The sequence below is a fragment of the Miniopterus natalensis genome, chromosome 8 (assembly GCF_054644295.1).
Source record: "Miniopterus natalensis isolate mMinNat1 chromosome 8, mMinNat1.hap1, whole genome shotgun sequence".
Classification (NCBI taxonomy): domain Eukaryota; kingdom Metazoa; phylum Chordata; class Mammalia; order Chiroptera; family Miniopteridae; genus Miniopterus; species Miniopterus natalensis.
Genome location: NC_142088.1, coordinates 51754916 through 51827004, shown reverse-complemented (window position 1 = coordinate 51827004; position 72089 = coordinate 51754916). Strand labels below are relative to the sequence as shown.

Below are 72089 nucleotides of genomic sequence, written 5' to 3'. Positions count from 1 at the left end.
ACACAGCTGCCAGGATGACTGCTTGTTCGCTTTCCTTTCCAGGCTGGGCTTCCTCAGAGGCAGACAAGCACAAATCAGAAAATGAAATTCCTCATAAGGTCAAAGTCTGGTGGCCCCCAGTGGAATTGGGGGGTGGGAGTACACATGAGAGAACAGGAGTAATTTAAAGTTTTGGTTTTAAAAATGCCTAATTTACTCAAATATTATTATTGTTGTTGTTATTTTACATTCCAAAATATATTTTTTTAAATATATCTTTATTGATTTCAGAGAGAGGAAAGGAGAGGGAGAGAGAGACAGAAACATCAACGATGAGAGAGTCATTGATCAAACCCACAACCCGGGGCATGTGCCCTGACCGGGAATCAAACCCCGATGGCCTGGATCCCAGGTAGAAGCTCAGCCGCTGAGCCACGCCTGGCAGGGCACATTCCAAATCTTAATCCCAATAGTATTTTGAGTGCTTAATAGACTTTATTTTTTAGAAACGTTTTGTTCTCACAGTAAAATTGAGCAGAAAGTACAGAAAGTCCCCCGTAGATTGTACTCTTTGCACCCACACATGCACAGCCTTCCCCACTATCAAGATCTTTATCCATAGTAGTACGTGGAGTCCTCTTATTTTAATAAATTATAAGATACCTCCACCCTCCCCATAGAATTAGTTGAGTACTGGTTCACCACGTCCCAGTTCACTAAAAACTGGCTAAAGCATACAGACATTTTCATGTATACTCAACATGCAAGATGAACCTAAATAGCCCATTCCCAGCCATTTCAGAAAAATCAAAATTGTAGCTGACATTTACTGAAAGTGTTTTATTTGCCTGTGCTTTTCTAAGCACTTGACCTGTAAGAAGTCACTCAGTCCTCATAACAAATACAGTTGTAAACAATGGGTAAGTATGCATATTTTAATAAACTATAAAATGTGTACATTCTCTCTATGGAATTTGGGGTAACCGGTACACGCAAGTCACCTGCACCAGAGGGAGATCAACAAGTGCGTTCAGGAAAGGCAGGAAAAGGTTTCACACTTTTTATTGTATATTCACAGAAAAATACAGTGGTCATATCAATGGGGGAATCGAGGTTTAATCTACATATTGTCATACTTACTTGTGTTACCTTCCAAATGAGCCAGTCAAATTAGGCAAGGGAAATTATTAAACAGGACAAAATCAATTGGAAATATTGCTCATCATAACAAAGTCCTATTATGAAGAATCTTGACTCTATTTTCATAAAATAGATAAAAAATGAAAGGTAAACAAGTTAATATCAGGGATTTTTTTCTAAAAGCAATTTCTATGACATTACAATGTTTTAACAGATTCCACTTAATCATATGTGATTTCTAGAACTAACTAGGACAGAATTATTTTTAGAATCCATGAATATGACCTTGGAATGTGGCAAATACTGAAATGACTTCTGAGTCAGTCTTTAAAAAGATAAAATAATCTTCATTATTTAGTAAGATTAGTAATGATCTGTTGTATGAATCACAAACTTTTCAAGCATAATGAATTAAAGAAAAAAACTATTGCAAAATTCCAAGGTTCCCACATATTGTAAATGTATTTTTGTATCCACTTATTGAGCAAATACATACTGACAAAACTGCTAGGACTTTCAATGAATGTATACTTTATTAATTACAGCTGTGTGTGTGTGTGCTAGGGTACATATAAGTGAGAGGCGGAGAAGGAAAGGCAGACTAATTTATCTTGTCAATGATTACTACACACATGTGTCCATGGCGGCATCATAGCAGTTTAACAACCCCATAGACCACACTTTTTTACATGTTGATTTGTTGGGTTCTGGTCCCTGAAACTGGTTAAAGCATATAGAAACTTTCATATACTCAACACATAAAAGGAATCCAAATACCCACTTCCGAAAAATAAAAATTGTTGCTGACCCTTGTTGAGTGTGCTTTATTGTCTGTGTTCCTCTAAGCACTTACCTCGTTAACTGATTTAATCTTTCCAGCAATACTGTGATGTAGGTGCTCTTACCATCCTCCATATTACAGATTAGAAAACAAAAGCCCAGAGATTAAAGTGCTTGCCCCAGATCACAGAGCTAAAAATGACCGACCCAGATTCAAACCCAGATAGTCCATCTCCAAAGCCTTTTTCTAGTACTCCTCAATGTGGCCCTATTGTCATTTGCGGTGGCATAACACTTGGTTGGATGGGACTGTCTCAAACGTTGCAGGGCACTGAGCATTTCTTCGTTTCTCCGCTTAAATGCCAGGCATTGTGACAATCAAAAGTGGTTGCCACCCCCCAACTCCTACAAACATCCACTTGGGAAATGAACTGTCTTGGTTAAAAATACTACAAGCTTTATTTTCCAGGCAACACTACAGCTCACTGAGGGTGTACACACACACACACACACACACACACACACACACACACTCTCTCTCTCTCAAGTATACATACACATTCGTTACATACTTAAACACAGCCAGGATTTGAAGTGGAAATAAAAGTGAACCGAGTTAAATATTTTTCTTCCTCATTTTACTTTCTCAACAAACATTGCTTTCACTCCATCCCTTATGTCTACAGGGCACAAGCAGAATGAAGAAAAGACAAGGGGGAAAAACAGAAAACACATAAAGATGAGGAAAAATAAGTGGGGAGAACAGAAATCATATAAAAGACAGGAAAAAATGCTCTATCTAGAACCTAGAGATAGGAGTCAGCTGCTCATAAGTCAGTGAATAAAATAAAAAGTCAGAAAACCAAAGCCATTACCTGACTTGACTTCCCTCAAAATGTGTGTATCTATTTGAGAGAACCATTGAATTTCAGAACCGAGATGGTGCAACAAATGACTGTAGTCCAAACCCCACCAAATGGAAGGCTGCCCCCTGCAACTTTCATGACAGATGGCCCTGCAGCCTCTGCCACATGTCACTTCCAAGAGCAGGCAGATCATTATCTACTTTTAGAAGGAATGCATGTCACTTTTGTGTAGTACTAGTTGTTAGAAAGTTGTTCTCATTTAGAACCGAAATCTGCTCTGCCTCAGCCCCATTTCTACCCTCTGGAACCATATGGAATGAGTTAAATCCTTTTTTCACATGATATCCAAAAATTTGAAGCAGTTATTATGTTCCCCTGAGTCTCCTCTTACCCAAAATAAACACGCACAAAACATATGACATGCCCTCCTAAAAGCAGTATACCTTAGTATGACCAATAGCCTCAAGAGCCATTTCATTTCTCTCACTTTTTCTTACTGAGCTCGAAATCGGCACATCTGGTGTGTATTTGTTTGGGTGTGCTCTGTGAACTCTATACATACATATGTGTATAAATATGCACACACAAACATAAGCCACACATGGAGCTTGCATGTCTGCAGATAAATATATAGACACATATGTGTGCACATGTAAAATATGCACATTGCTCATCTTTTCTTCTCTCTCAAGTGCTCCTTCTTTGCATGGCTCCAATCCAGCCCCAATTCATGGGGAGAGTTTAACTACTTTCAGGATTATTGCATCCCTCTGGAAAGAAGCAGGGAGACTTTAAAGCTTTATTTACATTGCTTAGTTCAACCATGAGTGGATACTTGCATATTCCTGTCTGCTGTGTGCCCAGCCTTAAAAAGTTACTTAATCCTCAGTTCCCAAGGGTAAGGGAAACACTTAGACACTTCACATCATTCAGTAACTCTGAAAATATGTGCTAATGGAAACAAATTCAGATCCTGTGATAACTGCAAGCCTCACATTCATCTGAACCCATTTTTCTTTTCTTCTCTTAGTTTTGTTTCCAATTAGGTATTGCTTCCACCATTTCTCAGTTAGTTTATCACTTGTCTGTTTCCTATTTTATTTTCACAGAGCAGAAATAAAAAGTATTCTTTGATATTGAGGAAAATGTCCAAAGGGCCCTGAGTTCAAATCTCTTTCATTTCTCACATTGTAATTTGAGTTTTACAGTTCAGTACTTTAGCAAGCCTCAAATGGAAGGGTTATTTCCAGGTTATGATAACATAATTGGATCCAAAGTCATTGTCATCATTTCATCCCACAGAGAGATATTTTGATCTCTCTCCTGGGGGCAGAAATTGAGTTGGTGGTGGTGGGGAGAGATGTGACGCAGCATCAAGTTCTTTTTGAAAGGCTTTCATTTCATCCCACTTCTTCACAGCACATGAAAAGTGCCCTCACACGCCCTCTATAGCTCCTGCCGCCTGCCCCTCCCACTGCACTTCTTGCTCTCCTGTCCTCTTCGGTTTTCTTGGCCGAAATGGGGATCACGGAGAGAGCAGGCAGGCTTCAGGGTTGGCCGCATGAGCAGCAGAGGAGTCAGGACACGTTCCCAGGGCACTGCTGCTGGAGCACCTGGAATACTACAGAGGTGGCTCAGGTCGGGCAGGTGGAGCTCCTGGGGGCAGGACAGGGGCTTGGGCACCAAGAGCTCATTTCACTTCACATGATTGCTTTGCTCTGGTCAAGCCCTGAAGGCACTGACCCAGGCCTTTGTTTTTTTAAACCCAAGCCTTGCGTATGAATCATTGAAACTTTTAAGTGAGTGATGTCAGAGAGCAGCTGAAGATTAATCCAGTTTTGGCCAAAAGAGACAGATGAAGGGTTTTTATATGATTAGTAACAGATTTTCAAAGGATAAACTCCCTGACATGCCTGTGGTCATTTAAGAATATTCCCTTACACACACACACACACACACACACACAAAATAAAACCTTACTACCTAGTTTTTACTCAAATCTGTAGATGTTCTATTAATGCTTCAAGATCCACCCATTCTGCTTCCTTCAAGAAGTTTTCCAGGACATCGGGCTCCCCACCACCGGGTGGGAAATCATCCCTCCACATCTGCTTCCCCATCGCCGTTTGACACTCTGCCTCGTGAGTGCTGTGGGACTGTCCAGATCCCCACACTGTTGTATCGTGACTCAAGGTGTTTCCCCCCCCAAGATGAGAGGCATCGGTTTAAAGGCCAGCAGGGCTTTCAGAGCTCCCTGACAATCCTTACTCTTATTCTGAGTTAGAAGCATTTGTTTCTCTTCATAGCGACTGATTCCAACCTTTACCAAGTACACTGACCCCCTTCGCACCCCCCAACTCCTCACCGTCTGCCTCCTGCCTCCTACGCATCTAAACAGTCAGTAGCCATCCACCGGGCACAAGCCCCGGGAACTTCCCCTTCTTTCATCTCCACTCATCCTTATCTGCCCTGGAACAGGTACAATTTCAAAACGAAACGAGCTCTTAGTCATTTCTAAAATGAACTAAATAATCCACCTGTGTTCTTCAACTGGCTTCCTGTCTCTTCTGGGTTGTCACTTTAATCTGATAAGGTGTATTCCCTCCTTCCTAATCTTTAGTCTTATCAACTCTAGGCCTTAGTCTTCAAAAGCGTTCAGGTTTTCTCTGTCCTCCAATAAAACGCAGTCTCACCAAGGTACGGACTTATCCCTTTTATTTCTGTATTTAAGAAAATTATACAGTAAAGTACTTATTTATATGAGAGAATTTTATTTATAAGAAAAGCATTTATTTATAATAAAATTTTACTATAAAACTGTGTGTTTGTGAGAAGCATTATAGTTTAGTGCAATGCATTTAATGAGGTGATGTTGCCCTCCAGGGGGCAAAAAATTCTAAAATATTACAATGGTTTCTGGCCCTCCAAAGCTCAACGCCACTTGACAAAATTATGTTTCTTAGTATTTAATTACTTTCTTCTGAGAGAGAGTTTTAATTTAATTTTTCTCCAGGGAGTGGGATCCCATGATGAAAAAGAGATTATGAAACAGTGGTGTAGTGGATTCAGATTTCCTGGTTCACATTCTGGACCCAAAACTATTTGATTGGTTGTGTGACCTTTGGCAAGTTACTTAACTTCATTGTGCCTTAGTTTTCCTACCTATAAAGTGGGGACACTAGCACCTACTTCACAAAGGTGACTTTAAGAAAAGACTGCTTGAGGTAATATATGTAATGCTGTGAATGCTGGCCCACTCTTTCAACCAATACAATCATTATGCGATAAAACAACTATGAAATCTGGCCCCTGTCTACCTCTCCAAATATATCTCCTTTCGCTCTCATTCACATTCATGCTACTCCAACTACACTCACAACCCTACCCATCCCCAAAATGTCGGGCGTCTTTCCAATGTCAGGTCTTGGCTTTCTTTTTTTCCACCTGGAATCCCTTCTCCCAGGTTTTCCCCTGGCTCACTTCCCCACTTGATTTAGGTTTCTGCTCAGATGGTTCCTCTTTAAAGAGGCTTCCCTGATTGTATGCCCATTTTCCTCTCCCTATCCCCTTTATTTCTCTTTCTAGCATGCATCACTACTTAAAAGTGTAATGCGAAAATTATACTTTTTATCTGTTTATTAAGCTATGTATAAAGTGTGAACTACAGAGGGTGGTTTAATTATTGTTGCATTCTCAGTGCCTAGAACATAATACTGATTGAGTGCTAGGCTCTAAGGATTAAATGAATAAAAGAAATGCAGTCTTTGCCTTCGTGGAACCTAAAATCTAGTGATAAGTCTTACATTAAATAAAGAAACACACAATGAATGTACTTGGTAAAGATAAGCAAAATTCTATTTATTTATTTATTTTATTTTTATTGTTGACTAGATTACAGATGTCTCCATTTTTCTTCCCTTTGCCCACCTCCACCCAGAAGCTCCTGCCTCCCTTCCCTCTGGCCAAAATTCTTTAAAAATATATATATTCTTTCTATTCAGTTTCTCACTCCTTTTGGCCTCACTACTCTTTTTATATGATTCATTTAACACCATATACAAAAATTAATACAAAATGGATCCATGACCTAATGTAAGTACTAAAATCATAAAATCCTAGAAAACATAGGAATAAATCTTAATCACCCTGGTTTTACCAAAGGATACTTAAATATGACACTGAAAACACAGGTAACAAAAGAAAAAAATAGTTAAGTTGTATTTTATTAAATTTGAAAACTTTTATGTACTAAAGAATGTTATCAAGAAAGTGAAAAGACAACGTATAGCGTGGGAGAAAATATGTACAAAAAATTTATCTGATAAGAATCTATTGTCCAAAATATAATAAGGATTTTTACAACTCAACAACAAAAAGAAAACCTAACTTTCAAAATAGGCAAAGAACTGGAATGGACATTTCTTCAAAGAAGATATGCAAATGACCAACAAACACGTGAAAAGATGCTCGACATCATTAGTCATTACAGAAATCTCATTCAAAACCATAGTGAGGTATCACTTCACACCCACAAGGATGGCTGTAATATTATTTTTTTTTAATGAAAAAAAAAAAGAAAGAAATCAGATCAATAGTTAGTTGTCTGGGGTCCAGGATAGAGGAGGGTGGACTAAAAAAGCCCATGAGGAAACCTTGGTGATTGAAGGAATTGTTCTGTATCTTGATTGTGTCACTGGCTTCCCAGGTGTATACATATGTCAAAATGCATCCAATTGTATCCTTTGAAGGGATGCAGTTTATTTTTTTCATCAATTATACTTCAATAAAGTTGTTGAAAAATAAATTAAAAAGATGAAAAATAACAAGTGTTGGCAAGTATGTGGAGCTATTGGAACCCCCATGCATTGCTAGTAGGAATGAAAATGCTCAGTCTCTGTGGAAAGCAACTTAGCAGTTTCTCAAAAGTTAAACAGAAATACCACATGACCCAACAGTTTTACTCCTAGGTATATACCTAAAAGAATTAAAAACAAGTACTCAAACAAATATATGTACATGCACATTCATAGTAGCTTTAATCCCAATAGCTACCCAAATGTCCATCAACAGATGAATGGATAAACAAACTGTGTTATGAATATACAACAGAATATTATTCAGCCATAAAAAGGAATGAAGCATTACATTAATACATGCTACAAAGTAGATGAACCTTGAAAACATTATGCTCTGTGAAAGAAGTTAGACTCAAAATTTCTCATACTGCATGATTTAGAGAGAATAGGTAAATTCATAGAGACAGAGAGCAGATGGGGGTGCCAGGGCCTGGGAAGAGGGGAGAATGAGGACTGACTATTTAGTGAGTATGGGGCTTTCTTTTGGGGTGAGAAAAAAATTGGAACTAGTTAGAGGTGGTGGTTGTACAATATTGTGAATGTATTAAAGGGCACCGAATTGTTCACTTTAAAATGGTTAATTTAATGTTATATGAATTTCACATCAGTAAAAAAAAATCACTTAAATGCCGTCAATAAACTCTTAACTGGCAAATCTAAAGAACTATTTTTAGAATATATTTTGCTTAACTTATTAGAAACATCTGATCCTGTTGAATAGCTTCCATTCTCTCCTCCCTAGAATTTTATGGCATTATTCTTTATCAGTCTTTCTGCTTTCTCTAACTCTCCTTTCTCCATCTCTTTCTTATTTTACACTTTTTCTATCTTCTTTGTACCAATTTCTCAGCCATTCTTGTCTCTATGCAGTACCTGAGTAAGCTTATGTATGCAGTATCAAATAGATGCTTATAATTCCAAGAAGGCCCTGAACCCTGGGTTCTCTCTTAAAATCCAAGCCAACTTAAAAAAGAAAAAAAAAAAAGATATCTCTGATCAAAGATCTCATTGGCAACTCAACCTCAAGATGAGCACAGTCAAAATCCTCCTCCTCCTCTATAAACATTTCTCTTCCAGGTTCCTCATTCTCAGCAAAAGCCAATGTTTCTCAAAGTGTGATCCCAGACTAGTACCATTAGCCTCATTAGGAAACTTATTGTAAGTGCAAATTCTGGGACTCCAGGCTTAATCAGAAACTTCGGGGGTGGGGAGTCCAGTATCTTCTGGGTGATTCCAGGCATGCTACAGTTGGAAATCCAGTTGGATAATATTTTTCACCCTGTCTCCCAAGCAGAAATCTTTAGTTTCATTCTGTATTTCCTCAGTGCATTCTATATTCCCTTTCTTGCTCCCTGAGAACTTTTAATTGTCACCAAACACATCTAAGTATTGAGTTTACCCCCCAGCACGCCATCCACCCTCACCTCCTCATATCTCTAAAGCCCTTAAACATCACTACTGGAGCATGTCTCTGGCACAATCTCCCCGCTGGACCTGAGGCCTTGAGTCCCCTTCCCCAGAATAGACTCACAAATACCACATCTTACAAAAGATTTGCATCAAAAAGACTGTAATTGAAGCCTGTAGGCCTTTGTTATAGCTGTTTATGCAACTCAGTTTTGATTTAGATGCAATGTTACAGTTGAACTCTAAGTTTGCAATTGGCTTCTATTAAATGTGTTAAAGGAATCAGTGGGTACTGTCTTGGCCAATGTGGATCAGTGGTTAGAGCACTGGCCAGTGCACCAAAGGGCCTCGGGTTCAAGTCCCGGTAAAGGGCAAGTACCTGGGTTGCAGGTTCAATCCCTGGCCTGGGTCAGGGTGCATTTGGGGGGCAACCAATTGATGTGTCTCTTTCACATCCAAGTTTCTCCCTCTTTCTCCCTCCCTTCCTTCCTCCTTCCGTCCCTCCCTTCCACTCTCTAAAAATCATGGAAAATGTCCCCTTGGGTTAGGATTAACAAAAAAGAAAAAAGAACCAGTGGATACTTTGTGTCCAGCCACGAAGAGACAGAAGTGCATTCAGCTGGATCAGGACAAGGAAGGACACAATGGCCTGCTCTCTAGACAGTTGGAGAGAACATGACATAAATCAGAGATCCTGCATTGTCCTTGTTGAGACTCACTGACAGAATTGCATTTCCTTTTTCGGATCAGAGAGCCAGGGACCTTAAATATAATAAGGGCTCTATCCACCTTTCTCCTACTTCGAATGGTAAGAAGCTGTAACAACACTGAGCTTGTCTTCTTGTCCAAGAATTATCTTTATTTTTCCCTTATCCTTAAAAAAAAAAAAAAAAAAGCTTTATTGAGGTATAATAGACGTAGAGTGAACTGCATGTTTTAAAGGTGTACAATTTGATAATTTTTGATGTGTATACACCTATGAAACCATCCCTAGGACCAAGATAACGGACAGATTTATCATTGTTAGAAGTTTATTTTGTCCCCCAAAATGATAAAAAGAAATCTATTTAAAAATGGGAAAAGTGTTTGAATAGACCCTCAAAAAACATATGTAAAGGTTAATATCCAAAAAATATAAGGAACTCATACAACTTAACGAAAGGGAGACAAACATCCAATTAAAAAATGGGCTGCCTGGCCGGGCATGGCTCAACAGTTGAACATTGACCTAGGATCCAGGAGATTGTGGTTCGATTCCCAGTCAGGGCACATACATGGGTTACGGGCCGGATCCCCAGTTGGGGGTGTGCAGGAGGCAGCCGATCAATGATGACTCTCTCATCACTGATGTTTCTATCTCTTTCTCTCCTTCTCTCTTCCTCTCTGAAATCAATAAAGATATTTTTTTTTAAAGGGGGGGGCTGAGGATCTAAATAGACACTTCTCCAAAGTGGCCATATAAATGGCCAATAGACATATGAAAAAGTGCTCAAAGTCACTAATCATCAGAGAGATGCAAATTAAAACCACAATGAGGTGTCACCTCACACCTGTCAGTATGGCTGCCATCAACAAATCAACAAATGACAAGATGTGGAGAAAAGGGAATCCTAATACATTGCTGGTTGGTGCAGCCACTATGGAAAACAGTATGGAGTTTCCTCAAAAAATTAAATATGGAACTGCCATTTGACCCAGTGATCTTACTTCTAGGAATAAATCCTAAGAAACCTGAAACAACATTCAGAAAGAATATATGCTCTTATGTTCATAGCAGCGCAATTTACAATAGCTAAGGTCTGGAAACAGCTCAAGTGCCCATCAGTAGATGAGTGGATAAAAAACAGTGGTATATTTACACCATGGAATACTATGCAACAATAAAAAAGAAGGATCTCTTACCCTTTGGGACAGCATCATGGATGGAACTGGAGAGTCTTATGCTAAGTGAAATACGCCAGTCAGAGAAAGACAAGTGTCACATAATCTCACTCATATGTGGAATCTAATGAACAAAATAAACTGATGAACAAAATAGATCCAGAGACATAGAAGCATGGAACAGACTGAGGCATCTCAGAGGGAAGGTGGGGGTGGGGGGTAGGTGAGGAGGGATTAACCAAAGAACTTATATGCATGTATGCATAACTCACAGGCACAGATAATAGTGTGGTATAGGCCTGAGATGGGGGGGGGGGAGGTTAATGAGGGGGAAAAAGAGGGACATCTATAATACTTTCAACAATAAAGATAAAATTTTTAAAAATATATGTAGAGGGCCAATAAGCACATGAAAATTTGCTCAAAAGCACAGTCATTAAGGAAATATGATTTTAAAACCACAAATATATACTACTATATACCCACAAGAATTAAAACTTTTAAAAGCCAAGTGTTGGTGAAGATACGGATTAACTGGAATGCTTATACATTGTTGGAGGGAATAGGAAATGGTACAAGTGCCTAGGAAAACATTTTGGCAGTTTCTTATAAATTAAACATACCCTAGGCTTTCAAAGAGTGGAAGTGTACTATATTTTTACTTTATATATATTTTAATCTTCTGTGTCTTTAATAAGGTCCATTCTTTTATTAGAAAGTCATCTTGCTTTAAGTTTCACCTCTGGATATAGAAAAATAACTCATACTTAGACTGATATAACATCTACAATTAAAGTTTATATTTTATTCCATATCTTTTATAATGATTGAAAAGGAGGCAATGAATAGGTAGCATTCATCCTAATTGGTGTTCCAGCCTTTAGCTTGCCTACTACCAATCCAGACTCCACATGGCCACCAGCTGTCTATTCAAAAATATGAGAGTGCCACACTCCAGCTTCATAAAGCTCCAATGACTTTTATACCTTGAAATATAAAAGTCCTAAACCTTAACCTGACCTATGGGCCTGTTACAACCCAGGCCCGGCTAACAATTTGTACCTCATTGCTTGGTAATCCACTGTAAAATCAGGTGATGTCAAACAAATTGCTATAATTCATTCATGTCATTCTCATGTCTTCCTCCCACAGTGCTATGAGCCTGCTCTTCTCTTTGCTAAAATGCTCTTCTATAATTCCCCCTCCCTATCCATAAGGTGAATTCACACTCAGTCATCACCAGCCTAATAAATTCATTACTTGTGTCATTTCTCCTATTTTATTATTAATGTTTGCCTCTGCCACTGAACCAATGAGCAAACCTCAAAGTGTGGTTCTCGTTCCACAGCCAGAATAATCTGACACTCCAGTTAAAAATCTAGATTCCTGGGCCCATCCAACCTCAGAATCTCTAAGGGTAGAGGATAGTAATCTAAATTTTAATAATCCCTCCCCAAGGGATTTTTAATGCATAAAAAAATTGAAAACAACTGCACTAAACGATGAGCTTTAGCTTCTTTGTTCTCCCAGAGCCTAGTACATGATAGGTACTCAATAAATATTTATTCAATATATACATGATTATATAATCCACATATATTTCAAATCCAACATATTTAAATCTAAACTTCTCTTTTTTCTCAAACTATTTTTCTGTCTGAGTTAGTGAAGCCCTTATCAGAGTCTCCTTGAGCTATTTTCTCTTTTTATCCCCAAATTTATCATTATTCAATATTTGTTAACTTAGTGTTTGAGTTACAAGTTTTGGACTCATTGACAACTTGTCCTTTAGGGACCTTCTCATTTTCTTCCTTCTGACAACTAGCACAGTTCTTTATCCAAAGAAGATACTCAATTAATGTTTTATGTTTAACTTTATTAAATTTCTTCCTAATCAAAATAAAATATTAAAAATTAATACTGGCCAGGGACCTATAATGCACAAATGTTGGAATGGTTCTACTTTCAAATATCAATTAAAATTGTCCATAAAATTGTCCAAGCACAGTATATTATCTTTCAAGGGTAGAAGACTTGCTTTCTTCAAAGTCAGGCTTAACTGATTACAATTTACCACCACTAATATAAGGAACCCTTTTCAGGAACAAATGCCTAAGGGAAGATCACAGCAGTCTTCATTCTCTGGGCCTTAGGGACTGAGGCTATTTCTTAACCAGCTTCCAGAACATATAAAAAATTTTTTAAAAAAGGAAACATACACAAATGTTTAGATGACAGCCAGAGTTATATTCACGCATCTTCACACACACACACACACACACACACACGCACACACACACACAGGCACGCACAAAAGCTAACACCAAAACCTGGGTTTCTAATCATGCTGGTTCTCAGAAATGTGTGCTCCCCATAAGGTGCTGTACTCTCTCTTCACTTCTGTGCTTTTGATAATTTATCTACCTTTCACCATCCAACTAATATTTATTTTCTTATATCACAGTATGAACAGAGATGATTATGTTTTTACTCAGCCCTAAAGTCTAAGGATAGCTTCTTCAAAAATAGCCCATGCATTTTAAAACTGAACTCCATCCCCATGGTGCATGCAGGAAATGGCAGAGCTACCTGCTGCCGTCCACGTGGGTATCCCAGATCAGTGAGCATACAAAGGAGAATCAGGGATTCAAGAAACGAGTCCCCATAGCTGCATTTATCTGGGCTCCCTCCCTTCAGGCAAAGTATAAACGTAAAGGCCAAATGCTACAGGAGGCAATGCATAAGTATAAATAATTCAGAATCTTTCCTTCTTTCTTTCCCAAGTTTTTGGGAGCCTGAGATCTCAAAGCATGGATACTATTCCCCTTCGAGCACTAGAGTGACAAGCGGTATCGCTGTCTGCAGATCACTCTGAGCTCCTCGGAGAACAGTGCTCCTGGCAGTGCTCAAATTTTATGGACAATGTTTATGGCAGGTGATATTAAAATGCAGATTCTGATGCAGTCGTTCTGGGAATGTATAGTTTTTATTAAGTTTTACTCTGTCTGAGAAGGGATTTCACAAAAATTATAGGCAACGTTCAAAAACTAACCAAACAAACAAACAGTGAGAAATTTTATTGTAGACCAGTGTTTCTCAACTTTGGCTTTACATTAGAAATACCTGGAAAATTTCTCCATTGTCATCTCCACCCTGTCACCCTATCAATTAATCAGAAATTAGAGGGACTTCTTCAGAGTGATCCTAAGGCAGAGTCTGTGGGAACCGCTCTCTTACCCGCCTACCAGTGCCACGCGAAGTCTGGTCCAAGTTTGGTGCAATCAGCAAACAGCTACGGTCTGCGATGAGAAAAGTATCAAATCTGAGAGTATGTTTTTAGAAACTTTTCTAGCACTATGACGTTGCCATTATATCTATTAAATCAAACAATAAAAATAGATGGACTGTTATAAACAGGTGACTTACAAAGAAGCATTTTGATAACCCCTCAAGTAAAGCTTAATTACACAGCCACCTCTAGTGCTGAAATTATGCTGGGCCCCTTCTTTAAGCTGCCGCCCCTTCATACTGAAACATGAAGGTCAGTGGTTAATTGCTCAGGTAGCTCATTGGGAGACCCGGGTACAACAGGGTTAAGGAGCTGGAATGGGGGTAGGTGGGGTTACAAAGCAGGAACACATGCCCTCCAAGTGAGATAGCTCCCTTTCCCTTTAATTACCCTGAAAACATACACACTCTCACATAACACGGAAGGTGAGAGCTGAATGAAGTTTTCTGGGTAATGGCTTGAAATGTTTTCCTTATGAGAAGTGGTGTTGAGTTACAGCGTGCAGGCTGAAAACTGGGAGGAGAGAAGCCACAGCCCCAGCCCGGCCCCCACCTTTTCTTGGGCTTGTAGGAAGGTGGACATGGGCTCCCGGAGACAAGACGAGTGATATGCTGAACTGTCTGGCAGCTGGGATCCACGGCTCCCAGAGTGACCCAAGGACAGTGTTCAGCAGGGCTTAGCCAGGGGCCAGCCCAGCACGCACAGATGCTCCGCTGTGAAATGCCACGCAGGCAGAGACTGACAAGCGGTAGGAGCTGAGCTTTCCCCTCGGACTGCTGTTTCCTGCTGAGTTCAGGGGCGGGGGGGCGCTTTCTGGCAATTCTTCTGCTGCTGCTGCGGCTGCTGCTGCTACTTCAGCTCCCTCTGCACTCAAGGTAAGCAGGCTCAAAGGGAGGGCAGGCTGCAAGGGGAGCCTTTGTACCATGAACAAGATCCGAAAGTTTTTCCGAGGAAGTGGGCGAGTCCTGGCATTTATATTTGCAGCTTCTGTCATCTGGCTGCTCTTTGACATGGCAGCTCTCCGCCTCTCATTCAGTGAGATCAACGCTAGGGTCCTGAAGGAGGACATCGTCAGAAGGGAGAGGATAGCGTTCAGAGTTCAGCCAGACCAGATGAAGATCCTTTACAGCAGCATAAAAGAGGTGAAGCCCCCACTAAGGGGCCACGGCAAGGGCATATGGGGCAGAGAGAACTTGAGAAAGGCTGAGGAACTTGTGCTCAAGGTTGAAGATGATTTGGACCAAGCCCAGAGGGAAAGAAATATGCAGAAAGGGCCAGGACATGCCAAAATTGCACCTTTGTGGCACCCTGCACATCTGCAGACCCTCCTGGCGGCTTTTACCAAGCCGAGGACAGAGGAACATGACATCAAACCTAAAGCCTACTCTCACTCTGTGACCCCAAAGCACACGACAGCTCAGGGGGCCTGGAAAACCACATTCATGGCAGCAAGAGGAACTTCATTGCCCACAATATCTGTACACACAGGACCTGTTGGTATAAACCAGGAGGCCCAGAAGACACATAGTCACAGCAGTGACACATCGAAACAAGCAGCTGAAAGGAAACTGAATGTGACCATCAGGCTTAATAGTGACAGATCAAAGCAGCAATCACAGGCAGCAGCAAATGAGAGGACACTCCCTGCCAGCCCACCAGTGCCAAAACCTAGGGAAGACTTAAATAAATTTGAGTCCCAGAGCAAAGAACTAAATGCATATAAACACAAAGCCAAAGAGAACCCACCCTTTCCCAAGTTCATTGCCAACTCAGATAGCTTAAAGAAACAATCTATTAATGAGACACAGCTGGGAGGCTTGCCAAAAGATGATGGAGCCAAAGTGGCTGGTGGGAAGAAACTCAATTTCTCTGAAAGCCATGTTGTGATGCTAACCAAGGAAGAGGGCCTAAAGACAAACACCAAACGGGTCCCTAATCCTAAACCCAAAACTATATTTCCTTTAGTATTGGGTGAGAGCCAAGGGAAACGCATTTCCAGGAATAGAAGTGAGGCATCTTTCTCTCCACTTGCCCCGCAGAGAGCAACAATGTCTCAAACCAGTTTAGCCTTAGCTGGGGGGCTAAAGCCAGCAAGAATCAGCTTCACTGCCAAGGCCCAGCATGAAGAACTCAGCCAAAGGCGCACAAAAGCCCTTTCACCTGAAGACCGTGAAATGCACCAGGTATTAAGCATCGATATGACACTTTCTCCAAGGGACCCCAAAGCTCCAGGACAGTTTGGACGTCCTGTGGTTGTTCCCCAGGGAAAAGAGAAGGAGGCAGAAAGAAGATGGAAAGAAGGAAACTTCAATGTCTACCTCAGCGATTTGATCCCAGTGGACAGAGCCATTGAAGACACAAGACCCGTTGGGTAAGATCCATTTCTCTTCTCTTCCCTCCACACCAAGTAGTTTGGCTCTGATGTAGAGAAGATTTATTTCTAGATAATTTTGTATGATTTTTTGGTCACCTAGAGAACTAAAGCAATATAAATCATTAACACAGTCCAAATAGTCTATCACCCACAAAAAGAAATGTTCCAATATCAGCATGCCCACTGTGTTCTCTTTCTAGTCTCATTTCTCTGAGACTTTGGCCCTCGCCCCTATTAGCTTATGTTTCATTTCCTTTCCTCTATTGAGAACATAAAAATGATTAGATGAACTCAATTCCTAATAAGGTATGTCTGAATGATAGAGCTTAAATTGTCATTCCATTAGGAAAAGTGACAGTGAAGTGAATTCCCAATTTCGAAACTTTGCATTGCTAGCAGGCTTGTCAGGAATATATTTGGGAATGGAGCACAGAGAAGGAACCTTCTAAGCCTCCCTAAAATCATATCTTAACCGGCAAAATTCTACCTACTCATGAGTAATGATCACCATAATAGCAAGTGAAAAGTGACTTTTCTTCCTAAAGTTTAAGATCTTTTGTAGGTGGGGATGGTAGACATTTCAGTTCAGTTATACAGGAACATCAATGTTGGAAAAAGTCAATCAGCCAATAGCTAGCAAAAACCTGTATAAGAGTATAATAACCGCTTATATTTCTAGAGTGGCAACATTTACAAAGAGCCTGCATACACATCAAATGAACTCCATAAGAGCCCTAGAAAAGAGGCTGCAGATATTATGGGTTCAAATCAGAAGTTATATCACTTTCCCAAACTAGCATAGCTCTAAGGCTTCCCAAAGCGCTTTCATGAACCAGTGCTTCAAGGAATGAAATTCCTGTGATTACATCAGCCCAAAGTGGGTCAAGTCACAAGGATATGCTCTGATTCAAATACAGTTGGGCTCCCACCTCTTTTTAACCTCCTCATAGATTAGGGTACTTTGTAGCCCTATATTCACTAATGATTCATATCAAAGCTCCATGTATGCCTTGATATTCAGGTCCCTGAGCCAAACAATGTTTGCCTGGAATTTGGAGTTAGGGAATGTCAAGATTTACGCTTAGCACATGTGGTATGTAAACAAGGGCTTTGTTTGGCCTCTGTAGAAAACTCTTTTTTGTGATCTAGGTAGTCAGTGTTAGTAGGAGGAAGGCAGATATAAATGAGCCTGTGTTCATATTAGAAAGAGGAGCCTCTTCACTGCGATATCAGCTACAAGGAGGTCATTTTCCACTCTCTTAGCCTTGGCAAATGACTGTCAGACTTGAACTAATTGCCTGCTTACCCCAACCACTGTGCCACTCATGTTCCTCACTCTGGTGAAACTCACTAACCTTGAGGAGAGCACAAATATACCCAAAATCAAGATGAAGAAACTGAGGGCCTGGAAAGGTAAATTATCAGTGGTAATGGAGCTGATAATTACAGGGAAATGATTAAAGTCCATGCTCAAAATTATGCAGCATGTTTATCTCCCATCTCTTGCTGATTACACGCCCTCCCCCCCCCAAAAGGGTCTTAGAAATTATGTAGGAGCTCTGATCTGAAATTCTGTATTTACAAATCATGTGTATTTAACATGATTTATATAGGTATATGCCAGCTTTGTACACAGAATGGAAGGGAATGAAGCGGTAGTTAAAGTAGCTCCATTTCAGCATCCCTTTAGTAGCCCACAGATTGCTATGGATCCTGGGGAAGAGTCAGACATGCACAGAAGCCCAGGCTGCAGTTCCAAACCAGAGAAAGGGCAATTGTGTGAGGGCCAAAAGCAAGTAATAATGATGCTATTATGCATGTGATTTACTGAAGGCTTGCTGACTCCCAGCACTTGTTAGTTTCTGAAATTTGGTCCATGGAGGTTAAGGATTGCAGCCCAGGAAAGTTACTTTCACAGTCATGCTCTGTCTTACGGGGGAGGCTGTCCAGACTCTAGGAGAAACCGACACGTGTGCTTGAGAGGATGAGTCAGACAGCATATGGCCGGGCCCCTCCCTCTCATCACACAGCCCACCTTGGCCAAACACACCCATTCTCCGCAAGCTGCCTACCTGATGCCACTCCACCAACAGGATGGAGGGGACAGTTTAGCCACCAGGGATCCTATTTATGGAACCCCCTGAAGTATTGACAGCCTTTATGTACCATTCTTCCTTGAAAGAGAACAAATCTTTTTTTTTCTTCTTTTACTCAAACACGCTGACTACAAATATGTGCAAAATATGTATTCATATGGATAAAGGTTGGAAGAAAATACAAATGAAAAATATTTTATTCATCGAGTTGGCAGGAATTGGAGTGAAGCTTTCTTACTTTGATTTTATTTATTTTCAGTCTTGTTCATAAAGCATATGAGACGGCTTATAAAAATAAACATTAAGATTTTTTTAAAGATAATAAAATTTAAAAGTAGGCATAAGAGAAAAAGTGTTACAGAACATAATACAAAGTGTGTATGTGTGTGTGTGTGTCTGTGTCTGTGTGTGTGTGAGAAAGAGAGAGAGAGGGGAAGGCTGGTCCTAAAATTAGCTACTGTAGCAGCCCACTGAAATCTTTACATCTTAAGAGCTCTGGAGAATCTCTCCCTTACTGTCCTTGACATTTCCCCCCAAATCCACCATTACGGATTGAATAACACCGTTACTGGCATATCATAACTACCAAGTGAATATAGATTGAAAAAAAAAAAGGTTAAAAACGATAGACTTGTTAGATTTATTTAAATTTGATCCCCTTCAATAAAGATAATAATAACTAGTTACTAGTTCATAGTATCTTCTTAAGGATGATTTGATGGATATGCCAGGAGGAGGTTGACATTGAGGAGAGGAGAAAAGCAGGAACTCACCTGCTCTAGTTCTAAAATCAGACTCTCTTTTCCAAACCTGCTTTTCCCTCCTTTTCTCTTGAGTCCCTAAAAAACATCTCTAAGATGTTAGGATGTAATCATGGCCTTTTCCAAAACCACAGGAACTCCTTTCTGTTATCAGCATTTTCCTCACTGTCTTTTTCAGTGCCACCCATGTGTCTGCCCTTTGCAGTGTAGCTATAGCTGTCTGGCCGTGACATTCTCTCCAATATGGGCCCTCAGCGTGAGGAAACTTAAGTCTCATCACCCTTTCCTACATATTATGCTCATTCCCATCCACTGATGTTTTTATTAGCTAGTCCCTCCCCACAGCCTCCCACCATTTTCCCTCAGACATCTTAATGTGACACTGCTCAAAATCCAGCCGTAGCTCACCTGCACCTGGACCACGATGTGACTGTGACCTCTACGTTCCAATGACCCTTCATGTTCTCGTGGTTACTGAAACACTCCCTGTTTTATGCTCTCCACTAACTAGAACCTTGAGAATCTATTCCTCCTACTCAGTGAAATTATAAGCTTCTGAGAAAAACTCTGTCTTTTACTTTCTTTTGTACTCCCTAGTACTGAGCACAGTATTGTGCACTCAGAATATACAAGTTTACACAATATGGCTTTAAAATATATGTTTCTCTAAAATGATTTTTTAAAGTTGATATTCTTTTTAAAAAGTAAATGAGAGGTGACTATTCAAATGAAACTTGCAATGAGTCCTTTTATAAATTAATAATGACTATAATTTTTCATTTTGAATATAGGGAATATATCAGTATCTGCGTAAAGGTAAAAACATCCTGTTCTAACATTATGATATACCCATTAATTCACGTTTATTCTTTAGTGCATATTTTCATTATTGTTTTGGTTTTTAATTTTAATATTTTGACTGTCAAGGGAGGAAAATCTTGTCTTAAAAGGATCTTTTATGTCAGTAAGTAAAATACAATTTCACTTTTTCCTATAAGGTATGTTTAAAATAAAATGCTTTTTGACAGTCATTTTGGAGTTCCAGATTGAATAATTTCTTTATAAAAAGCTAATCCTTATAGTTTTTTTAAATTTTTTAATTTTATTTTTGTTTAAAATATTACAGATGTCCCTTTCTCTCCCCAATGACCCGTTCTTGCTGTTAATTAATAAAGTTGGTTTCAGTCCGTGATAACCCGTACGCCATACAAGTGTTGTTGCAGGGCATTTCTACTCAAAGACGTCCGTCTCTGGGCCTGCAGCTATAGTTAAGGTGAAACTCCAAAACTGAACTCTTTTTAGGATTTCCTAAATCTGTATTTAGAGAAAAATGACTCAAAAAGGTTTTTGCTGCCAGCATTTAGTTTCTCAAGCACACTAAGAATTACAGCACGCTCCTCCACTCCTGCCCTGTAGTCATGACTTGCCTGAATTGCTTCATTCAATTCTTGCTCTTCCTGCAGAACGCTGGCAAGCCCCTTGCTAAAATGTTTCAAATTGGTCTCCATTCCCTCAGCCCACGGCTGGGACTTTCAACCAATAATTTGATTCCTTCCTACACAGCTAAAGAGAGTTTTCTTTTGGCGCATGTGAACAGCAAAAGATAGCATGCATTTGCCACAAACCAGTCTAAATTACTGAGGGGAAGGAAAGATCTTTCTAGAACCTTTCTTTCCATCCCTCCCCTCCCTTTCCAACCCTGGTGAGGTTAAAACCCATAACTAATGAATTACTGGAGGAGGAGTGAAAGCAGCTAGGAGAGAGAAAACAGACTGACCACATATCATTCTAAACCGCGGGCTCCTAAAATGTATCAGACTTGGAGAAAAGAGAAACTTTAAAGTTAAATGGAGTTCAAAATTTTTAATTTTTATATGGGATGCATACTGCTTTTGTGACTAGTAGTGACTGGAAAACATTGTCTAAAATTGACTGGAAACACTATGAGACCTCCCTGAAAAACCAAACAGGGGCAAGGGGGAGAAATCTCACAGGATGAATTTAAAAGGTTCTTTCTGCTTTCACCCTTATGGGTCAACAGGATGCAATGGTGCTTTGGAAGTGTGTGTGTGTGCGTGTGTGCATGCACGTGCTCACGCGTACTTGTCACATTTGTGTTTGTGTGCATTACAGCACAGTGCACTATTTCACTGAAAAGTCCTGTTGGAGAGCAGGAAATAAAAAGCAGAATTGTTTAAAAGGTATAGGCTAGAACGTAACCTTAACAAAGGTTAAATATGGCTGAAAGATGATTACAGAGCCTTTTGATACTTTTATCTACCACACTTTCCTGGTAACTAGGGGAATAATAAGGAGAAGGGTGACCAGGGGAGAATGTAAAACACATCTCTGCTACCCATTCAAAGAGAAGAAAACAGTTGAACGGTGTCTAAGTCATGTAAAACTGAGCAATGTTAAATCAAATCCATGACTTTTTCTCCTAAATGCTGCCAAAGAACAAGAAATACATCTGGGAGTGAGTAAATCAGTAAATGTGGGAATTCAAACCTGTTTACACTTCTGTTTTACACATCTAATCCAGGGCCCAGCTTAATCCCAATTTAACCAGAGGCCTAATTTTATCAACTTCTTGTCATAATATTGCCCTGGGTACTCTTGTGCCAGAAAGTAACTTCCCATCGGCTGTTCTGGATGAGCCATTCAGAGCAGGAGCCTCTCAAGGAGAAAACATTTTTTGCTTAAAGGTCAGAAAATTTGGGGTAAATAGCAATGTTTAGAAGTTCTGTTTTGTTGTTTGCTTTGAACATGAAAGGAGCTTTGTAGAGTCCCCTCTATGAAAACAAAACAAACAAAAAACTCATAGACACAGAGAACAGTATGGTGATTACCAGAGGGAGAGTAGGGAGGGGGGAGGGGGGAGAGGGAAAGGGGAGATAAATGGTGATGGAAGGAGACTTGACTTGGGGTGGTGAGCACACAGTTCAGTGGACAGATGATGTGTTATAGAATAGCACACCTGAAACCTATGTACTTTTACTAACCAATGTCACCCCAATAAATTCAATAAATAAATAGAGTCTATATTATTCCAAACTATATCATCTTCTAATTTGGCCCTGCTTCTAAAATGCTGGTATACGGACATGTGTGAGAAGCAGCAATGCTGAGAAACTTAGTATTTACAAGGGCTTTACGACTTGCCTTCTCATTTGATCCTTGCAACCACTCCTCAAGGCAAGTGCTGTCATTCCCCCGGCTTCGTCTATAGAGAAGCTGAGCCTTGACGAGGAAGCTGAGCTTTCAGACCGCAGCACATAACTCAGACGGCGGCAGTTCATTTCATTCCTTGGGCTGTTTGCTCCCTGACTATCACAAGCTGGGCACACCATGCCAGGCAGCGGGCACAGTTCATCCTTCACGTCATCTCATTTGATCCTGACAACAGCCTGCCATATGGATAAAGTGTTGCCCTCCTTATTATCAGATGAGGGAAAACACCCAGGGAAAGGTAACTTGCCCAAGGGCCCACAGCTCACAAATTGGTCTTCTGATGCTTCCTCACGCAGTATTAATTCTACTTACACCAGCTGGTTCTCTCCCAGACCCCAGGCACTCTTTCCCCGTAGTGACCATCATCACCTCCACCTCACCTAGGTTTGCCAAGGCTCTCTAAATAAGGGGAATCTCTCCCTTGCTGAGCTTCACTCCCCCCCAAAAAGAGCTTATTTATGTTCCAGGCAGTGGTGTGTGTGATTGTGTGTGTGTGGGGGGGGGGGGTGCACGTGTGCACACGTGCAGATTTTTATGTGTATATGTTTTTATTTTAATCAGTCCTCACAGCGGCACTACAAGTGACATACTGCCTCTCATATGGTTTACAGAGGAGAGGGGTGAGGTTCTAAAAGCAAATGACCTATCTGCGATCCCAGAAAGCCAATAGAAGATTTGGGATTCAAAAGATACCCTGACTTCTAATTCTAATGTTTTTTCCCAGGATACAGATCCCCTCCCTTTGTTACCTTATAATCATATGACATTGGCAGAAATTAAAATATTTCTTTTCCTTATACACAGGGCAGAGGTGTGTGAGGAGAATTACTTTTGCATGTTAGGTACCGCATCAGAGAGAAAATTTATAGGAAATCGTTTTCTATATAGCACTAAGCAAAGGTGATTCTTTAAAACTGCCCCCAACAACCACAGCTCAGCAGTGAACGGATATTCTGGGCTCCTGCTATGCCCTCTAAACCTCATGGTCCTGCTTCTAAGGCATGGAGCACAGCATTATGCAGAAGCAGAGGGGTGGGGAAAAGAGGTAAAAACAGTGACCCATTGAGAAAGTGTGGGAATTATGACATGGGGTGAAACCATAGAAGTAAGGAGAGTCCACATACTCAAAGCCTCAAGGTTCTTCTTAAGGCCAGTGGAAAGCATTGAAAAACTTAATGCCATAGAGAGAACAATTTAATTTACCTTTTCTCAGAGGTCCTATGATCCAGAGGGAAGTGAAGCCCTTATGGCTAAAGCTGAATAGAGAATCACGAATGTTAATACTAGATGAAGCTTCAAAAGCAGTATAATCCAGTCCCTTCTGTTACAAAGAAGTCTGAGGAAAGAAGTGACTCGTCCAAGGTCATACACTGTGGGAGACAGAACTGCCCCTGAGGTGCCCTAACCTCCACCCAGATCTATTTCTGCCACATCACACCACGTCCTGCTCTCCTCCCTCCCTCCCTCCCACTTTCACCCTGACAGCTGCCTGCTCAAAATAGCCTATTGTTAAAGTGATGAATGTTGAGGCGGTTGTTTATGTGTCTAAGCCTGAGTCCAGTAGCTTTGACATTCAGTTACCCCAGGAACCACGGCTTCAGCGGGCTAAGGCCTTTGGAGTACAGGTGGTGAGTGTGACTGAAATCTTATAAATTAGTAGTCAGGCCACTCTGGCTGATTGTCAAGAGTTGTCTCCTCTAGAAATAACAAAACATAAAAGTAAAAATTTTATATAACTATACTTTCTTATCGGTAAGAGGAAAAGAAGCCCCAATAATTCTGAGGTCTTGGAGAAAATAATATAATTCCAGACAAAGCTCTTTAGCTAGATGCTCGATTCTCCCGATCATCCTGAAGATACCAGAGCTTGGGGAGTGAGCCTCCAAGGCTCACAGCGAGGCAGTAGTTGAATTGCAAATAGAAGCTGAGAAAACATTCTCCTCGACCTTCTGTTCCGACCGGAGAGGACTGAGACTTGCCCTACAATAGTGCACTTTGACTGTCTTGGAATAAAATGAAAAATTCATAGATGGTAGAGAATGTTATCATTCCCTCTATCTTCTCATTTGAAACCTTCTTTATTTGATGGGCTACATTCAAATCAAGTTAGTGGCTGAGGATTCAGCACACACAAGCCAAGAAGGTGAAAAATATCACTTTCCGAGTCTCTTGATAAAGGATGAGTCCTTGATAAACTTGGATTAAGGGACTGCCTGGGAAAAGGGCAGTGCCCCAGTCAAAATGTGTGTATTTGCATTGTGGATAATCATAGGTCCTCACACGGGTTTTTACAATGGGGCTTAGAAAGTATTTTCATACCCATTATCTCATCAGATCTTCACAGAGGTTCTGTGATGAAGGCATTGTAATCTCATCCTAAAAGTGAGGAAACTGAGCTCTAGCCAGTATGGCTCAGTGGTTAGAGTGTCGTCCTGTGGACTGAAGGGTTCCGGATTCGATTCTGACCAAGGGCACGCACCTCAGTTGCAGGCTTGATCCCCAGCCCTGGTCAGGGGCATGCGCGGGAGACAATCAATGTGTCTCTCTCACATCGATGTTTCTATCTCTCTCTCCTTTGCACTCTCTCTGAAAAAATATCCTTGGGTGAAGATTAAGGAAAAACAAAAATGAGGAAACTGAGGTTCCAGAAAAATTATGGGATTAGTCCAGGGTCATGCAAACCATAAGTATCAGAAAGAACTAAAACTCAGTCCTTCATCATCTTCCTCAAGTTAGGGGGTCTTTCTGTCCCACCATAGTAGCATTTTAACTTTGTGCAGGACAGTGAGTCCCCCCATTAGAGTCCCCATTTGTTTTTAGTCATTGGATTGTCTACAGTAATCTAAGTCCAAGCTTCCCCCAAACAAAAGAGATTGAATTAACTTTTAAGGATAGCATGGGGACTGCAGACTCTAAATAGCTAATTTTTTAAATGAATGGGCATATTGAATAAAAATATGATTTCTTATTCTCAAAAAAAAAGATTACCAACACAGAAATATCATACATTGCAATTAGACTTTACTTTAGCTGTGACTCCTCAGCCAGTATAGCAGAAAGCAAAGTTCCAATAGGCAAATAGGAAGAAAGGAAATTTACTTTAGTTGGGTCCGTATAGGATAACTTGAAACAGACTTTACAACCTACAAAACTAAATGATTGTCAGTATGTAAAAATGGTGAAAGAACTAATAATGCTGAAAACTCTTCTGGTCTGCCCCACAGCACTGTTGTACAAAACAGCATGCTGATTTTTCTAGACACCTGAGAACATGTTTAACCTGTTTGGTAATGCAGGAAACCAGGTGCCTATAAATGTTAGCATGGCCTAACATCTCAGCCACCTGAGCCAAGGCACACTCTGAAACTCTGTGTTTGAAACCTCTCACATCTCCTTCTGTGCCTCACTTCCCCATTCTTTAAAGCTTCCCCCTTTTCCAGGCACCAATATGATCTGTACAATACAGTCCTCCACAGGCTCTTCTTCCATATGATCCCTTAAATACATCTAGAGTATGTCTGTCAATAATTAACAGAGGTACTATTTATTTCCTGGGATATTAGTATCTACTGGAATCTTTCATAATCTATCCATATGGTTTTCATAGTGGAATTAAAGCCCTATGACATCCTGCAGTAAATGGAGGATCAGATATGTGGTGAGTGGAGGTGCCTTCCCCAAATCTCTCAAATCTCTGAGAGCGTTTTCTGCCTCCAATTTCAGACTGGCTAGTATCATCACCTTCTTAGAACTTCCTCCTAAAGAGACCAGAAATCTGCTAATTTACAGTATAAGAAGTTTCATCTGCATTAGCGTTCTTGGTTAACTCTTCCCAATGTAACCAGATGCTCCTACAGTCAACCAAATTTCAGCCAGAAAGCAGCTCTCAGGACTTCACAGCTAGGCTTGTTTGTTCAGATGGCTCATGCAGACTTTGTGCAGCGGACCCTTCCTTTTTAGAACTGATTTATTTTTTCAGCACCAAAGGTTGTAAAGACTATATAAGTGTGAAATGTGTATTTCCCGTTCATTGACATTATAATGTTAAAAAGGTCATAGGAAGTCACTGATTCCTCTTCTACCCTCTCTTTCATTTTCTACTCCTCTTAGCTTTCCTTCCTCTTCCCCAAACTAAAGCCGGAGAAGAAACATTTAACGATTCTACATCAGTACTCTCAAAATCCTCTGCTACTTTTCTTTCCACCTCATTTGCTCTGATGACCCCTAAACTTGGACTGATCCAACAATCTGCCTTATCTCTTCCTAGGCTGCCAGACACTGGTAGAGCAAACCACACTTGTATTTTGACTAAAATTTGGGGATATCCAAATTCAGGGTAGTGCTCAATGCCCCTTAGAATTATTTGTGTGTGTGTGGGGGGGGTAGTTAGCCAGTACTGTCTCCCATTGTTCATTGTCTATTCCAAATATTCTCTATTCTCCTCAAGTTTCTACTTTATTTATATTAGCAAATAACCTTTCCTCCACTATGAACTCCAAATTCTTTTAACTTCTCATCCCAAACACATAGAATTATCAGTATATACTACCACCTTTTATTCTTTCTATCTCAAAGGGAATATCTTTTTCTGCCATTTAAACGTGTGATTTAAGCTCCATTCCAACTCTATTCATTCAACCACCCATTCAATCCATAATTATTAAATAATTATTATGTGCAACTATGCTAGAAGCTTATGGTACTGTACTAAGCAAGGAAGATTTCCCCTGCCCTTAGGAATTTCTAGATTCAGAAGATAAAGGAAAAGTCAATAAATTAATGCTCCTACAAAAATACCAATGACTGTAAGAGAGAATAAAAGGAGGGTAGTTAAATTTTGATTGAATAGTCAGAGAAGGCTTCTCTGTGGAAGCAATATTTCAGCTAAGACCTAAATGTAGAGAAGCCAACCATGAAGGCATAGGGAGGGTGGAAGTTATATTAGACTTTAAAGAAACAAAGCTGAAAGAGTTTAACATCATTTAAGGAATTAAAAGAAGGCCTAAGTGGCAGTGGGAGTGTGTGATATGATAGTAGAATAACCCACAAACAGTTGGAGAGATGGCCAAAGGTCATACCATACTGGGTCCTCTAGGCTATGGTAAAAATTTTGGAATTTTTTTTTACTTTGTCCCACCGGAATCACTGAAGGATTTTAAACAGGAGAGAAGTGTGGATGTGGTGAAGAGTGGAAACAGAGAGTTTAGTTAGGAGACTTCAGCAATAATCCTGGAGGAAAATTATGGAAGCTCAAGAAGAAGGGGTGGTAACAGAGGAGGTGTAAAGTTGGAGCTGAGATATATTTTGGTAATACAACAGGCAGAGGTTAATGAGAGATTGGTTTTACTAACAGGAAGAGAGTGAATCTAGGAAAATATACATAAAGGTAGGTGGTGATGTCATTAATTAAGAGAGAAAATGCAGAGGAACTGGTTGGATAAAGTAGTGAAATAAAGATCTCTTCACAAACTTATGAGTAAGATGCCTATGAGACATTCAGAGGTGAGGTTAAGTAATTGGTTGGATATATAAGTCTGGAATTTAGAGGTGAAATCTGGCCAGAATATAAATTTGGAAGATAATATTTAAAGCTGTGGAAATGGATGAGATCATACAGTGGCATTGAAACAAAAACCAGGACCCACCACTGAGAATCTTCTGTTTAGAGAGTAAGAAGAGGGAAAAGCCAGTGAGTGATGGGTGAAAACCAGGAAAGTATAGTGTTCATGGGACAGAAAAAAAGAAAAAAGAAAGTGATCCAAGGAGGCAAGACTTGTCAATTGTGTCAGCTACCACTGTAAGGCTGATTAATGCAAGGAGAGAGACCTTGCCAATAGTCATAAAAATCACTGATTCTTTCAACTATCAACTGTATTTGTGCATTCCCTGAAGCCAATAAATATGATTCTTTTTCTTCCTACTGAAGAAAGGGAGAGGGGCCTGACTCAGGGGTTGAACAATGACCTAGGATCCAGGAGATCTCGATTTGATTCTCCGTCAGGGAACATGCCTGGGTTGCGGGCTTGATCCCCTGTTGGGGGCCTGCAGGAGGCAGCCGATCAATGACTCTCTCATCATTGATGTTTCTTTCTCTCTCTCTCCCTCTCCCTTCCTCTCTCTGAAATCAATAAAGATATATTTTTAAAAACAAAAGGAAAGGAAGAGGGAACAGGGTGACAATTTTCCCTGCATCCCACCTAGCTATCCTATCTCTTTTCTTTCTAGGTTTCCTCCCAAAATAGTCTATAAAGTAGTCTACACTCCCTCATCAAACTTTTACTCTAAAGTCATTGTATTCTAGCTCTACCCATTCCCTCCTTGGGGAACTTTAGTTCTATTACCTCTGGTCTTTGATGGTCACCACCAGAGATTCTGAGAATTGGACTCTCACATTAGAGATATTTTGCTTTCTGAAAATAAATTCAGAGTTTATTATTGTTATTTTTTAAACATATTTTTATTGATTTCAGAGAGAGAGGAAGGGGGAAAGGGAGGGATAGAAACATCATTGATGAGAGAGTCATTGATTGGCTGTGCCCTGCAAGCAAGATCGAGCCTGCAACCCCAGCACAGGCCCTGTCTGGGAATCGAACCGTGATCTCATGGATCATAGGTCGATGCTCAATCACTGATTGAATTTAACTATGGACCAACTTTACAGTGCTGTGCAAATGTGATTTTACTATGATTTTTATTCATACCTGTTTCTTATTTATGAACTAAACAAAGTGCTTGTTTATAATAAGTTTGTTAGGTAACAAACTATGTTATCTGGCAGAAGGGCCTGCTTCCCACAAAATGCCAAATTACTGCCAGCTGCTTTTACTCTTGTATTGTTAAGACTTCCTGAATGTTTATTTCTGGAGCAAGATTTGACCCAGACTTTGAGTCCCAACTCTACCATTTACAAACAGTGTAATCATGGTCTAGTCTCCCCATGACTTCAATTATTCACCTATAAAAAGAGAAAGATATGCTGTTGGTTTGAGGTTAAAACTGAAATAATGCAGAGTGCCTATAGTATTTACTTATGATCACTATAATTTAATTATTGCATTGCTAACAGTTGTGTTAAAGGATGGCAAATACTCTTTGTGAGGTTCCACTGGGCACCATCCCATGAATAGCAACACATGCAGGAGATGGAAAAAATGCCAAAAGTGAGTCGGTATGTAGTGCAAGGCATGGAAAAAAAAACAAGACAAATTACAACCCACCTGAATACCAACTCCCACTGTAGCCTTCTTCTCATTTTTATGCCAGCAAAATGATTTTAACTTTCAACTGTGGCTAATCTTTAGCAGAGAGTCTCAGCAAGAAACCCCCAAATAAACAGAGAAGATGAAGAATTTAATTAGTATATATATATCATTATACATAACATGATATATATATAATTTGGTGTATATATATATTTGGTATTAATATGTTTAAGTGCAGAGTGGAAGAAAGATATTTCCTTTGGCACTTGGCAGAAGGCCAGTTGGAAGGACAATCATAAACTACTTGGTAGCATTATATAATTCTGAATGTTCGCTTGTGTTACATAATCTAATTAGGATAACAGTAGCTCCCATTTGGTGAATTTCTGTGCCAAAAACTGTGCTAGGCATTTTATGTACATTCTCATTTGGCTGTAAAACTCTCTTCAATAAGAACCATGGCCTCATCTTACAGATGAGGAAACTGAGGCATGGAGAGATTGAGGTATCAATGAATAAGGATCTTAGAAATATTTGTGGTGGGACTCAAAATAGTGTCTAACCATCTGCAAAGCCCACATCCTTCCCCCTACAGCGTGATCCTCCACAGGAAGTTCTCATGTATCGAATTGTTAGCCCATTTTTAGCAACTCCTGTTATTGGCTATTCTTCCTTTGCTCTTTTATACCCCTCCTCAAGAAAAAGCACACAATAGAATCCTCTTTGATATATAGATAGATGGATGGATAGATAGATATGTACATATACACACAATCCCACTCATTCATACATGATAGATGATAGATAGATATGTGTATATACACACAATCGCACTCTATAACTTTTAAAACCATCCTGTGGATCTTGTTAGCACATCGCTTGTGCTCTGCTTGTGTTCTGGCCCAGGTGTGCAAAGCAGCTAGTTCACAATAACCTCCCAACAACCAGTATCATCATGTGCTTTGTGGATGAAGTGTGGTCCACTCTGCTGAGGTCTGTTCATAGTGTCCTCAATCGCTCTCCTCCGCATCTCATCAAGGAGATTCTGCTGGTGGATGACTTTAGCACTAAAGGTAAGAAAACCAATCCTGAAAAATGAAAGTTTGCTATAAAACAATTGAAGTTTGGCTCAATGGCAAATTTACAGGGCAATTTGATAAAACATATGCATTTTACAAATGCCAAATCATTGCTTCTAACTACCATCCAGGGCCCTGTTCAGTTAGCCTCCTCAAACTGCCTTTCAGCTAGACTTCTCTGTCATGGAGGAATGATTTTTTAGCTACAGCTCCTAGGAAATGGACACTTTGAAGTTCTAGAAACCAGAAGTTCTGTACAATTGCACAAACACCTTTTTATGGGATCCAATAAGCAAATACCCCACAATTAATGGGGTGCCTTTCCTATAACTAAAGTTAGTTAGACTATGGAAAAGAAGGAAATAGAAGGCCTATGGCTTCTTCCTCAAGAGCAAAAAATATATTATGTTTTCAGTTAACTATTAAAAAGACAAACTGCCAATGGGACCAGAGAGATGAAGTTCTAACAGAGTTCAAAAGCAGAATCCACCATGACAGGGCTTTACATTTATTTTGTTTATTACAGAGAAGAATCTCTTCGGATTGTCAAATAATTTGTATATGTAACTGGTCCCATAACTATCAGAGGTCCCATGACTGTCATGTTATGAATTCCCCAAACTCCAAAAAATTTTAGAAAATAGCAAAGAGATGGCAAACCTTAATGGAACAGCTTAGCCTTAATCAAGACCACAGTGACAGCCAGTTTTCTCAGCCTCAGAGTTCTGACCGGAATCACACAGAGCTCCAGGAGCAGTGAGATGCCTAAGGAAACTAATCGGAAGCTTTAAGAAAGCATGAACAGAAATAGTATGTAGTTACTAAGCAGATAATAGTAGAAGTGGCATATCCAGATATTGTGGGACCTGAAGCTTCCATGGAGTCTCTCTAAGAAAAACAACCCAACATGAGTAGGAAAGTGAGCAGCTAAAGTATTCCTAAAAACCATTCCTCCTTGGGATACCCGTCAATAGCTTAATTGCACATAGAAGTGACTGCAAGGCACAGCAAAATATCTCATAAAAACACACACACAAAAATGTTCCTTTAGCTGGATCCCTCTTTGGCCATCCAACAAGACAGGGTCGGTGTGATGGAGGGGGATGTGGCAGCAGGAAGTAACAGAGTTCTTAACCAATTACAGTTGCAACATCTTTCTTTTGCAGATTTTTCAGTTTGCATACAATGCTTAGCCTCTTCCCCGGGCCTTAGAAGGGGTTTTTCTAAGGGGGGAAGGGTTGTGCAACTTTATTTTCATTTATTTCAAGGTAAATTTGCCCCTTAGAAATACTCAGAAAAGGTGAACCTTCCTCTGTATAATTTGGCAACACTGAAAAGAATTTGGGATTTAAGAAAACAGTTCAGAGTATTGAGCCCAGATAAAAATTCATCCAAGAAAATGACATCAGAAAATAAAATCATGGCCAATAGAATAAAATTTCATATGCAACAGCATGATGAATCTCCAAGGCATTATGCTGAGTGAAATAAGTCAGACAGAGAAAGGCAAATACAATATGATTTCACTTAAATGTAGAATCTAAAAAAAAAATTAAAAATAAATAAATGAACAACAGCAAAATCAGAAACAAACTCATAGATATAGAGAACAAATTGATGATTGCTATATGGGAGGGGCTTGTGGAGATGGGTGAAAAATGTGAAGGGATTAAGGAGTACAAATTGCCAGTTATGAAAGCAGTCACAGGGATGTAAGTTACAGGGCAGGGAATATAGTCAATAACATTGTAATAACTATGTATGGTGTCAGACTTATTGGGGTGATCACTTTGTAAGTCATATACATATCTAATCACTATGTTTTATACCTAATACTAATATAATATTGTATGTCAATTGTAATTGAAAAATATTTTTAAATTTATAAATATCACAGTTTGGGGAGTTTGACATTGAGGAGGCACTACTTTTGGTATTATCCACTTTAAGTGACGTCTTACCTATCTTTACACTCTGATATAGATTACCTAAAAGATAATTTGGATAAATACATGTCTCAGTTTCCAAAAGTTCGGATTCTTCACCTCAAAGAGAGACACGGCTTAATAAGAGCCAGACTGGCAGGGGCACAGAGTGCAACAGGTAAGAAGCTGCTAATTTTTTGTTTTGATTATATTTTTGTTTTATTTTAATGTTTTCAAATGTGCATCAAATGTAAAATAATAGTACAGTTCATACCCATATATCTGTCATTTTTCACAGTAAGTGCTTCATCACAGCACATACACAGACACGTCTATACATGCACACTTGTTTTCCCTGAACGTTTGAAAAGGAATTTACAGACTTCATGACACTGTGCTCCTAAGTACCTCAACAAGCATCTCTGAAGAACAGAGACATTCTCTTATATAAGCACAACTTTCATACTTAAATATCACCTAATATATTATCTTTGCAAATTTTCTCATTGCTCCCAAAATATTTCATATAGCTATTTTTTTCTTTTGAAATTTGAAATCTAATTAAGTTTCAAACACTGCATTTTGTTTGGTCTCCTTAGTCTTCTCAGTGTAGAACAGACAACACCACAACCATTGTTTGCTTACCATTGACTTGTGTTTGTGGTGGTGGTTCTTTATTTTTGAAGAGTATAGGCCATTTATTTTGTATAATTGACCACATTTTGAAATTTTTCCTTTCCTCAGGATAAATGTTTTTGGCATGAATACTATATAGAACTCAACTGCATAGGTGATGGGCATTGTATACTTACGATTTCAAATCAAGAGGCACATGATGTCAAGGTGCCCTGCTATTGGTTATACTAATTTGGGGTACTTGATTAAAATATTAACAGCTAGAGTTTTCATTTGGTAGTGAGAAGTTACTTGTGGGGTGATACTTTGATCCACACCAATATCTTGTTTTCTTTTTTTAAATATATCTTTTTGGATTTCAGAGAGAGGAAGGGAGAGAGAGAGAGAGAGAAACATCAATGATGAGAGTCAATTATCGGCTGCCTTAGGCACCCCACCCCCCCTTACTGGGGATTGAGCCTGCTACCTGGGCATGTGTCCTGTCAGGAAATCGAACCTCGATCTCCTGGATCATAGGTCAATACTCAACCACTGAGCCACGTTGGCTAGACTATCCTATTTTCCTTAGACTTTATCTAATGGTTTAGTGTTCTATGATAATCATTGTTTGAATCAATTACTACACTGAGGGCTGCAAATTTGTTTTTCTAATTCTATCATTTCTTCTTTTATTAGCTGGCATTCACTCATAGAAAAGGAATCTCTCTCTCCCTCCCTTCCACTCTCCTTCTTTCTTAATGTCCCCACCACTATGCATTTACAGCTTAAAAAATTCAATGTGTATTTTATCAGCATTACTGGGGAGGGGTGTCCAAATTATCGCAAATTCGACCACTAGGAGTGCCTTCAAGCCTGTGCTTTGTTGACCTGACCCCATCAGTATTTCAGGACTTCAGAATTTTTTAATTCTCTCTTCTCTGATATATGTCTGCTCTTCTGATAGTCCTTCTGCCTCTCAAAGAGCAATATGGCTTCACCTCTTTTTAGTGTGTGGGTGCTGGTGGTGAATGGGAGGAAGCAAATATTTTCTGTCCATGGGTATTTTAAACATAACATCAAACATTTTGGTTCATCTTCACATCCTCTATGGAAGGACCTGTACCTCATAAAGATATCTGACCTTATGTACCAAGCACCATTCTAAACACTATCTATATTAATTAATTTAATCCTCAAATAATTCTATGAGGTGGGTACAGTCAGTTTCATTTTACAGGTTAGGACATAAAGGCACAGTGAGGTTAAGATTTGTCCATGTTCTCCTAACTAATAAGTGGTAGAGCCAGGATTGGAAGACAGAAACCTTTGCTCTAGAATCTTCACTCTTATCTCCTACACTTTGTTGCCTATAAACTTGTAACTGTCACTCTTCCCCTGTAGGCCATGGCATTGCAAACCTCCACCAGCTTGCACTCAAGCATATTCTAGTGGTGAATTATGTGCTCACCTGAGTTTCACTTTCTACACCAAATTTGGAACTCTTGTTATTCCATTGGTTTGCTAAAAAGTTTCTTCTCTTTGTAATGGAAATTTTCAGTTGAAAACAAATATATCACATCAAAGTTGCCATTGCAATGGCAGCTAAGATTCTTAATAGTGAACTGCCTTTTGAAAAATTAAATGAAATTCCACATTTGACTTTCTATGCAAAGTAACTATCCACAAATGATGCAAAAATAGGCTAGTCGAGAAATAGTCCAGGCACATAACTTTTGAGCTGAGATCTGGGTGAAGAACATTCTCAGGCAAATGGAACAAGAAGTGCAAATATCCTGATACAGAAACAAACTCTGTATATTCAAGTTAAAGAAAGAAGTTTATTATGGCTGATGAATGCTGACTGTGGAGAGAGAGGTAGGAGATTTATTTGGGGAGAAAGGCAAAGGTAGGTGTTTATAAAGTTTTATGCACCATTTAAGGCATGTAGGAATTATTCTTGGTATAATGTGAAGCCAATAAGGACATTTAAAAAAGAGAGCAGTTATCTGAGTTATATTTTAAAAGCTCACTGTGGTCACTTTGTAGAGAATGGATATTAAGGAAATTAGAGAGAAAAGAGGGAGACCAATTAGAAGGCTATAGTGCTTGTCTAGGCACCAGAAAGCTACCAAGACAGATGGAGGAAGTGGTCAGACTTAGAATTTATTGTGGTCATGGAGCTTACAGGACTTGACATCAAATAAGATGCGAAGAAAGTAGTAAAGAGAGGAATCAAGAAAGAAACCTAGGATTGGAAAGAATCAAAACAATTCAGTGGGTGGTGGAGTCATAACCAGAGGAATGGATTTGGGATTGCAAATGAGTTCTAAGTTTGAGATGAAAATTAGACATCCATATAGATGTCTAAGAAAGATAATGAATACAAGGCCACAAATGTGCTGCTTGTAAAAAATGTTTCTCTGCCTGCACAGAGTACAAAGCATGCCAGTAAGAATCTCCCTAACAGTGTAAATTGTTAGATGACAGGGGAGGCTGCCTTTAATGTGTTATGAACTTGATCACAGCAGTTGATTGGCCTGTTCAAGTACTTGTAGTTACAACTGTAAACTAATTTCTTTGAATTTAATAAATTTAAATATAAAAATGTAAATTTGTTTCTCATTCATTCATTAGCATCCTTGAGTACATTAGCTCAGTTTTATTTTAGTAACTTTTAAACTATTTTGACCATTACACACATTATAAAATAAATTTTACATCACAACCCAGTAGAGTCCCTGGAATTCTGAAAGAGTCTTCTACAAAATAATTAGGGCAAAGCAGTGACTCTGATCACTAACAATTCCACTACACATTCAGGCTCCAGGGCTCGATTGGTTCTTCATCTGAGTCTGATTCGAGTGAAAAGATCAGGTCCAATCAGTTGTTTACTGGGAATGAAGAGTTAGAGAGGTCAAGTAGGATTTCAAAATGTGAAGGGCAGGCCATGGTCAATGAAACTCTAGGGAAAGGCTCCTACATGAAAGTGAAAGAAGTAAGAAGAGATGGGGTAGTTTAGGTACAAAGAAATAAACCGATCAGCTGGCCCAGTAACTTATTGCCCTGCCTGGAGGAGCCTGTAGTCAGGCAAGTTCAGTAGAGAGTCAGAGTAGAGATCACATTTTCAAATCCTTCATGGCCTTTAGCAAAACACTTGATATTGCTGTTTGCATTCCAAAGAATCAGTTGGCTAACTTTAAGAAGTGACAGCTAACTCCTGGCCAACTCTGAGGTCTCCTGAAGAGCAACAGTCCTGTAAATTTCTACAACTAGTTTCTGCTGAAGTTAGAACAGGTGGTTTTCTTAGCATCACTTATAAATCATTATGTAAAATTAAAGGCAAGCCAGGTCCACATTCCTCAAGGAACCCTAAACAACACTTCAGCACTACTCTGTGCTGGCAGCAATCTCCCAAGCTGGTCGGCTAAATATAAGTGGGAGTCGTGCTCAAAAAGGAGCCAAAGCTGTTTGGCATATTGAGTGGCTCTCGGTTGGCCAAAAAAATAAATAAATAAATTACAGTGAAACCCATATACAAACACTCTACTTACTCTTAGGAAACAAACAAACAAACAAAAAACCCTGCCAGGTGGCTATCAAGATTGAGTTAATTATTTTGAGCTGTAGCTTAAGCACTCATTGAAAAGATGTAAATAATACTCTCCATTTATTAATAATTTAGGTATCTGGTATATCTTAGAAATAGTCCCATCAGGTAAAGCTCAATGAGGTTAAAGTTAACTTATCCAGTGTTGCTAAGAGCAGCAGGGCTGGGATGAAGGCAGTTCTGTGTAACTTTGAACCTACATTCATTTCACCATGCCTCTCAGCCTCTCAGAGTCAGGGACAGTGTGTAAAATGTGCACAGACAATATCCAGAACAACTAAGAATCCCACCCATAGTTAACTACACCATTCCTTGTTCTGATTCCTGAGGCCTTGTTTAAAAATAAAATGCCTGAATGTGGAACAATGACACTCTTGCACGGGAGGATGGTCTTCTCTCCCAAAGTACAATATAGAATTTTGTCCTATGTCTAGAGCAGATGTTACTTCCCTCTGGCCCTGGCAACACGTGAATGGGATGGGCATGTATTGAATGCAAGTTTGGGGACCCATTTGCTGCCACTGGGGACTGAGGAAGACGAACCAGGCCCCTTTGACCCTAAAGCCTGTTATGGGGATGGGGACAGGGTTTAGCAGAGACTGCTCTTAAACTTTGGGTCTTAATGGACAGAAGTAGGAGTGGAACCTTAGCAGACCATGCTTACGTGTTTTACACACCTAGATGACCCCTGCAAACCTTCCCACAACAGGGAAAGGGCTGTGCAAAAGGACACTCTTAGGAGAAAATGACCTCTCATTATCAAACAAACTATAATTCCCTGAAATTAGGACTCTCCCAGCATGATCAGGACATGTAATTGCTGTCTCCAAGGGTAGGAAACTTGGTGGGAATGCAAGGCTTCTGACTAGTACAACCTGGTTTGGTCTAAAGAGTCTTCTCAAGAACTTGTCCCACCAAGACCTTGACTAAGATAGGTTCTTTACCTTCATGCCAAAATTCCATTGTTGATCAAGTAATTAATAATATACTGAATTCCATTCATTTGAGAGGCAGCTTATAGATTTCAGTGGATAAAGGCCCATCATCCAGATACCTGTTTTCATCTTGTTCCCTGCCTACTGCTGTCTTTTGCATTTACTTCAAGCCTTCCTATACTCAAAGTTCTGCCTCTTTCTGGCCTTTTTTTTTTTTTTTTAACTCAGGCTATGGAATGAACTATTTTCTAATATGCTGCTGCTTAGCTGTACAGTCTTGAAAAAATTACCTAAGTTCTTTGTTCCTCAGTTTTCTTCTCTCTTAAATGGGAATAAAAATTAGATCTACACTTCAGGTTTATTGTAAGGACTAAATAAGACAACTATGTATAATGCTTAGAACAGTCTCTGGCATAGAGCAAGCACTTAATAGATAATAAATGGTGTTATTATAGGTTTGTCAATGGCAGAGGAGAGCAGCCAGGTGTCAGAGTGATCAGTTAACACAGTGAGCCAAAATGAAGCTAGAATCAAGGTCTTAATCATTTACTGCAATAGTATAAGAAACTAAACAAAAAGAAAGTGCTGACTTCCACAATGTTCCATTTTTTTTCTGTGGAACAAGGCTGAGCTGGTGGGTAAGAACAGATATGAATCTCACTGTGAAAGGAGCCCACAACAAAAGGTTGAGAGGGAAGGGAAGGGCTAGGAGTGGAAAAGTACCGAAGACTCAGAGTGCACAAAAATGTCTCCAAGATCCACCCATTTCCCATAAGATGAAGCAGAGATATTGGCCAGAAGGAGAGGTCTCCAAGTGGAAAAACCTGGGATAGGAAAGCAGATATGCATAAAAGCATGTCCCACTGAGGAGGCGGGAAGGCCTGAGTCCTTGACTCCAGCGCACCGCTGGGCACCAAGTCTGAACGGGGAGGGTGGCTTCCTTTATGCAGCCTGCAGGGTAAAGCCTTTATAATTGCCTATGGTAGCGCCTGGAAGGTTACTTGTAGGATTTTGGCCAGGAGTCAGTTTCCTTAGATTATTATTAATCACACGTGCACATGCACACACACACACACATACGCACGCGCACACACGCTCCATTTGGAACAATTTAGATGCTGCTGAGATTTTTCTTGAGAAGAGAAAGAGCATTACTTCACCACAACTAATTTTTTTTTAAGAATTCTTAATAAATATTTCTGGCTTCCAAGGTTTTTTTCTCTTGTAATTCTTTTTAATTAGGATAAAATATACATAACATAAAATTTACCATCTTAATAATCATTTTAAAGTGTATAGTTCTGTTCTGTGAAGTATATTCACACTGTTGTGTAACCAATTTCCATAACTCTTTCATCTTGTAAAATTCAAACTCTGCACCCATTCAACAACTCCCCAATCCTCCCCTGTTCCCCTGTAACCCTTTTAACACTACCTCTTAGTTTTCCTGCTTCTTCCACTTTAACTTCTTTTCACCCCTATATGTGGAGCAATTTTTCCTCTTCATCATCCCTAAGATCAAACTTGGAATCTCAAATTTCTCCTGGTCTTCTGTCCAACAAAGTCCCCGCTCTCCAGAGTTAATGGGATGCATCCCCTTAAAGGGGACATAAGCAGCCATCTCTAATACTAAGTATTCCCTTAAGAATCTTGGCTACCTATTCTAAGTGGCTTATCCGTTTTTTCCAAACATAAATTATACTTGCCCCATACAAGTGCTAGAAACAAAATTTCTTTTATTTCTTTAGAAAATGAAAGTATAGGGTCAAGGAATTCAGTGAGAGGAAAAGACTGCTGCCTCTAGAACCACACTTCTGGAACAATATCTAAGACCTTCTATCACATTTTCAAATGGATTTTTTTTTCTGGCTCTTTAGGTGATGTGTTGACATTCTTAGATTCTCACGTCGAATGTAACATTGGTTGGTTGGAACCTCTTCTGGAAAGAGTTTATTTAAGTAGAAAGAAAGTAGCCTGTCCAGTAATTGAAGTCATCAATGATAAGGATATGAGGTAATATTGTTATATTCCACAAGATCCTTCTAAGAGAGTCTTTAACCAACAGCAACAGAGAGTACTGGTCACCCTCTTCATGTGGACATTTTTGCAAATCTAAGAAGTACTAAATGGAAATACATGATAGATATCTTGGGATCAGAGCCGGCAAATCTGTTTATTTGATCATTACAAATTCTGAACCCTTAACACCATTGTTCAGTTCTTTTTTCTTTCTATTCAGCTGAACCAAAAAATATTTATTTTTCTGAAGATGAGTTCTTATTTTGTAGTAAATACATATATATGCTTGTAAGTTGTTGTTCCTTCTTATTTTGTAGTAAATACATATATATGCTTATAAGTTGTTGTTCCCCCTCAAAAATGTCCAGAACATTATTATTTTTTTAAGTAGAAGTTAAAAATTAGCAATTCAGCCAATTGGTCACTAATGCAAATTGTACTTATAAATTTTCTTGAAATGTTATTTAAAAGTTTGTAATGACCTAAAATCATCTCCATAAGCACTTGTTTTATTCATTTAAACAAAACATGGTGTCAGGTCAGTTAAGTACATGTGTGTGATCTCAAGTAGCACTTTTGGTTTTTCCCTGGACTAGTTACATGACAGTGGACAACTTTCAAAGAGGCATCTTTGTGTGGCCCATGAACTTCGGTTGGAGAACAATTCCTCCGGATGTTGTTGCGAAAAACAAAATTAAAGAAACTGATATAATAAGGTAAGTGTGTGAAATTTAACATTAGGAAGCAGCCGTGTGTCTCTTTATAAAAGCATGGGAAGCAATTTCACAAAACAAGTATATCTTCCATTCAGTAGGACATCAAGAATTATAGTTGTAGCCAATAGACCAAAAATAAACAAAATTCTCCTGAGAAATTATTTTCCCATGACGAAAGCTCATTTTTCAAATGGCCAGTGGCACCCTAGTCAGCCTTGAACGCAGAGAAATTCACTAACGTGATTTCTGTTCTTTGGTATTTACAACCTAAGAAACATTAAGCTAGTTGAATATGCTGCATATATGCTATATAAACACACATAATATTAAACTCAACATGAGTAAAAACTAAGAGAGTAAATAATAGTAATAGAAGTATCATTATTAGAATAATAGCTACTGTTAGGATTTTCTTTTTGAGTTTCGTCTTACCTTTTTCATGGGAGGGGTGCCAACTTGTGTGAATGAATTAATAAATAGACACAGAAGCTGGATATGAATTAAAACTGGGGCTTCGTTGCTGAAAAAGCTAAACTGAAGAACACAACCTATACCGGAAGCCAAACGGAGACTTTCTAACTTCTTCCCCCGAGTCCAGCCCTGCAGGACAAGCAGGCAGCCAGCCTCAGGCTCTGCAGTGGGAGCTCTGAGCTTTCCCTGTCAGAGAGAGAACTTATGTAGATTCAAGTGAGCAAGTTCCAAGAGAAAGCCCAAGCCCAGACTGTGCATTGCAGCGTGCTCTCCCTGACTTTATCCTCAATGAAGCACACTCATCCCTTGCCAGGTGTGCTGCTTTCAGGAATGATGCTCCCTGCCAATGAAGCAGGAGTACCGTTCTTTATCAAGCACTCTGCATTTAACCCACTTTATAGCACTATGAGAAATGTGGCAGTATTCCCATTATAGAGATGTGAAAATTGAGACTTAAAAGAGTTAAGTAATTTTCCCAGGGATATACAGATAGTAAGAGAAGAAATTGGGATCCAAACCCAGATCTGCCTGAATTTAATACTCTTGCTCTGATCTTGCACCTAAAGAACCTCTTTGCCTTTTTTAGACTCTCATTTTAAGGGTCAGTGTAGTGGTTGAGTTCAGGTTGTACTCATCATAATGTTAGGAAGAGAATGTATTCTGAATAGTCTGGAAAGAACATTTGGGGTACAGATAACCCTAGTTCCAGGATCCACCTTTGCTGACCCAAATTAAGCTCTGCCACCATGGACCAGGGAACTCATCACTTAAGTGCTGTTTATGACTTCACTTCAAGACCTCCCCATGCTTGGTAGCTATTCTGAAATACCTCCTAAGTCCATCACAACTAAACAGAGGACCTAGGCTAAAAGTTGAGCCCTTATATATGCAAGTGTAAAAAAAACAAACTTTTCTTTTTGTAGGTGCCCTGTCATGGCAGGTGGATTATTTTCTATTGATAAAAATTACTTTTTTGAACTTGGAACATATGATCCTGGGCTTGATGTTTGGGGTGGAGAAAATATGGAGCTGTCATTCAAGGTATTACCAGTTTCTCAAATTCTATTTACATCCTAGAGTTTATCATTTTAAATGGTTTCATTTTACTAATACAATCAGACATATGACTGCCTCTGGGGGAAAATTTCACAGAAATTTTAGGGCCTTTGGATTAATGTTTTCATATCTGAGATTGAATTTGGAAGATCAATAGTACTCATGAAATTTATTAAAGTTCTCTAATATTTCACAGCACTGTTTCCACACCTGAGCATGGGGGAAATAATTGTCTGCCATTCAGTGTAAATGCTGTAAGAGTCATACTTAATATAAGATAACTCTTTGGGAACATTTTTCTAATATATTGGAAGTAATGAAATCATTCAGTTATGGGTTATCTTGGAGAACACAAGTTACAGAAGTACAGAAAGTGACCTTAGGGCAGGCCATCGAAGGCTGTAGTGCAGCAACTTTGCACATATCAGACAACTCTGGGTATTTATACAATCTCTGATTAATATCTAAAGCTGTGGTGACAGCCATAGTGAAGACATCCAAAAAGCAACTGCTTTCCTATGGAGTGGGATGATATATAGTAAAAGGGGTATTATTTGAGTTCCAATCAAGAAGAATGGTTTTTGAGTTTTGTTAGGAAAAAAAGGAAATAAATACTCCTTTTCCTGATTCAACTAAAGCAGAAACTCATTTGACATCGTGAGATTCTGTGAGGATTTCTTTAGGAAAAAGAAATTTACATTGCAGAGGAGGGAAGGGAAAAAACATATTTTACTAATCCTAAAATGGTCCACAGCAATATAAATAAACTAAATAAACTAAATAAACTAAATAAACCTGTTGAGTTTAATCTTTTATTGAAGAAGATTTTAGAAGTTGGAGTACTACTTCAAACAGGGTCGGGCAGGGGAGTCGTCAGGTGGTTTCTTGTCACTGTTCAGGGCCCATAAGTTGTGGACAATGATTTGATAACTGAATACTCATCATTAAACTGTTCCAGGTGTGGATGTGCGGTGGTGAAATAGAGATCATTCCCTGTTCCAGAGTGGGCCACATATTCAGAAACGACAACCCGTATTCCTTCCCCAAAGACCGCATGAAGACGGTGGAGCGGAACTTGGTGCGGGTTGCTGAGGTCTGGCTTGACGAGTACAAGGAGCTGTTCTATGGCCACGGGGACCACCTCATAGACCAAGGGCTGGATGTCGGGAACCTCACCCAACAACGAGAACTTCGAAAGAAACTAAAATGCAAAAGTTTCAAGTGGTACTTGGAGAATGTATTTCCTGATTTGAAGGCTCCCATTGTGAGGGCTAGTGGTGTGGTAAGTTCAAGCAGCAATTCAAAATCTGACTCCGTAAAAATAAAACGCCAAGTACTTTTGAAAATGTGTAGAAAAGAATGAATTAATCATAAATAAATACGTTATAAATAAATACGAAGTATGAATACAGATGAAACAAAGCAGTGTTGAGGATTAAATAAAGATAAACTTGAAGGCTTCCAGGCAGCCATGTTCATCAATTAATCCAGCAAATACCTATTGAGAATAAATAAACCAGGCGGTGTTTTAAAATTGGATTATAGGATGGTGAATAAAGTAGATTTGACCCCTTGTTTGTGGAACTTAAAGTTGAAAAGAGAAGAACGATTTTAAACAAATAAGCAAATAAAGTGTAAATATAATAGCTCTCATTTGGAGAACCTGCCACGAGTGAAGAATCCTTCTAAGTCAGAGTGGTCAACACTGAGGAGGTATTGAAGGCTAGGCCTGAAGACCAAGTGGAGCCAAAGCTCTAAAGGAGAGAGCCCCAGGTAGAGGATGCCCTTGTGCAAAAGCTCTAAGACAGGTGACCATCTGAGGCCTTCAAGAATTGGAAAAGAGATGAGTGCTGTCAGGGTATGAAGGAGGGAAGGGCACCAGATGAAGGTGAAAACGGGGGAAGGAGTCAGATCACGTAGGTCCTTGCAGGCAGAATAAAGGTCCTCCTCCCTCCCTCCCTCCCTCCCTCCCTCCCTCCCTCCCTCCCTCCCTCCCTCCCTCCCTCCCTCCCTCCCTTCCTTCCTTCCTTCCTTCCTTCCTTCCTTCCTTCCTTCCTTCCTTCCTTCCTTCCTTCCTTCCTTCCTTCCTTCCTCCCTTATTTTATTCCTTTTTTCCTTCCTTTCTTCTGAGTGTAATGGTAAGTTATTGAGTAGGGTTAAGCAATGGGATGATATGATTTATTAGAGTTTTATAGATTTCAAAGACAGTGGCACCTCGGTTTTCCAATGTCTCCGTTGACGAGCATTCCGGTTTACAAACCCGGTAAACCTGGAAGTAAATGCTTCGGTTTTCGAACACGCCTCGGAAGTCGAACATGCCCCCCGGCTTCTGCTGAGGGCAAGACCCTGAGGCCCAGCTGTCAGCTGTGGATCCCTCGATTTTCCGGCGTTTCAGAGCTCGAACGGTCTCCCGGAATGGATGACATTAAAAAACCGAGGCACCGCTGTATAGGCCGAAAATAACAAATTGTCGGGCAATAGTAGAGAAAATTCTAAGGCAAAAGGTGAGGAAACAAAAGGGGAGAAACCAATCTAGACAGGTTGGATAGAGTACAAAGCTAAGGAAAATCAAGAAGAGGAGAAACTAGACAAAAGCCATTTCAGCCTGTTCTGGGAGTGAGGCGTAACTTGAAGGGATGGCCAGACACGAGGACATTTACCACAGAATGGGTCTGGAGATGGCTAGTCAAGCGCTGACTTGGGGTTCTCAAGTTATGCATATTTTTAATTTCTTTTATTGTTTTAGTTTTTATTTTACTTATAAATACTGCCAACCTTGTTTCATTTTCTTTCAGAGTTTCTTTTTTCTTCATGCCAGAGGTTCTCAGACTCTTACATCAGTAAGCTTGTTCTTTTAAGCCAATTTTTAAAAATATATCTTTATTGATTTCAGAGAGAGGAAGGGAGGAGAGAGAGAGAAACATCAATGATGAGTCATTGATCGGCTGCCTCCTGCTCACCCCCGACTGGGGATCGAGCCCGCAACCCGGGCATGTGCCCTGACCCGGAATCGAACCCCAATTGCCTGGATCCTAGGTCGATGCTCAACCGCTGAGCCTCCCTGGGCCGGGCAATTTTTTTCAGTTCTCCCTAGAAAGTGGATCGTGCAAACCAACCATTCTGACTAGTAAATCTGATGACAAGGACTTAGTAAAGCCATTCTCCCTGCTGGTATAGGGAGATCCGGGGAGAATGTGAAAGAGAGGAAACTCGTCTGAAAATGTCTTCTATTTTTATAAAATTCAGCTGACAAATGGGTCCACATGACCTGTTTGTATGTACTGTAATGTATTATAAAATTGCCATCTTTATAGGTCAACATAGAATAGCACTACTTCGGGTGGCTCTATCTGATATTTTATCTTAGGTAACTCATTAGGAAGACTACCCTGTATTTATACCCTATTCAAATGATATGTCTGTAAAATAAATGTATACTTTTAAATTCTATCTCTTGAGCAGAAAAAGAAAATTCTCACCAAAGTAATTTTTCCCTGTCCTAACACAAAATCTCAACAAGAGCATTACTGAGCTTTAACCACCAGAGGGAACTAAAAAACTGTCTTTTGCCTCCCCTGCGAGGCTAACTTGTTCGAGTTCCCATAAAATTTTTTAAGAGTTCTAATGAAGCAGCCGTCTGTTGTTGCCTGAGCTATTATAGATCAGAATGCAAAAATATATTTTTACATGATTTTAACAAATTATTCTCTTCTATTTATCCTCACTATTTGTTGCCTTCCTTAGACAAATTTTAATAAAGATGTCATTTGCTTCCTTCTGAAGCAACCAGTAGGGAGCATTATTACCATTTTAAAAAATGAGGACCTTTCTCCAGGCAATGCAGAGTCAGATCAACTAGACCATTATTTTTGATAGACAATCTTGAAAAATTTCAAGAAAGTGAACTCCACAATCTACACAGTTAGGACTTTAAATCCAGTGAATTTTTTTGGTTTTGTTTTGTTTTGTTTTAAATGAGAATAATTTCTTATTGAACCAAAATTATTTGGAATAAATAAAATACCCTCACCAATAATGTGTACGTATATAGGATAAAACTCTTAGTGTATAGCCTAATGTTTAACAATTCTGTGATAAACTGTGGGGGTAACTCCCATTGCCTAAATTCAACAAAAAAGTAATTCAAAATGAAAAGTTTAAAATTGAGATACTACCTGATTTTTTAAAAATATTTAAATGTTATACAGTAAAATCATGGATCCAATTCTTTAAAAATAAAATGAAGACTCAATTTTGAAAACCATTCATAATGTGGTAAAGAGTAACAGTTCCTTAGCACTTCAAAGACCTTTTTGTTATGAAGAAAAACAGTTTCTCCAGTAAATTTCTCCAGCAGTCTCTGATAAGAGGAAAGGGAAACATCTCCAGATGAAGTGGGGGAGGGGGAGGCAAAGAGAAAAGATTTCTCTTTCCTTCTAATGCCTTTCAGTTTTTGGAAGAAGGGATTGTACAAAATAAATACAAAGAAATCTGTTGAACCCGGGATTTCCAAACGCCGTTCTGGGCAATGTTACTAGTTGTGCTGCCAAAAATAGGGATCATGGTCAAACATATCTGGCAAACAACACAATGCATTCCCTCTTGGAGCAGCAAGCTAACTGGGAAGGTCCTGGAGGTTCTGAGAGGTTCTGGGGTAAGACAACCTGCTCAGCTGTGTTGACGCCAGAGGTTTCCAAACCCCTTCGAAGATAGAATACTTTCTAAATAATCCACAAATACGGGAATTTATATTGATCTCTGTTAAGATCCAGAGGACAGTTGAGGCACTATTTCTTTTCTTTAATCTCCAGGATTATTCTACTTTCATGCATCTCTATTAATTCTCTTCTCTGAAGTTCTCGATGGTTGATTCCTTCTGTGGGTTCTGACTGCTCCCATTTACTGACGGTGGATGGTCTTCTCCCTTATTTGCCATTTTAAATTGTGAACAGAGCTTTCTTTGTGGATTCCGGACAGAGTTCCTGTCTTTCTAGAATTGCTTTTGCATTCCAGCCACCCCAGAAGTAACCAACCTGGTACTATTTTTATGTTGTTTCTGTGCCTTGAGGGTCTGTCAGGGTTCCTAGTGAATACAAGTAGTGTAAATTTGCATCTCAATCCCAAATGAAGGTCAGTGTAGGGTTTTAGATCCGGCAGAATCTAGCCTCCCTGTGGTGTCCCTCTGCTATGTAAGTTGTTTTTCCCAGTACCGCATTCCACCGAAGGTCTTACTCTAGCTTTTCATCTTTAGGTGGAAGACAGCAATTCCACCTCTCTGGCTCATCCATTCCCTAGTTTTCCTCCTAAAAAGTCGGTCCCTTGTTTATAATATTTGCAGTTTTCCACTTTCGCTGTTTTTTTCCCCTTTTTCTGTATTTTCTGGTCCCTGAAGGTGCCCCTTACTTTCTTGCCAACCAAGCTATGCATGTAAAAGTGAGGATCGGCCCACTGAGCACAGTGTTATGAACGCTGGCAATTCTGTGAGCTACGCAGCGTGCTTTATGAGCACCCCTGAGCTAGAGCTCTGTGCTAGGCACCTGGAACACTAATAGTGTCCCTGGCAACTAAGACCTCACTGCCTCCCAAGACAGCAGACTTTCCAGGGTAGAAACTTGGTTCTAAGCAGCTCTTCTAGAAATCAGAGAAGGCTAAATTGCACTATTAACCCACCATCTCGTTAGGCCTGTCCAGGATGTCAAGGGGGCAAGGGAATCAACATTTTTCTGTGTTAAATGGTGACTTATAGGAAGCTGCCTCCACATTTGACCCTGCAAATCCATTAAAAACCTGGGGGCCTGCCAAAAAGTGCCTTTAAGCTTGGCTCTGTATTAGTTTCCGTGACTTTCCTGTAATGAATTGTAGCTTGCCTGAGTCATTAGGAAGATTCTGACAGGGAATCAGCTGGAAATCTGCTGTTCTTGAAGGACTCAATTTATCTATCTATGATTCAGTGCCTAAGCAGTCAAATAGCTTGGAGGGGTCAGCCAGGCAAAAGAGCCGGCAACTGTCGGTTTGATTAAATTGCAGGTATGTGCATTGACTTTTAATATATGCATCAAACAAACTTGAGCCAAGAAAATAACTACTTTTCATGCCACATTTTGCTCGCTCCTTATTCAGCATTCCAGGCAAGGGTTAATTGAAAGCTGTTTGTTGGCTCTGTGGCTAAATCACTGGCCTAAATTGACAGAGTGAAGCTGTACTTTAGCAAGATTACATTATGTCTCTGTTAGAGATAGCGACCACTGAAATCTTATAGTGCTAAGTACTGCTAAGCTATTAACTCAACTATCTTTTAACCTTATTGTAGTTTTATGTTCTGTGTTTTCTGAATGTCTTGTTCTGCTTTAAAATATTTGTTTCTGATTCATGCATATTTTATATTTTGCTTCTAGCTTATTAACGTGGCCTTGGGTAAATGCATTTCCATTGAAAACACCACAGCCGTTCTGGAAGACTGTGACGGGAGCAGCAAGGTATGCTGAGCAGGGTTCTCTCTCTCATAGTAGGTGCAGTAGATGGTATTGCTATCGCTGATAAGTGCAGGGTGTGACACATTCATCACTTACTTGAGAAATTTATTTTTGCCTATAGAAACAAAAATTAATTTCTATATAATCATAAAGGTTGGTGATAAGAGGGTCCGCCACTAAATGTAAAGATATAGGGGCTGAAGTCAGCCCACCAGGAACACAGGTCTGGCTCCGTCACTTGCAAAGTGTGTTAATTTTGTAAGTTTCTTAACCCTTAGGAAAATGGCAGTGATGATAGTGCCTACCCTAAAGCTAGAGTGAGGATCGGATTAGGTAATATTATGAAGGATGTAGAATAATACCTAACACTTAATGCTCCACAAATGTTCACTGCTATAATAACAGAGACAAAAAAAGTGAAAAATAACACATTGCATATAAAGATAAAGTAATAAAGAAAAAGACAGGACATATTTTTAAATAATTAATCTCAGGGAGCAATTTTATTTTCTGATTCTATCCCCCACCTCCATTCTTCTATATCTTAAGGAAATAATGCAAATCATATAATCCATGATCCCTGAAGCAAAACTCCCAGAGATTCAGAACACAGTGGTTAAGGGAGGGAGTAGGCTGGGGAGAACAGAGCAGGAACTCTATAGTTCTGGAGGTGAGCTCTGGGGGATGGCACCTCCCTCTCCAACACTTGTTCCCTATCTGTTCTTATTCTGTGGGGACAGTTTCCAGTTTGGATACCAAATAGGACTCATTCAATCCCCTAAAATTGTAGATAACTCTATGGTAGAGAAATTGTTTTTTATGATAATATAGGCTTGCCAAAACTTACTGCTTTGATCCAACTAGGAGATACTGTTATTTTCAAGCACATTCCATCTCTACCTCTTAATTCAAAGCTGCTACTAGAAAAGGCATTTTTGTCATCTCTGTGGCTATAATTCAGCTGCAGATTGTAAACTTGAGGCTAAGGGAACTCTTTCTTAATTAGGAAAGAGAGGACACAGATGAAAGGGAAACATGTCAAAAATCAATGGAAAGAAATAACGTGTGTATTGACAATTCAAAGAGGAAATAATTCACAAATTGTAAAACAAAACAATTAGTCCAAATTATATGAAAGTAAAATATTAAATAATGCAATCCTTCAAGACTCATTATTTAGTGACTTTGTGGGCCTGATTAACCAGGATTTTATCTGAAAACCCAAGTTCTGGTCTCAATAACCATTGAGTGGAAGCTAGGAGGGAAAGGTATGAATTATGTAATCCCTACCTTCGACAAATGCCCATCTCCCTTTTTGTCTTGTTACTCCTTTTTTAGCTTTTGCTCCTTGTGTTTTGTTTGAGTAAAAGGTAGAGGAACTTGGTGGAAATTAACTTATTTTTGCCAGGCTTAATGAGACTTAGTATTATCAAGCCAGTGACTATAGCATTTATAAAAAACAAACAAACAAAAACTCAAAAGGAATAAAGCCCAAGGATTGAACCATCAAACCCTATCTTTCATCTTACCTAAAAAGTCTCTTTAGTTAACTTCTCAACCAGTTGAGATGTCCTTTTGCAAGGTAATATCTAGCATCTCTTAGTAGCTACATAGCTTCCTTGCATTATGATATATGTCCATGCTTCCTGTCAATGTAATAAACATCCAAACCGATAGAGAATTTTTATGAGTTTATTTAAACCAAACTGATGGCATATGCCAGGGAGTAAGATCTCAGCTGCTCCAGAGAGTAACGGTTTTGCAGTCTCTTCTGTGCATTTGAAACCAAGGAGGGTATGTAAGGAAGATTATAGGAAGGTGGGAGAAAGCAGGGCAGGGACTAGATTACAGGATAAATAGTTCAGATTATGTGCTCTCGCACTTTGGAAACAGAAGTCTAAAAGGGTGGTTGTGTTTTAGAAGGAGAGGTCTTTAAGGGGACATTTCAAAGGTATGTTAACCTAGATGCACAGAAACAATGGACAGAGATGCATGGCAAAGTAAGCTTTTTACTAAAGAACGTACATGCCTGGGGTGTGCCTGCCCACCATAACCTGCCCAGTTAGGAATTTGTGATCAGATCACCTGTGAGGTTACTTTCCATAGAACCCCTTTTTATTCCACATTCTGATTCCATAAGTTCACTGCAGAACTGAGGCTCAGCATTTCCAACTAGCTCCTAGGTGACTGATGATATCCAGGGAGCACCCTTTCAGCAAAGAGGTCTATGCTGTACTTGATCATCTAAGTTAAATCTCAATTACATTATAAATGAATCATTAGATAAAAGCATTTAGATAGATTTTATCAGCAGCCTATTTTTTTCTAATATGTTTACATTGGTACAAAAACAACGAATTTCCCACAGACCCAGAGCCCTATAGTATATTAACCAGACGGATAGAACTAGGTTGTAAATAAATGGAGAAAAATATATAAAGATTGAAAGCTTGGTTCCATTACCTGAATCAGTATTTATTTTAGACCTTAATGATTACCCCAAACTGGACTTCTCCAAGAGCAGTTCCTATAATATGGGGGACGCTCACACAATCAGCAAAGAAAGATTTTTAAGATTTCCTCTAGGAGTCCAATTGTCTTCAGGAGTGGGGAACCTTTTTTCTGCCAAGGACCATTTGGATATTTATAATATCATTCACAAGCCATACAAAATTATCAACTTAAAAATTAGCTATGAAAAAACTCCTAGATTTATTGAATTTCGAATCCCGCCTGAGATTGCCTTGGCAGGGCCAGACCAAATGGTTTTCCGCCTCCTGGTGGGATGTTCCCCAGCCCTGGTTTGGGTAGTCTTAAACAAAGAACCATAATAATTTCCACCAAGATAATTTAGGACGGTAACTTGGGTCTCCCTGGAGCCCCAATGGCTCAAGGCCTTAACTCTGTGGTAGTTTGAATGTTCTAATACTTCAAGTGCCAGGTTGTCTGAGATTCAGAACCCCTGAAATAGCATTTATGTACAGATAGGTACTAACCGTCCTAAGTTGTATTGTTGCAACTAACATTCACTGAAGGCTTACTGTGTGCTAAACACTTGACAGTCATTACCCAAGCCTTTGAGACAGACACCTTTAAGCTGCTTTCCAACTTAAAATGGAGAGCAATTAGGTTAGACCAGATTAATATCATACTCATACTATCAGAGTTGAAAGTGGCAGTGCCAGGATTTAAATACAAAACATCTGACCAGAGTGCCTATATTCTTAACCTTTGCTAACAAAAATGTTTGGCAAAGCCCTTACTTGTGTTTTCTGCCTGAAGTGACCTTTCTCTTACACATTTCTTCCACAGCTTCAACAGTTTAATTACACCTGGTTAAGACTTATTAAACACGAAGAATGGTGCTTGGCTCCAGTCCCTGATAAGGGAGCCCTGAGGCTGCACCCTTGTGATAACAGAAACAAAGGGCTGAAATGGCTACATAAATCAACATCAGTCTTTCATTCAGAACTGGTAAGCAAAATATTTTTATCTCTTCTTTACCACACATCCAACTTTCAACTAAATGTGGCATAAAACCCACGTCAGCTAACTCTATCTGAAGTTTTCAATGTGTGACAATAGAGGCAGTGAAAGAGTTCGTACAGCGAGATAAACATATTTTTGTAAATTATCAAGTCCCTTTTTTTCCTTTACAAAATTTATTTGAAATCAGTTATTTTAATCAGTTATTTTAAACAGGCTTTATTGGCTATATTGCAATCATCATCTGTTTCTAAAAGTCATTGACTTTTGTTAATTAACAATGGCAAAAGTCAGGCTTATAGGCTAAAATTGGTTTGCATTGGTTACCAGAAAAGCGAATAGAGAGCGTATATGGGGAAAGCGAGAAGCAGGGTGCTCCCTACAAGCCCTGCGTTTTCGTATGCATCTGGTTCCACGTTCTGCCTCTTCCCAACACAGAGACATTTTTCTCATGCCTTCTGGTTTCCGGAGACCTGGGCTCTCTGCTGGAGCCAGCTCCCACCAGCTTGCAGGAGCTGCTTGTATTCAGTGCTTGCCCACTGCATATTCAGTGATACTGCTTTGGCAACTTAAAATCAACCATGATGGGAGTAGACTATTGACCATTTCTAGGATATCAATAAATATTAAGCAATAATAGAACTCTGAAGTACCTTTGACTTTTTTTCATAATTACATCTGAATTTTCTGGACATCAGGCATTGTGTACTCAGATATCACGGTAGGGAGGTCATTATCTAGCACTTTGTATTCTAAATTTGCATCCTAAGGCACAGACTTAAGAAATTTACCAACTCACTATCTGTGATGGTATGTATTTTGTTTTTTTCTTTTTTACCCTCAGTGAGGGAGCCATCATCCATCATATATAGCAAAGGCCATCTGGTATTATTTTCTTTAAATAATATAGTAATCAGCCATATGATCAGAAAATTGATCTTTGCAGTGTGAGCACTTAGTTTGGGAGAGAGAGACACAATACTATCCAAAGCCCCTGTTTATGTTATTAATTTGGTTCAGAATAATTCCTAAAAAATCAAAAAATGTAAGTACCTATCTTTTTTTTTTTTTTAACTGGTTTCCATATCTTTACATCTCAGTTGTCAAATTCAGTCCATGGCTCATTCCCAGATCCCCTTTCTCTCTAGGTGAATCACATTGTCTTTGGAAACTATCATCAGTTGTTATGCTTGGAAGGAAATTCTTCTCAGAAGACCCTGAAAGTTGCTGCTTGTGACCCAAAGGAGCCATATCAGAAGTGGAAATTTGAAAATTATTTTGAAGATTGAAAAGGAGCTGATGTTTTTATCTAGTGAACCCATTATACACTGTGAAAATGACAGTGAATTTGGTGACTATATTTCTCCATGGTCATTTAAATTTTCAAAATGGATATCACTTGAATGGAAGATTTTTTAAAATCACAATATTTGAGATACCAAAAATTAACTCAGGGAAACAGTCCAACATTGGATTGGAGTCCTTCTTTAGCACTAGGAGTCCTTCTGAATTGCCTGCTTCCTGCCCTGTGCTAACACTCAGCCTATAAGTTTCCCCATGCAGTCTATCAGATACCCAGAAATAAAGGCAGAAGTACTTGGGGGAAGTACAGTGATACCCATGATGACTGTGTGTTGAGTAATAACCAGCTCTTTGGCCCACAAGTAGGTTAAAGCAGTGTGAACCTGGTCCTTTATTTACTACTTTTTCATCCAAAAATTTTTTACTTGAGAAGACCTTATAAACACACAGCTATCACCTTGGTGAAATCCCTTCAGACGACATGCATGTTTACCTTACTGGTTGAAATAGTATTGCTATAATACTCCAAGAGGGCAAGATTTTGATCTAGATTTCTATATAATGCTTTTTATCAGTCTGAATCAGTGGAAAACTTTTTAATTGAGGAAGTCAAAAGCTTATTCAATTCTAGATATGAACATTGTTTCAGTTCATTTTGTGCTTTTAAAACTACACTTAAAATGGTCATACTAGTAACTTCCTAGACTCATGCAAATATTATAAAACTAAATGGCAAAGTAAAAGAGCCTTGATAACAGCACACTGTAGTCATCCAAAATACATTTAATCACTGAACACATACGAAGGCTTGAAATGAAGAAAGCAGAAATAGAGCAATGAAAAATATTAATTTTTTAAATATAAAACACTGCCTTAGATTTAGCAGCATTCATGGGGATGAGGTATGCTAAAAATGGACTCTAACGATTTTAAAGTAGAAATAAAATAAACAATGAAAGGGGAAGAGAATGAGGTAAGAATCCTCAAGAAGAAAGGTAAGAAAAAATTGCCCTAGATTTGGCCCAAAAAAGGGGGAGATCTGGCACCTCTATGGGGGGAAAATAATAGTCTTAGATGTGGCCTTAATGGTAACACTGGGAAAAAGTCCAATATTTTTTTGATTCAAACTGAGCCTTAATCTTAGGTATGTCAATACTTAGGCATATCAGAGAAGAGCTTAGAAATCCACATTAATTTTGGTAAGAAAATTGAAACCCAGAAGACATTACCTATCTGAAAATCCCAGGCCAGTTAGTAAGAGAATCAGAATTAGAAATTGCATCTCCAGAGACAGTTCTCATTCTATTGCCCCAGGCCACTGTCCTTAATAAATCTGTTCCATGGCATTTCTATAAAAGAGACAGAGAAACCATTTTTCTGGGGTTGGGTGTCTGGAGGATAACCATAAGCATGCTATATGCTTGTTAATATTTTAAAAAATTTAAAAACCTAACAACTTTGTTCAGGTGAGCTGATGATAAACCTGGGCATCTTTTTTTTTTTTTTTCTTTTTTTAAGAGAGAGAAAGAGAAAGAGAAGGGGAAGAGAGAGAGAAACATTGATTAGTTGCCTCCTGCATGAGCCTGACAGGGGGTCATACCCACGACCTTTTGGTGTATTGAACAAAGCTCCAACCGAGGCACACCGGCCAGGGCTAAACCTAGGCATCTTTAGTTCTGACTGCCTATTTAAAAGTTATTTTTAACTCCCAATTAATTCCACAAGAGCAGAGCGATAACCAAGAATAGGAAGGGGAAACAGTTTTGCATATTTGCATCATATTTGGGATGCTTTTTTAAAATAATTGACATTGCAGATGAGATAAGAGAATGACTAGAAAATGAGATAATTCTTTCAATACAGAGCCAAGTGGGGGAATAAAATAGAAGATGGTTGCCAAATGTCTAATTGAATTGCTGACCAAAGTGAACATGCTGGGTGGTGCTTCATGCAATTCTTCATGAAACTGAAAAATGTTGAAGGGTTATTTTCCCCCAACTTAAAGGCTCTATTTTTATTCAAAAACAGATTCCATCAAAAACTTCAACTCTGTTCAGAAAAAGATGAATTATGTTTTGGATACACTTCACTTTGAGTATAACAGGAGAAATTTGAATGTTTTTCTCAAAAAACCTTCTTAGAGTCTGTTCAGTGTATGCTCTTCCTGACTTTACCTTGACATACTTATTATATGAAGCTATATTTGAATCTATATTGTCAATATAACAAAGGATTATTTTCATACATCACATATTTATTCTTAGGTAGAATTTTCAAACCAGCTTTTAGCATGTATTTGCTCAATTACTCTAAGATGCCAAGAACTAATTACTAGTTATGATTAGTTCTAACTAATTAGTTAGAATAGATTAGACTAGTTCTCTAGGCTTGACCCTAACAGTGTTGACTAATTGTAAAATCTGCTACCAACATTTTTTTTAAATGTTGTTTTCAGAAGACTGTAATAAAGGTATAAATTCTACAAGGTCTTCTGATGAGAAACCCTTGGAAGGGACACATTAGGATCTTTATCAGCCCTGAATTTTTCTATAGGGGGCTGTGTTATAGGGGACTTCACAGTTTTCCCTCGATTGGCTTGAGTTACTGCCCTTCTTAGAAAAATGTCTATGCATCTTTTTACCTTAAACACAAGTATAGTTTTTATAATATTTTGCAGGGCTTATTTGACCAAAACCTAACTTACCCAACCATCTGAGTGTTTCTGAGCCTTTCTGTTTGCACAATCTCTTTTTCAACGGCCACCCAAAGCTTCTACCCCACTCTTCCCAAAGGATGGCACAGCTGTTGTTGGTACAACCATGTTTTAGCACCAGAATCAAATTTCCCCAGTTCTGCTTGCTGACATTCAATCAGCTGTCATTCACTGGGCCAAAACCACCATGTGTCGTGATCACAATGCATTGTTAGCTTCTCCACACTAATTTGGGAATATTCTTTTAGATATTAAAACACCTTGCTTGTAGTATGGCGTTAGGGATTGTAGAGGGACAAAGATATAGTTATAATACAGGAATTCAATTTCCCCAGTCAACCTTGATTTCATAAATGGCTTAGAATGATTTTCAAGAGGCTCTCATGCAAGATAATAGAGTCGAAGTGCACCAGATAGTACCATCTTTATTTATTTTAACACCTCTAATTTAACTTCCACACTCAAACACAAGAAATAGATTATGCCTCAGATCAAGGCCCCAATAACTTGGATAAAAACAAGGAAATGACAAGGAGAACAAATTATCTTTGAGTACCTACTATGTGTCAGGCACAGTTTGCGCCTCATCTCATTGCCGTGCACAGCTCAGCGAGGTGGGTCTCCTTCACCTCATTACGCAGACAAGAGGATGGCCGAGAGGGGTTGCCTAAAGTCATCCCACTTGGAAGAGATAAAAACCCAGTTTCTATTCTACGTGGCTAAAAAAAAAAAACAAAAACAAACAGAAAAGAAAACGAAAACAGGGAGACCCTTTCACTATGACATGCTTCTATGATTTCTTTTTTAAGTAGGGCAGTCAGCTCCGCGGGGCTCAGTTGACATCCTTAGGCTGTGGAGTCGAAGCTCTTTGCTTTCTCTTGGGTGCTCCACAGGCAGGAAGTGGCAGCTGCCCCCTTTCTGTTAAACAACTGAAGCGTAAGTTTAAGGACAGCCAGCCCCACATGTTTGCAGCGGTCTGTCTCCCTGACCTCATGCTGGACACATTCTTTTTCATTCTCTGCAACAAATATGAGAGGGGGAAGTGGACATAGCGAGATTGCTTCTCTGTGAATAATATGACCAGCTCTTCTTTCCTCTGACCATTAATCAAAGCTGACAGATTTGAACAGAGGTGGAAAGTGAAAACTTGAGGAGTCCTTTAATTTAAAACACAAACCAAGACTTGTAATTTTTACTTCATCATAGTGTTTTTGTAACAGCTTTTGCATAGGTTACTCAACAATTGCTACAAGCCAAAATATCTTGCAAGAAAAGAAACACTAACAAAAGCTAATGCAGAGAATAATATTTTTGGCAAATAGCCATCTCATGGACACGTTTGAATAAGTCATGTAAAGTATTATATACTCTTTATTGGATGATATTTCAGGTGTTGGTGGTGCCTGTGTCTAAAAGAAAGAAAAGAAAAATACTATCACACTAAGCAGATTTACTACCTCTGTTTTCAACCTAATGAGTCAACTAATAGTTACTACTACAATTAGGGTCTCTTTGCAGGTTTATGTGAGTCTTCACTTTGCAAAAACATGCATGAAATTCTCATTATCCAGCAAATAGGGCAACTGCTCATGTGCTGAGCTCTTAATGATGACAGTTGCCATCGAATAAGTAACAAATAATTTTGGGGGAACCAGAGGCTTTCTATTTTATTATTGGTCGATAGATATTTGCCAGTTTAAGGATATTGGTCATAAATATCTATCTAAAGCTTTTATATAAGATATTGAAACTAAAATTTTTGATAGCACAGATTGTCTTTACTTGACCATTCAAAAACATATCAATCTTTGTAAATATGTGTGCATATCTGTACATATGAATATGTACAGATATGCGCCATAGTTATTTGTATGCATATGTACATATATATGAGTCTATATATTTTATGCTTTGAATCAGGAGAAAGTAAAACCAAGAGTTTCTACTTAAAAATAAAGAAAATTAAGAAATATTTTTGGATATTTTTAACTCTCTTTTTAAGTGCATAGCTCTGTCTGCATCTGGCCTTCTGGACAAAAGTGCAGGTGGACTTTCACTCCGGGTATTGTTTTCCATACTTGAAAGGTGTAATCAAACCCTAAAGTTTCAAAATGCTTGTTATTCAGGTTAGGATTATACACACGTCTTAATTCCTCTCCTTCAAACAAATGCCCAAATGTTGTTGGCTTTATACATATTAGCTATAAGAGGTGGACATAAAAACAACAGAAGGCAAAGTCAAATTAGTGAATTTTGTTTTTGATTACCTGAAAACATTTGTTAATGGGAGAACTAGATGAAAACTATGGAGTAAAAAGGAATTTGGAGTTAATTTGAACATTTTTTAAGTACCCAATGTTTCTGCCTCTGATTAACTGAAGGTATTGTAAAGAAGAAACCAAACATGTAATATTTGATTTTGAAGTTTCTAAGTAAAAATTCAAATCACTTTCCAAATTCATTTCCAAAAATTCCCCTAGCTAGCAGTTAATTACTAGACATTATCATTTTATTGTGCAGTTTGCCATGTATCTGAGTGACTCCTGCTACTGATTTCTACCCATGTCATTGTGTTTATGTTGAATGTGTGGCCTAGTCACCTAGTGTTCCTCATGAGCTGTGTACACAGTTTGGTATTCATATTTATTATGTTACTATCTGATATTTTCATATTGGCAAATATTTGCTATGACATTTAACCGTACTTTATATAGCCCTTTTGTTTTTTATAAAGCAATGAAAGTTCAGACTTTAAAAGGAGTTGCCTTTCTCATATGGTCAAACATATTTCTTCTTTATAATTCTCTGGTGCTTCATCTTTTTCCATAATTCTCTATTATTACTTATTTTAAATACCTTTCTTATCACTTTGAAAAACTTAAATGTCCATTCGCCATTTGAAAGTGTACCAAAAGTACTACCCCATGTAAATATGCAGAAAAAATTATACTGTAAGTGTTGGCATAGTTTACATGTATTACCTTGATGACTATAAAGATATATATGTTTTCAAGTTTTGGAGTTAAGATGCATCTAAAATAATAGAAATAATAGAAATGTAAAAATAATAGAAAAATTTCATGAACATTACATACTACCCATTAGACATTCTTTGTACAATTTCATATACGATCATTTTAAGACCTTTTGAAATAAATAATGTAAATGAGTTAGAATAACCTTCTCTTGATTTCTGAAGCAGCATTTATTGATCATCTTAATAACTGCTGATATGCAAGGGTTCTTTCTCAATTTTAAAGGGCAGCTAAAGAAAATAAAATCTGGGCACCAAAAACAAGCACACACATTTTTATTGAGAGCAAGTCAGACACAGAAGTTCTTTAGTTAATTTGTTACTAGATAGACTGTGACATATTCTATGTCTTCAAAGTTAGCCTTATATTAAGGATGATTTAAAATTGACAGAGAAATAAAGCTGTTATGAATTCCTGTTCACCCAGCAACCAAGGAAAATAAAAAGTCATGTAAGAAATAGCATTCTCACAATAAATCAATTCTCCTTTCTACCGGGTACCAGAGTCCTTCCAACCCTGAACTATGAATCACAAAAGTGGTGAACTTTCTGGTGTAGTTACCAGTTTGTATCTTAATATGCCCCATATGAATTTCAAATATGATAATATCCTTCATGCAGTCTGAACCAGACCCTTGTCTTTCCTAGGTTACAAAGAATCAAACAGCTACCTATCACTGTGACCTTAAAGTAAGATGGCAGCATTGGGCAATGCCAAAGAATAGTTATAGCCCTGGCCAGTGTGGGTCAATTGGTTGAGTGTCCTCCCATGCACCAAGAGGTCACTGGTTCAATTCCTAGTCAGGATACATGCCCAGGCTCTATCCCTGGTGGGGGCCATGCAGGAGGCAGCCCATCAATGTTTCTCTCTCCCAATCCTTTCCTCTCTCTCTAAAATTAATAAAAACTTTTTTCTTTTTTTTTTTTAAAGGATAGTTTCAGTGCTCTTTTGCAACTACATTGTCTCATCCAGAAGCATTATGTGTTTACTCATTGAATATACAATCCTGAAAAAGTCTTTGTTGACAAAATCTTTCTGGTTGGTTAATCATCTCATAAAGGAGCACAAAGCTAAAAAGGCCAGGGTTACATATATATATGTTGGAGTCCCAGAAGAGCTACCTGCTTGACCACATCACATGGCCATAGACCCACCATCACATCATCACCTCCTCTGGAATAATTTAAAATACAGGCTCTGTTGATGGTCGATTAACAATATGGTTCTGTCCTGTGACAGCTAAGACAATACTGAGCTTTGAGGTTAAGTAGAAAACTGTAGGGGGTCATCAGTAATTCAGAAAACAAAATAGGTTGTCCTGATGGACAGGTTTAGAGGATTTAAATAAACAGGAAATTGTCCTAGTGCATCAATTTTCTACCTAAATTTATCAGTAAAGACCTGATTTTCCTAACTGTATTCTGAAAACTTGACTTGTCAAGAAAGAAATCTACAGGTTAAGGGTGTCAGAACATTTATATGGTCAATTTGCGAAGTATCTGTTTGAAAGAATAAGAGGAACACTGTGATCTTAATTTAAAATTTAGTCTTGTAACCACTAAATAAATAGTATATGATACTATGGAAATATATGACCAGGAAGAATTAAAGAAATTGCCATTAGAATGTGTGGGAATTTTTACACATAAATAAGCAATAAACTAAGAAGGGCTAAACCAGGGTATTTTACAAAATGAAAAAGAAATAAACAAAGGGTTGAAGAGTACAATGAAGACTGTATTACATTCAGACAATAAAGAATTGTCTTTTTATTTGCAGGGCCAAAAAATATATTTTCTGTGGTGACAGAAAATACTGGATAATATATATGGAAGCATGAAATAAAAAATTATGAAACTATCTAAGAAATCTATATAAATACAGACTCTCCCTTTGCATAAATATTCAATACATTATTTGACACATTGGTTTGATGAAACTCCATAAGCACAATTTTAAGCATCTTGATTTTGGCTGAGGTTCAGTAAATTATATATTCCCAACAACTATCAGGGCTTTCTCACTAAAAATGCATGCTCACACTCCACTTTGAGAATATTCTAAGATAATTATTTCCATTTTCATAATAACTAGTACAGTTATGACTAGAGTTGTCTCAGGTTTCTAAGGAAAGAAAATTATTCTGAGATATTATTAATAAGGGAAAGTGTGATCATAAAGAGGAGGTATTTTCTTTAAAATGTGCTAAAGCTCTCATTTTCATTCTTAATTACTTCAATTTTGCTAGACAATATTTTATTTTCTGTCACAGAAATAAAACTATCCAATATAACTCTTTAGTCTATTGCCCACCAATCTTATAGCCTCTCCCTGTACCAACCTCACAATGGATGTAATTCATCTTGAAAGCATAAAGGCAACATTCAGTAAACAGAATTCTCCTGACTAACAATCGCTCCGCTCCTCTGGTGAGGAAATTCAGTGAATGGTAACACTGAGGAAGAAGCCTATACAGAATTTTCACTCTGCAGGTGCCAAGAAAACCACTTAAAACATTTTTCGAAGATAACAGGAAAGGCAAAGTATTTTGAAAAGTTTATTGCCAGAGTCTATAAAATAGTGTTTAAAAGTTAAGAAAGGGTTAACAACAGACTTTCTAATCTGCCTCAGGTATAGGGAGAAAGACCCCAAAAGAAATATAGGAATCATCTCAAACAGGTCTCTTTCATTTAATGACTGCATTTCCCAGCACTGCTCCTTTATAAAGCCAAATCGTGCCAGATTTCCCAGGGGCTCTGGCTGTTCAGGGCTTATCACATAATGCTAGGTTAGTGAAGTTTTAAAAAGCAAATGTCCGCTAATGAATGTAAAGGGTTTTGGTTTGAAGCTACCGGCCTGACTTTTGCCTAGGGTTATTTCCACACTCTCCTACAGCGAAACAGCAAGAAAGCTTCCACACCTCTAAGGGGGAGAGCCGAACGAGGCCTTCAAGGAAAACAGAATTAGCTTTCGCTTTAGGCGCCTGAGGACGTCTCAGATCCAGTTGGGTTATAAATGCAGCATAGACTCGAATTCATCAATTCTTTGCTTGGTATTCCCCTTCCTGATTTTCCGGTAGGATATTGTATTGTATCTGGAATAAGCATTTCTGGAAATATCACCCTTCTTCCCCAAAGCTGGCTGCTCATCAGGCGTCACAGGTTGGGAGCTGGGGCTGCTCAGTGGGGAGTCCTCACTTGGGTCACCTTCCTCTTTTATGCGAGAACCTTCTTCATTTTTTCCCCGAAATTCTATCACTCGAACTTCATCTTCATCATCATCTTCATTGTTCGTTTCTTCGTCCCAAACCCCTTCCTCTTCGTGGTGCAGCACAGGGACTTGGCGAGGTTTCGGAAAGCCCAGCCACTCGATTGCCGTCGCCTGGTAGACTGTGTGCTCCCTGCCCTCGCCTCCTCTCTCCCCCAGAGGCTGCCCCGCAAGCTCGTCCTGTGCGCTTGCTTCCTGGCTGCTGCTCCGAGGAATCTTCTTCCACTGATGCCCTGGAGCAAAACCAATTGGTAGTTGAGATGTGCACAGGCTCCCAGATACTCAGGTGTCATTCTCCAAATTATTTTTCTGGGCAACCGTTCCCCCACATATGTATTATGAAATATTGTTTTGTGGGTCATGAATATTTTGTACAATACAATGGGCTATTTCATCAAACTAGTTTGGAAAACACTGCATTAAACACAGTTAAGCAAGCGTCTTCAGAATTTATCCAAGCCTTTTAAATGCTAATGAATGTTGTAAACCTCCTAGAAAGTGGGCCACTCAGCCTCACTTGACTATGGATTTGTTGTTGTTGTTGTTGTTGTGGATACTGTATTGAGTGAGGCTGTATCCCCTGAGAGATACACTTCTAAAAATCTTGTCTAGACTGTCATGACTGGATGTGAATATGTAAAAAAAATATTTGGACCTATATCTTACACACACACACACACACACACCTCAAGGAAAATTAAAAAAAAAAAAAAATCTCCCGGGGAAAAAGTGTTTTCTTCCAATAATAAAAACAATGACTGCCCACGTCTTGTCATGCTCAGAGTAGCACATTCAGTATTTGCAACCACGCTTCTCAGAGTTGGTCTAAAGTGCCAGCTGCAGGAGGAGGAGAGGAGCACAGATGGTCAGAAATCATAAGCTGAGGCTAAGTCAGACCCACCAAAGCACACAAGCTTTAGTCTAATACCTGCCATGAATTCCCACAGAGCCAAGATTTAAAAATAATATTGAGGTCATGTCTACGGAGTGCTAGGTTGGCCTGTTGTTTTAGACATGTCCCTAATGACAATTAATTAATTTAAGTTGTTTGGTCCCATGTTATGACTTAATTCATTGCAAATTTCTCTTTACAAACAGATCATATCAGGATATTCTCAACAATATTCATTGAGAATTCAAAAAAGTATTAATTATAAGAGAGTAGAGGTAGTTCTCTGAGCTTTTGCTCCAGCAGACTTGTGTGGGAAGCTTCAGTCTGTAATGTGCATGATTCAGGCCTGGGTTCACTGTTCCCTTTCAACACTATATGAGTCTTTAGCTAAAGTGAGGGACGACGTTTCTCGTTGCCCTCCCTTCCACAAGTTTCTATTTTCACTGAAAGATGTTCACAAGTTCATTCCCATCAAAGATTTTTCATTCTCTTTTTATTTTGTTTTCCCAACTATAGGAATCAAATTGTAAACTTACCAAAAAAAAGATAGAATTGAAGATGGATTATTACTTCTAACTAGTTTTGAACAGGTGCCCAGCCCATGTTCTTCACACTATGAATAAATATGCATTAGAGCATTGAGCTTTGATTTGTTTTCTTTCCCACAAGAATCAAATAAAATGATCTTTTTGCTCATATTCAGGACTCAGGTATGGAGTTGTCAGGCATAAAATTACTTGTTGAATTTAAATGATAGGTTTTTCCTCAATATTTTTAGCATCTTTCTATTTTTTTAACCCAGGAGTATTCTCTTTGGAGACTTTATAGCTGCTTGCCATTGTGGGGAAAAAGACAACAAAATGTATACCTGTAGCTTACAGAAAAAACATGTGTTCCACCAATCACAAAAGGATCCACTCAGGGCAAATTCACCCTGAGACCCACCACTTTAAAGATGCAGACTACTTTTGTTCTCTGTTTGATAAAAATGAAAGACCCTAGAAAACTATTGTCTCCACTGGGCTTCTGGATTAGAAATTTGAAAGGGGCTCTAGGTGGAAGATTGAGATCCCTGCCTTCAAAAGCTACACTGGAAGCACAAAGATTAGGGCAAAGAGATTTAGCTCATTTCATAGGGGCTTAAGTCTGATAAATTACCGGTGATACTGTAAGAGCTTGGCAATGCCTGCTGCTTACTACATTCTTCCTTAAGTGTCTACACAGCAGACCACTGCATGTGGCCAGCAGACAGTCCGAGAGGTGTCCAGGCAAAGTGGGCAAACCCGGGAAACTGCCAATCACATCCATGTCTTCCTTGGAATCTACTATTTTATGTGATGTTCTAATAATTCAACCAATAATCTTGTCAATATTTTTTCTAATAAGGTCCTAACTAAACTAAATTGCTTAGGTCTAACAAGCTGACTTCAATTTTGAAATAAGACACTTATGGCTGCAAAAGAAGACATAAATGATTAATTAATAGATTTTTATCTTTCTCTGTATTTGGAAATTCCTTGAGTGTAAGTGTCTCCTTAGAAGAGAAGTCTAAAAGGTTGTGTGTCTCTTAGTCTCTTGAGTTTATTTAAAATATAATATATTCACTTAAAAATTAATGTTATTTTTATTTTCCCATTTTCTGGGGGAAAAAATTAAAATTAACTTTATCACCTGGGAAATTTCTTTGACAAGAATTAGGTAACCATTCTGTGTTTATATGAGAAGCCTGGAATTTACCTTCAGATCAAATAAATGTGTATTATTTTAAACTGCATGTAATGGTAAATTTTTAGAATAAACCCATTTTGGAAACATTTACACTTAACAAGTTGCCTCACACAGATTTGGAGATACTAAATAAAAAAAAATTTTTTAAAGGTTGATTTAGTGGACTAACTTATTAAGAGACAGATGTATTGTCAGGTCAAAGTGTGCCAATCAGTTATACCAATCCATGCAGTCTCAATCTCGAAGCTTCTAGAATACTTCCTAAGGTTGGAACCCACAGATAATCAAGACTTCCTCATCTGCCTATAGAAGCTTTGAGTTGTGGAAGACATTGTCTAGATTGCTTTCTCAACACCACACTCACACAACATCCCATGCCATAGCTGTCATCCATATCTAGTCAAACAAATTCTGTGTACAAAATGGAGATAATTGCCTCTTACCTTCTCTGAATGTCATTTCATCGACACTTGTTTCTTGGAGAGAAAGATCTGTGATGGCCTTATGAACAATAAAGAGATTCTCTTCTGGTTTTTCTGGGAGAAAAAAACACACAAGATTAACATTTTAATACTTAGGTAGTTCAAGGTTAAATACGTTAGTAATTTAGACTCTAAGGAGATTCTATGATTTTTAAATGTGATCACTAAAAATAACTATTTTATCCTTCCATCTCATTTTTTCATTGGTTCCTTTTATTTGTAAACATAACTATAATCTTCCTTTAATATCTAAGATATATAAGCATTATTCGAACACTTTATGGTATATAGAGAAGGAAAACTTGAAATTCTGAATTCCTTTTGCTGAAATAATAATGGGACTGTCCATAGAATAATAAATAACAGTAGCTAACATTCAACCAACACTGAGTAAGCCTCACAACAACCCGACAAGCGTCTGCCCTATTATTCTGCCTTCTCCTGGAAAAAGAAGTCTTTAAGAGGCTAGGAAAGTTGTCCAGAGTCACAGAACTATCAAACAAATAAGTATGAATTTGACCAGAGGCAGAGGTTTTGTCCTTATGCTATGCAGCCCCAGTAGGAAAAGGGGCCACATTTGGGCAAGGATAGGGCAAGAATGTACAGCTCATTCTTGTCATAAGAGTTTATTGAAAGAAACCTGAGTGAGTTTATAAATCAAATCAAGCAAATGAAAGAGAAGGAAAAGGTTTTACCTTTAAGAATCTTCTCATCCTTGGACCAGTTGAGCAGCATCTTCCCTTGTAATTTTTCACTTTTCTCCTGGTTTCCTTCTGTGGGTAAACCTTCAAGACCAGGTTCTACCCTGTAGTGTGGTGGGGTGCCATCCACATCACTGACTTCATTTGTCTTGGTGATTGGTCGGTTACCGTTTTCAGGTGGCGTATCCCCATTACACTCAACCTGGCTGAATGTCACTGGAACATCTGTCATGATGGACAGTTGAGTCCGACTTAGAGGGAGCTTTGGGGAAACTGAGTAAACCAATCCTTGATAAGTCCTCTTGCCTTCAAGTCCTATAGTTCCAACTCTTATTCCAAGAATACAAATTTTTTACTTTAGTACATAATAACAGCTTCTTTTTCTAAAGGTGCCCAGATAGAGCTTAGAATAAAAGCAATAGGAGTTGTCAGATTTGCCACCAGCCCAGGAGCAAGAACCAGGCCAATCGCCACCTTCTTTGTTGCTTAGCAGTCCCACTTGCAGAATTAATGGCTGCCTTTGATTTACATAAACAAACAATTGGAGGCAATCAGGCTTTTGTGTTGGCTTGTAGAGGGGGACTTTCAGCTTGTCAGTCCCCCTCTGGGAACAGAGATTTTTGTCCCTTTTCATAATGGCCCTTTGTCATTTTCCTTGTAACAGGAGCCACAATTGTTCCACAGCTTTAATCCAGAGAGAATGACCACCTTGAGGCATATTAGTTCTGCAAAACCAGCTTAACATTTCCAAACAGATTTTGTTCAAGTAAAATCTCAGCTATTTTGTAGGGGACAATGGCATCGTTTCTTATTTATTCAAGAATAAAAACAGCTTATCAAAAACCTATAAACAGGACAATTTTATTATAAGCGGTTCTGGCAGCAGATTCCATGCTTTGCTTTCAGGAGCCCAGAGAAGGGACCTAAGAAAAAACAAACAAAAAATTCTGCCATCTTGCTAATACCAGAAACGTTACTATTTTAGAATAATGCATTTGGTCTATAGTTTCTTATCCTCTAGTTTATTTATATCTACTGAAGCTCAATCCATCCTTTAAAACCCTAACATAATTTATTGCATGAAGTTTTGCCTCCCCCCAATTAGATATATTCTCTCTATTCCCTACTGATATTGCATCATGCTGGTGAAATTATATAGCACCAACATAGTCTGCCCTTAGGGGAGACAGGTGATTATGTAAAACATCTGCTACGACCACACTTCCCTTTTTGAAGACATGGATTCTTTTTCTTTTTTGGATCTCATATAGTGCAAAATGATCCCAGAGCCTTTGTCCATGATGCACCCCGCCCCCCCCAATGCCTTCTCTTCCTCAAGGCCAGACCCCTGTCCTAACCAGGTCCTCTAAGTTCTCAGCTCTGAAGCTGAAATACCTTTTCTTTAATGACACTTTCCCTGACCCAGAATCTTTATCTGGGCTGGAAGCATTTTAAGTTCCTTATATGTGTCCACCATGTACCATTTGCCTTGAACTAAGTAATAATATAATAATAAAATGTTATTGAATAAATGAATAAACTTCACTCCCAAGAGAATACATTTTAGATCTTTTCTAAAGAGAAGAAGAGAGGTTGGATAGTAATTATAAATATATCACCTTTAAAATTATATCTAGGGCTGAGCTCACTAAGATCTATGTCAAGAATGACAAATGCATGACACTGGTCTCACCCTTCTCCTAAGTACTTGAGGACATCTCTAATAGATCCTAGAATTCTCTCCTTTGTCATCACTAGCTCTTCTCTACCCAATTACTAGTCTGTGTAGGAGAGGAAAATAATTTTCACTCTTCTGAGTTCTTGGCTGAGGCCTTGTTATAAAAGACATAAACATGAGAAAAATGAACCGCAGCTTATTAACATGGGTACCTCACATATACATAGGAGATACCAGGGAAACTGAGTAACTCCCTAAGATAGCCCAACTTAAATACCACTTTCAACTAAAGACAAAGGAAAGAAAGGTGTGTAGGGGTGTGGGGTGTGTGTGTGTGTGTGTGCAGGAACAGTTATGAGAGATTACCAGAAAAGCACAGTAAACAAGGGCAAGGTTTGTTCTGCAATTTTTATGCCTTCTCCAATGATAAGATTCTCCTGTGGTTTAGAGTCATCTTTCTTTCCCTGGTACAGAGAGGGGGACACACTTACAGAGATTTTCTTTATCAATGTCCATTTCCCCCACAAAAGGGAAATGTTCCTACATACTCTGATTTGTTTTCAGAGCTTCTTCGGTGTCTGCTGTTTCTCAAAAATAATTGGCTCAATGTAATCCTTATACCAAAGAGACATATTTTGGGGTGGCATAGTCTGTTACCCTTCAGTTGTTTGTTCTTAATTTGTTTGACAAACACTTATACAGCACTTACTATATCCCAGGCACTATTCAAATTGCTTCACCAATAGTAACACATTTGATCTTCATAAAAATCCCTGTAAAGTAGGTACTATTTAGAAAAGTGAAGCACAGAGAGATTAAGGAACTTGTTTTAGGTCATACAGCCAGAAAGCCTACCAATGAGAGTTTGCAGCATACATCAAGCCAAGTGCCATCGCTGGCCGGGGTGCTGGTGTTTCCTTTGGTCATAAGTCCCACTGGGCTCCAGCTTGATGAATTAACCACCCTGGCAGCAAGGTGTACAAGAAGAAGTTGTAGCCTGGAAAAAGCAGCAAAGTGCCTGAGGTGATATCAATCCCCTCCTAAGATACACACTCCAGCTGCTGAGGACAGTGTTGGGAGGGCCAGGGAGCTTCCTGTCACCAGGAATAACATGGTTAATCACTTAATTCAAACATTAGAATCTGGTGCTGGAGGCCCAGGTCAGTCCATCCCACTAACTCAGAGCAAAAACAGCCCAGGATCTAAGGCAAGAAGGTAACAGTGCATGGAATTAGATGGGAAAATACAGAAACCAACACCAAAGCTAGGGACACGTGGGGATGTACTAGACTGTGAGATTCTTAAGAGCAGAAAGTGACGCTATTTTACCAAATCCTCAACAATAAACATACAAACAGAGAAATGCACACATTAGCCTTGAAGACCTGTCTCCAATCACTCTCAGTTCCCTTGAGACTGCCAAGCACTTCAATTCAGGAACACAGCAGTGTAATAAGTTGAGTTAGCCTCTCCCACCCTTAGATTTCTATGACCCTATAGCAACTTGCAATTTATACCTCTGGCTTAGCTTTCATGGGAGTTTAATTTTTTAATATCTTTTTTTCATGCCATGCTTTGACCTTTGTTTTCTGGCATTAGAATTATTTCAGATTTTGAAAGATAGAAAGATGCTCCAGAGTTCCATCATCATCAGTCAACCAGTGCGTTTACCTCTATAAAAAGCAGTGTTTTATGCTGTACTGCAGAGCAATGGAGGTCAGGTCACCGGTTTGCAACATGTATTATTTTCCTACAACAGGTGGCAATACGAGATGCATTTACCACCAAGATGAGTCTATCCAACTAAAAAATAAAACATAGGATATTTCTTTAAAGAAGTAAGTTGCCACCCATTGTTTGTAACAACCTATTACTTATAAATTATGTTAGAATTTGGACTAATGATCCTTAATTCAAATACTATTGCATAATCTCCACTGAATGATTTACTGGATTAGTTGTTTTTTTCTCTAGTTATTATACTTAATAGTAAAGGACATCATATAAATGTAACAATTATCAAACCTATAACAAAATATGATAATGAGTAGATCTTCACATGGGAAATAAAATTCTGTAAATATCCACATTCCACTCATCAAATGCCAAATGATTAATGTTAAGGCTATATTAGGTCCAGAAACAAGATCTGAGGAAAAGCCATAAGCTCCTGACCTTTAATAATATGTAAATAGCCAAGCTACAAGTTAATGGTATAGCTCATATAGTCAATGAGCACTGAATAAAAACAATAAATAAATTTAAAAGATCAGTTTTTTTATCCTGGCAGCTTGGGTCCAATGTTTATACAAACAGAGATTTGCATATTTGAGACAGGAGTATTGTATCAATCAGGGTTGACACAGAAAGGTAGAACCACTGAAAGATCTGTTTATCTGAGGGGATTTGACCTTACACAATTGTGGGTTCTACTTAAACTAAGTCTGTTGTCGTGTCTGGTGTAGGAGTTTGAAGTCTACAGGGCAGGAAGTGGGAAGGAAAAATGGATGTATAGGGCAAGAGCAAGCTGGAGACCCAAGAGCAAACTGGAACACACAGGGGCAAACTGAGGCTTGGCAAGGAAGGTGGAAGCCCCACAAAATAAAATCCTTTCCCTCTCTTGGTCATAATATTGAGAGTATGCCATCTCAGATGCATAAGGGAGCACCCACAATGAGCTGGGCTCTCTAGAGCTTTAAGCCAAGCAATTATAATTCTGACTTACTCACAGTGGGATTTTTCTTAATACATTTTAATGGAAAGAATGGTTTCTCTGTTCACAGAGACCCTGTGTTAGCTAGATAGAAATGGAATTTGTGCAGGTGTTTATAAAACCACAGAGAGAGAATTTTGAACTGTATATGCATACATACTCTTTGGTAGCTTGCAAACATTTTATAATCCTGGGGAAGCAGAGCTGAGTGAAAGTAATATCACTGTCAGCAGCCTCCCTCTTAAACGATTTTGAATGTCCCTAAGAGTTTAAGGCAACATGTTGTTTTTCAGCAGAGAAACGCAACAAAATAATTAAACACATTTTTCCTTAAGGAACAAAGGAAAACACAAGTCCTTTCTGATTTTGCAAGAAGTTGAGAGTGATGTGACCATGAAAAAAAATACAGCTTCTCCCAGATGCCTCTGATAACTTAGCTCAGTAAACTGAGGGAAAGCAGGAAAAATTCACATGCTCTCGGCGAGGGAAATACATCTGTAGATATATTAGAATCTCTCACATAGGCTTTGTGTTGAATCCAAGAAAGGAATATTGGACAGCTGTACTCCTGACCTTTAGATGAGAAGAGCAATGACTTTAAAGCTCTAGTTATTGATTAGCTTACTGACCTCCAAGAACTTGAAGCCAGGCAGAAAATGTGCTTCAGGAGCTGTGCAACTCAGACCCGTGGGAGCAGAGCAGCACACTCAGCGGGGGCCGCGCAGTAAATTGAGCTTCTCAGAATTGTTCATGTGGGCCGTTGTCATAGTCTTCACATCGGTCTCCACCTCCAGTCTCCAACCCTCTGTCCCCCGCCTCCAAAATGAGATAATTATAAATCCCGTAGTACATTATCTGGTCATGGTAAATGTTCAATAAAAAAAATTCATTTTTAGAAGATTCTATATTTCCCATAACCTCCTACACACACACAAACACACACACACTCAATTTTTGCCCATCGCTCCATTGTTGTCATATGAAGTACAAACTCCTTATAATATGATATAGGTATTTCTCAGGTTTATCGCCCCAAAGTGCCCAGTTCTTTTTTTTTTCCCCTTGCCAGAGAGAACTATTCCATATTAGCAAACATTATTTCCTATGTCCGCGTCTTGGATTATTCTTTCCCCCATTTTTGGAACACCTGCCTCCTCGCATCACCTAGCATCCTCCTCACTTTCTCTACAAAGCCAGAGCCATGTGTCAAGCCCTATCTCAAGTATTACATCTGCTACAAAGTATTTTATGACACTTTTACCCAGAGGCTCTACTTGTACTTTTCTTTGAGCCCTTTAGCAATTTCTGTTGTTTCAGTTGTCTTGCATTATTTA

The 72089-nt window shown here is 38.9% G+C and overlaps 2 protein-coding genes across 3 annotated transcripts; one reads left to right on the top strand and one right to left on the bottom strand.

The window, feature by feature from the left end:
* The first annotated feature begins 14763 nt into the window (after positions 1-14763).
* Positions 14764-53581, top strand: GALNT5 (polypeptide N-acetylgalactosaminyltransferase 5). The gene is made up of 10 exons (XM_016199327.2): positions 14764-16569; positions 30769-30935; positions 32925-33044; positions 39901-40036; positions 40639-40758; positions 42153-42270; positions 43244-43567; positions 48681-48761; positions 52071-52232; positions 53393-53581. Exons 1-10 carry the CDS (start codon positions 15122-15124, stop codon positions 53531-53533), a joined length of 2817 nt encoding a protein of 938 aa, XP_016054813.2. The 5' UTR covers positions 14764-15121; the 3' UTR covers positions 53534-53581.
* Positions 53582-62303: 8722 nt separating this feature from the next.
* ERMN (ermin) lies at positions 62304-66596 on the bottom strand. Of its 2 annotated transcripts, none has more exons than XM_016195588.2 (3): positions 66359-66596; positions 65625-65717; positions 62304-62794 (listed from the first exon to the last, which is right to left on the bottom strand). In XM_016195588.2, exons 1-3 carry the CDS (start codon positions 66594-66596, stop codon positions 62304-62306), a joined length of 822 nt encoding a protein of 273 aa, XP_016051074.2. The 2 variants fall into 2 exon arrangements, with proteins under 2 accessions (XP_016051074.2, XP_016051083.2); XM_016195597.2 differs by having other exon boundaries at positions 65625-65657.
* Positions 66597-72089: the final 5493 nt, after the last annotated feature.

Coding starts and splice junctions, on each gene's coding strand:
- GALNT5 (XM_016199327.2), top strand. CDS start 15,122: ATGAACAAGATCCGAAAGTTTTTCCGAGGAAGTGGGCGAGTCCTGGCA. Junction 30,936..32,924: donor GGATGACTTTAGCACTAAAG/GTAAGAAAACCA, acceptor ACTCTGATATAG/ATTACCTAAAAGATAATTTG. Junction 52,233..53,392: donor CAGTCTTTCATTCAGAACTG/GTAAGCAAAATA, acceptor CTTTCTCTCTAG/GTGAATCACATTGTCTTTGG.
- ERMN (XM_016195588.2), bottom strand. CDS start 66,596: ATGACAGATGTTCCAGTGACATTCAGCCAGGTTGAGTGTAATGGGGAT. Junction 65,718..66,358: donor GGATGAGAAGATTCTTAAAG/GTAAAACCTTTT, acceptor TTTTTCTCCCAG/AAAAACCAGAAGAGAATCTC. Junction 62,795..65,624: donor TGAAATGACATTCAGAGAAG/GTAAGAGGCAAT, acceptor GTTTTGCTCCAG/GGCATCAGTGGAAGAAGATT.